At 38.0% G+C, this 72,034-nt stretch overlaps 1 long non-coding RNA gene and 1 pseudogene across 1 annotated transcript; both read left to right on the top strand.

Moving 5' to 3' along the window:
- Positions 1-31,775: 31,775 nt before the first annotated feature.
- Positions 31,776-53,808, top strand: LOC125469042 (annotated as a pseudogene).
- Positions 53,809-68,376: 14,568 nt separating this feature from the next.
- On the top strand, positions 68,377-71,824 carry LOC125469187. The gene is made up of 2 exons (XR_007251535.1): positions 68,377-68,851; positions 71,623-71,824. It is a non-coding gene; the product is annotated as an uncharacterized LOC125469187 (long non-coding RNA).
- The last annotated feature ends 210 nt before the right edge of the window (positions 71,825-72,034 follow it).

The following is a 72,034-nucleotide window of genomic DNA, read 5'->3' as shown; positions in this document are numbered from 1 at the left end:
AACACTTTTGAAAAATGGCAAACCCATCGAACCTTAGCTTAGAATTGAGTCTCCGCAGTGATTCGGGCGTGCCGCAACAAGATAACGTATGGCGCCCTTCTTTCTTATCTTCTGACGGTCCTCTTACAGTTGAAGACTCCGTGATGCAGGACGCCACAACAGCTACGATAGTAGCTCGGAACCTCCTCACTCCCAGAGATAGTCAGCTGCTTTCAGGACGGTCCGATCAGTTGGCCGTTCAAGAGTCCCTGGCTCTCAGCGTGCAGTGCGCAGGCTCTGTGTCCAACATGGGCCAACGCCTCCTTGCTCGCTCCCGTCAGGTTGAATCTTTGATGGCGGAGGTTGAGATCCTGAAACAAGAGATCAAACAACTTAAGTATGAGAATAGAACTTTGCATGTGCTTGCCAATAACTATTCGTCGGGCATGAAGAGGAAGCTTGATGAGATGCTGGAATCTCAAGGTCGGATGCAAAGTGACCGTCAACGGCTTGCGTCTTTCTTCCAGGGGCACCTCTTTCCTGGGTCATCCAGCGTTCCGCCAAGTATTGGGGCCTGGAATGCTCTATATCCTATGCCTCCCGCTCCTATGCCTTCTGCTCCGATGCCTCTTGCTCCGATGCCTCCTGCTTCGATGCCTTCCGCTTCTAGAGTTTTGCCTCGTGGCGGGTCTTCACGCAAACAAAAACAAAAACAACCTTTGTGAAGCTCCATTTGTTAGATACATTTGTAATTTCTCGAAAATTAATGAAAAAGCTTTGTTTTATTCACTGTATTGGGTTGCCTCCCAAGTAGCGCTTTCTTTTACGTCTTGCAGCCGGACGGTACCTCCATTTAAGCTTGACTAGGTTCCACGGCATGGAGGGGTACCTCCTCCACGACATGCTCCTCAAACATCTCGTAATAGGGCTTCAATCGATGCCCATTCACTTTGAATTCTTGCTGCGTCCTTGAACTTTTGATTTGTACTGCACCATGAGAGAAAACATTAGTGACAATAAAAGGGCCAACCCACTTTGAACGTAACTTACCGGGGAATAATCGAAGACGAGAGTTGAATAACAACACTTTCTGCCCAATTGAGAAGGTTTTGCCTCTAATCATCTTGTCATGGACGACCTTGGTCTTCTCCTTGTAAATCCGGGCATTCTCATACGCTTCATGCCTAATCTCTTCAAGCTCGCTCAATTGTAGCTTCCTATGGTTTCCAGCCGCGTCCACATCCATGTTGAAGGTCTTGACCGCCCAATGTGCCTTGTGCTCAAGCTCTACGGGTAGATGGCACGGCTTGCCATAGACTAGCCGAAATGGGGACATACCAATGGGCGTTTTGTACGCCGTTCGATAGGCCCATAGTGCATCCTCCAAGCGCAAGCTCCAATCTTTTCTATTCGGTCCAACGGTCTTTTCCAGGATTTGCTTGATTTCTCGATTTGAAACTTCGGCTTGGCCACTGGTTTGGGGGTGATAAGGTGTGGAAACCTTATGCATCACGTTGTACTTCTTGAGCAATGCTATAATGGTGCGGTTGCAAAAATGAGTCCCACCATCGCTTATGAGCACTCGAGGCATCCCAAATCTAGAGAAAATGTTAGATTTCACAAAGTCTGCAACAACTCTAGAATCGTTAGTTCGGGTGGCTTTAGCTTCCACCCACTTTGACACATAATCAACGGCAAGTAAAATGTACGTAAAACCAAAAGACATAGGGAATGGACCCATAAAATCAATACCCCAAACATCAAAGATTTCAACAACAAGGATTGGGGTTTGCGGCATTTGGTCTCTTTGGCCTATACTTCCGGTCTTTTGACATCTATCACATGTTAAGCAAAAAGCCCTAGCATCTCTAAACAATGTAGGCCAATAAAAACCACTCTCAAGAACCTTAAACGCGGTGCGTTGTGTGCCAAAGTGTCCACCACATGCATATGTATGGCAAAAACTCAAAATGGAATTAAATTCAGATTCATGAACACAACGACGCACAATCTGATCAGGGCATATTTTCCACAAATAAGGGTCATCCCAAACATAAAAACGTGCATCCTTTTTTAATTTATCACGTTGAGCCTTGCTTAAGGTGTTAGGAACTTGCTTAGACACCAGAAAATTAACCAAATCAGCATACCAAGGCTCACTTACCTGGATAGACATTAATTGCTCATCGGGAAAGGTTTCAGAAATTGGCGCTACTTCCTCATGTACCATTCGACTTAGGTGGTCAGCCACCACATTCTCCACGCCTTTCTTATCCCGAATCTCAATGTCAAACTCTTGTAGAAGCAACATCCATCGAATCAATCTAGGCTTGGCCTCCTTTTTCGTGAGCAAATATTTGAGAGCTGCATGATCAGTAAAAATAACAACTTTAGTACCAAGTAAGTAAGATCGGAACTTATCTAATGCAAAAACCACAGCAAGTAATTCTTTCTCAGTGGTTGAATAATTTAATTGAGCATCATTTAGTGTCCTAGAAGCATAATAGATCACGTGGGGTTGCTTGTTCTTTCGCTGTCCCAAAACAGCACCAATGGCATAGTCCGACGCATCACACATTAACTCGAATGGAAGGCTCCAATCTGGAGGTGTGATAATAGGAGCCGAAGTGAGAGCTTCCTTCAAGTGCTTGAATGCCGTGGAGCATGCTTCATCAAACTCGAAAACCACCTCTTTTTGAAGTAACCGGCATAGTGGCTGTGCAATCTTGGAGAAATCCTTAATGAAACGCCTATAAAAACCTGCGTGGCCAAGAAACGAACGAACCTCTCTAACCGAAGTTGGAGAGGGTAAGTGGCGAACAAGGTCTACCTTCGATTTATCTACTTCAATGCCTTTTTCAGAAATGATATGGCCTAGAACAATACCTTGCTTAACCATGAAGTGGCATTTTTCCCAATTAAGTACAAGATTCGTTTCAACACAACGTTTCAAGATTAAAGTCAGATTATTCAAGCAATGATCAAATGAATTGCCAAACACGCTAAAATCATCCATGAATATCTCAATAATCTTCTCCACATAATCAGAGAATATACTCACCATGCATCGTTGAAACGTCGCCGGAGCATTGCACAAGCCAAATGGCATGCGTCTATATGCAAAAGTGCCAAAGGGGCACGTAAATGTTGTCTTCTCTTGGTCCTCTGGAGCGATCACAATCTGGTTATATCCGGAATATCCATCAAGAAAGCAATAAAATTCATAACCGGCTAACCTTTCCAACATTTGGTCGAGGAATGGTAATGGAAAGTGATCCTTCCTTGTCATGGCATTTAACTTCCTGTAATCAATGCAAACACGCCAACCAGTCACAACACGAGTGGGGACAAGCTCTTGTTCTTCATTCTTCACCACTGTGACGCCAGACTTCTTTGGAACAACCTGCACAGGTGACACCCAACGACTATCAGAAATAGGATATATAACACCACAATCAAGTAATTTTATAACCTCCTTTTTCACTACTTCCATCATAGGTGGATTAAGGCGACGTTGAGCTTCACGAGATGGCTTGGCTTCCTCCTCCAAAAGGATGCGATGCATGCACGTGGTGGGACTAATGCCTTTGATATCCGCCAAAGTCCATCCAATGGCAGATTTGTGCTCTTTTAACACCCTTATCAACTTGTCTTCTTCTTGAGCCGTGAGTAAGTTTGAAATGATGACGGGTAGCGTTTGATCTTGGCCCAAGAACACATACTTCAAGTGACTAGGTAATGGCTTTAACTCAAGTGTAGGTGGCTGCTCAGTTGATGGAAGTAACTTGTTAGTCAAAACCGAATCTAAAAGTGAGATTGGAGACTTACCAGAGTGGAAGGGCAATGACTCGAGGGCAGCGACCATTTCAAGTACTTCATCACAAGGGGGTACGGTAATATGGTCAGATTGCATGCCGTGGGTTAAGGCTACTTCAAGTGCATCTTCGTTCATTTGATCCAAATGCACCTGTGCCAAAGAATCAACAATATCAATAGCAAAACAAGAATGGTCCTCAATTGGATGTTTAATGGTTTCAGAAAGATTAAAATGAATAATGTCCCCATCAAACTCCATGGTCAATGTTCCCGTATACACATCAATCTTTGTTCTTGTTGTTTTCATGAAGGGACGGCCTAGCAAGATTGGCAATGATGGAGCATGGCTTGAATCCTCCATGTCTAAAACATAGAAATCTGCGGGGAAAATAAGGTGATTGACCTGCACTAAAACATCCTCAAGGACTCCCTTGGGATAAGCGTTAGAACGATCGGCCAATTGAATTATAACGCCATCTTGTTTTAACTCGCCAAGGTTCATTGATGCATAAATGGAATAAGGCATGACATTTATGGATGCACCTAAATCAAGCATGGCATGTTCAAAACGATTATGTCCAATCAAACAAGGAATCGTGAAACTACCGGGGTCTTTGCACTTGGTAGGTAGTTTACGTTGCAAAACAGCGGACACATTCTCGCTTACCTTAACTACCTCTTTGTTTGCCCTTCTTCTCTTTGTATTGCATAGGTCCTTGAGGAATTTAGCATACTTTGGAACCTGTTTGATTGCATCGAGAAGCGGTATGTTCACTTGCACCTTCCGGAACGTTTCAAGAATGTCCTTCTCGCTTTCTTCCTTTTTTTCTTGCATGAACCTGCGAGGAAAAGGTACATTGGGCAGATTAGGACGTGAAGTACATGAATTTGAACTTAAATCACCTGATTTGGCCGAGTTAGGGTAATTGGAGGCCTGCGGCATTGGGTTTTTCACTCTTTCCGTGGGTGAGCTAGACACTTCCTTAGGTTGTGTCGTCTCTTCATCTACTTCCTGGGCAGATTTGGAATTGTTTGGCTCGGTCCCAACTTCTTTTCCACTCCTTAGGGTGATGGCCTTGGCGGATTCGAATCCTCCCTTTGGATTGACTGTGGTTGAGCTAGGAAGCTTTCCTTTATCTCTAATCTGTCCAAGGAACTCAGAAATCTGCCCCATTTGTTTCTTCATATCCATCATCTCCTTCTCGTTATTTTCTATCCGGTTGTTTTGATTTTGCAACCCCTGTGAAATAGAGGTTAGTAATTGCATAGCTTGATTACTTTCCAATGACGTACCTGAATGAGATGATGTCGAAGGTTGTTGGGATTGTTGGGGTGCATACGGCTTGGAATAAAACCCAGGGGGGTTTGGCCTAAATCCTCCTTGTTGGGCAGCTTGTTGTGGCTCCCTCCATTTGAAGTTTGGATGGTCCCTCCATCCGGCATTGTAAGTGTTCGAGTATGGATTGTGTTGATTTTGTCCTTGGAACCCAATTGCATTGGCAGATTCCCACCCACCATTCTCGATTAGTTGAGGGCACTTGTCGGATGGATGCCCTTGAATTGAGCACACGCCACAAACTTGGTGTTCTTGTGCTTTTGGACCATTCACAACCTGAGAAACAAGAGAAGTAAGATTAGCAAGTTGTGATTGAATTTCAGAAATAGCACTCACTTCATTTACACTTTGTTGCCGTGGGGCTTCCCTTTGGCCCACTCCTTCATATTGTTGAGCGTTGAGTGCTCGGTTGGCTATGAGAATCTTGGCATCCCTTGGTGTTTTGTCCACCAATGCTCCTCCCGCTGAGGCATCAAGCATTTGACGTTCGATAGGAAGGAGGCCCTCATAGAAATATTGAAGGAGAAGTTCCTCCTTCATTTGATGTTGAGGACATGAAGCTACAAGGCCCTTGAAGCGCTCATGATAAGCCGGGAATGTCTCACCATAATTCTGTTGAATACCACTAATTTTCTTCCGTAGGAGAATCACTCTTGAAGTAGGGAAGAATTTCTCCAAGAAAGCACGCTTCATACTCTCCCACGAAGTCACCGTTCCTGGGGCTAGTTCGTAGAGCCAATCTTTGGCCTTGTCCATAAGTGAAAATGGAAAAGCCTTCATCTTCAATATACTCCCATCCACAGTGACGGGGGTCATGCTCGAACAAACCACCTCGAACTCCTTCAAGTGTTTGTTGGGGTCTTCCATAGACAAGCCATGGAACTTCGGAATATGGTGTAACAAACTGGATTTGAGTTCAAACACCTCAGTCGTCCCCTCTGCAGCCGTGGGGTATTGGATACAAAGAGGCAATGCATTATCCAAACCCGAGGCCGAAAGCTCCTTGATGGTTCTATTATCTGCTGCCATGGCTTGTTCTTCTTCAAAAATTTGGTCAGTGGGCTTTTCTTCTACACCTACTTCGTCCTCTTCAAGCCCAGGTTGTGGTGGAGGTTGTGGTGGCTCTTGTTGACTCCTCGTTCTCCTCAAAGTGCGTTCAAAATCACCGTCAAAGTCGGAGATGTTCTCTATAATAGGCCGAGAGCTACGAGTCATACACAGTACCTGAAAAACAAGAAAACAAACAAACTAAGAATCTGAAATAAGAATGCACAAAAAACAAAAAATAAAAATAAAAATAAAAATAAAGAAAAGGGACTAGCAAAGTTGCTAATCCCCGGCAACGGCGCCAAAATTTGATGCGAAAATTATATGCACACAAATTAAACCCTCTTTTTGTCAATTGTAGTATAAGTATAAGTAGGGATCGTTCTGGACCGGGGATTAGGAGGGATTGCTAAGACCTTGTAAACTGATTCAAAAACGTAAAAACAAGATAAAACACTTAACTAGACTCAAAGAATGTGAAACTAAACGTTAAAACATTAAGACAAACCAAAAGACTCAAAACTAATTTTGGACGAATTTAAGATTATGGCTTGATTCAAAATACTTTAAAACACAAACTAAACAGATTCTAAGCACTAAAGAACAAGAAAGTAAAAAGGGGGGGAAAAGTTTTGATTTGACGAAATTTGAAATAACAAAACAAGTTAATAAACTGAGCGGAATGTAAATATGAAATTGTGATGGAATGAATGGAATGAAGGCTAGCTAAGGGGTTTTTCTCCACACATGTTATACTTGCATACAAGATTGATTCTCAGTTGGTCTTTCGATAAATTATGATACTCAACACTCCGGATTAATTAGGTCCGCTTAAATTAACCGTCAAGTTTTCCTTAAGTTAATGAATTGGATGGGTTTGCGCAACGCAATTCACAACATTCTCCAAAAGTCCTTTACGTGAACAGCACAATAAAGATACAATCAAAGATCATTAAGCATTGTGAAAACTATAAGTGTTGACGAGGCATTCGTTACTATGATGAGCATGAAACTCGTGCCAAGAATATGTTTAACACGATTGTTTATAAGCAACCTCCACTACTTGTGAATATAAGTTCATAACGATTAGGTGAAATTCACTTATATTCTAGCGTCATATTTATGCATGAAAATTAAGCGCGCATTCTTAATAAACATTCATAAATAAGCTATCAATCAAACGGTTAAACAAATTGAATCCACAACTTATGAAATTCCAACGAAAGTTAATCAATTCATATTGCAAATATAAACATAGTTTCGAATCACCCCCTACCTAAAGGGGGTTTAGTTCCTCATAACCTTGAAATCAAAGAAACACCTAAACATTCCAACAACTCAAAGCTTGAATTGTATGAACGTTTAAGCACTCTTCTCTTCCATACATACAAAACAAAGAGAATTAAAATGAAACTTTGAAATCAAAGAAACACCTAAACATTCCAACAACTCAAAACTTGAATTGTATGAACGTTTAGGCACTCTTCTCTTCCTCGTTGTTGTAGCACAAGGTTTAAGGGATGTTGTTGGTGTGTTGAATGGTTTGGAGAATTTATGGAAATGGAAGAAATGGAGGAGAAATGGAAGGGAAACTCACGGCCAAAGGGGGAAGAATGGATGATTTTGAAGAGTGTTGTGTTGTGAATGAGATGAAGAATGCCTTGAATGATGAGAGTGCAAGGGTATTTATAGGAGTAGTGGAGGGAACATATAGGGAGAGAATGGATGGGAGAGCATGTGAATGATAGCTAGGAGAATGATTAAAGGGGTGTGAATGGTTGGAAATGCATGTGGGTGAATTGGTGGTGCAATGATGAAAAGTGAATAAATAATGCATGTAGGGTTAGCTAGGTTGGCTTTGTTTGGGTGCATGTGAGTTAAAGAGGGAGAATGTGGTGAAATGATGAAGTAGGAAGGTGGAAATGCATGTGAGATGTTGGAAAGGAAATGGGAATATGAGTGCATGTGGGTGAATGATTTGTGGTGCAATGATGAAGAGTGAATAAAGAATGCATGTAGGGTTAGCTAGGAAAGTGGGAATGTGGTTGAATGATTAAAGGGACATGCATGTGGCTTGTTTGATTGCTTGGTGAGATGATGCATGCTTGTAGTTTAGGGTGTTGAATATGGATTTGCATAGCATTTGAATTGATTGTGGGCTTTGGAATTGGAAGGAAATGCATGGCAAAGGGCTTGGTTTAAGAGAGAATGGGCTAGGCCCTTTGTTTTATGTCCAAAGTGAATACAAGGCCTTCAAATTCGTCCAACATTTTGGCTCCAATCATATGCCATCCATTCCAAGCCCAATTTTGCTCCAAAATGCTCCAAAATGCATCTTTTTTTCTTCCTTAAGCCCTTAGAACCTGAAAACACACAAAAGAAGCATAAAGGACTAAAATAACTAGAGAAACATAACGTAAATGCACGAGAACAAGCCATTTAAGTCGCATGAATATGCTCCTATCAATACATAGACATAAGTGTAAGTTGATTCCACATGGCGTAAATTAATTAAGGAAGACAAGTGAAGAAAGATAAATTAAAAAAAAGGATACTTTGGATTAGGTTCTTAGTTCTTAACATTCTTTGACTAAAACCTTAATGGTATTCAAAGTTTGATCAAAGTCCCTTAACTTTGTACACCTCATTATATTACTATTAATATTAATATTTTTATAGTTTTGACATTAATTGTTTGATATTTTATGAGATTTATAATCCTATAAATTTAAAATCCCTCATTATAATATTATTATAAACGGCTACAATAAAAAAAATTCAAACATTTTGATTGAATAAATGGATAAAAACTATGTAACAATAAGAAATAATAAATTGCAAAAGAATATATCCATAGAAAATTGGTACATTTTACAAAAAAAATTGGTACATTTCACATATAACAAAGTGGTACATTAATAAAGAAGAATGGGTACATTATAAATAAATTAGGGTCCAAATAAAAGATTGAAAAATTATGAGTACAAATGAAATTTTAAAATATATGGGATAGATAAGTTGAAGAGTTAGGCTCAAGAGTCATGACTATGACTTTGTGCCCTTTCCCTTCTCCAAGGCCCTTAAACCTCTGAAACCCTCTCTGCCATCGGCCTCTTGCTCTGGCTTGGGGTCGGCGGCAGCCCAGCCATTCCCTCCTCGCCTTCCTTCCTCTTCCCCTTTCGTCCATCCTTTATTTCATCTTTATCTCTTATCTCTCCCTAATTTTCGCCCTTTTTCTTCTTCTTTTTTTCCACCATTGTTTTCTTACTTTGTTCCCTTCTCTCCCTCTTTTTCCTCCCGACTTCCCCATCTCTCCATTTTCCTCCGACTCCACCACAGTTTTTCCCTCTCCAAGCCACCATGGTTGGAGATTTAGATTATCTATTTTTGCATTTAGCCTTCTATTGTTTTCTTTCTCAGCATTTTGTGTCTCAAGTTGTTTTGAGCTTGGTCTCAGTCTTTCCTGAGTTTATCTTTGATCAGTTTTCTTTGCCTTGCTGCTCGTTTCATCAGGTGTCTTCTCCTAAGATCTCCTCCGGAGACACACTTTGGTGGTTCATAGCATTTAAGGTGCATTTTGCACTATTTGGTAGAATTATGGTAGTGCTCCCAGCGCAGGTAGCTTGCCTACCCCTATTTTCCGTTTGGTTCTTTGGCCATTCTATCGGGTGGTGGTGATGGATTTGCGATAGTGGTGCGACTATTTTGGTGGAGGGGGCTGTCTAGGTTTTTTTGGTTTGGTTGCTGTTATGGGCTGCTCACTTTGGGCCTTTCTAATTGTAGTTTTCATTTATGGAGTTGAGTTTTTGCTTGGCCATTTTGGACTCTCTTTTGGATGTGTCTTTACCTTGTATTAGCTTTCTCAATAAATGAAATTTACTTTGTTTGTCCAAAAAATAAAAAATAAAGCCAACAACCCCTTTTGGGGTCACAGGCTTCACCAAAAAGTTTTGGACAAAAATGCCGCTAAAACAAAAAATTTCAAAAGCAATCCAAAATAATGCATCAAATAATACAATGGTATTTTTGTCATTTTAACAGTATATTTTTAATAATTAATTCTTTTTGTACAATTTTTTTTAATTTTTTAATTAGTACCTTACAATAGGCTAGTAATAATGTGATTCAATCAGTTGTTTATTAAATATTATTTTCTTTTTTTAAACACATTCAAAACATCTTAAGAGGTGTGTAATGCTGGTTATAAAAAAAAGTCTTTTGTGTGAGAATAATAATGTGATTAAATTAGTTGTCAACGTTGTAGGCCTATTTAATTGAACTATTCTAAGGGAATAGAGAGGGGAGGCCAGCGGCAATAAGAGAGAGTAGATAGTGATTTAATTATGAGGTGTATGTTGTATCACCCAATTGTACCTTTATTTATAGTAGTAGGATAGGTTAAATCCTTACCCTTTTATGATTACAACTCTAATATGATATTAACTACTAAAGGGAATATTCAAAGATATCCCTAGATACACTAGGATTTACACAATCACGTTCCTATTCTAAATATGACTGCAACACTCCCCCTTGAGTGTGTAAATACTCAACAAAACATTGCATCAGATTTTCAGCAGATAAGGTAGAACAGTTGATGAAGTCGGCGACACAACGGGCGAATGGGAGTCTTAAATTCAAAAGAGAGTATGCATTGGTAGTAAAACTCATAAAACCTCGCTATGGTAAGACCAAGGTGGGAGAAAAACCCATAGACTAAGGAGAAAAGTGAGAAGTATGCATGATGTCTAAAACAAATGTCAAATAGGACGAAAGTAGTGAACTCAGCAGAGTATGATCATCCTAAGATGGGTGCTTTCTTAAAACCTAGTTAGGTAGCAAAAACCCAGTGGGAAAAATGCTCATAATCGTAGGAAAAAGAGTACATTAAGATCAAGTGAGTATGCTTCAGGATACTCCCCCTAAGTTAGATATAACTTCCAAATAAAAGAACTACAAGTGATTCAACTCAGATAATTTACGCATACCGTTTCCTTGGACGAGCTTCTGAAAAGTAGACTTGGGCAATGACTTGGTGAAAAGATCGGCCACGTTGTCCTGGGAACAGATTTGCTTGACTTTAATGTTCTGATGCTGTTGTTACTGATGAGAATAAAATAACTTTGGCGCTATGTGATTGGTGTTGTCTCCCTTGATGTATCCATTCTTTAACTGCTTGATACATGCTGCATCGTCTTCAAAGATCGTCGTAGGAAGGTCAATGATGGAAGTAAGACCACTAGTGCTTCGAATATGTTCCAAGACTGCTCTCAACCAAAAGCACTTATGCGATGCTTCATACAGAGCGATAATCTCAACATGGTTTGAAGAAGTCGCAGCTAGCGTTTGCTTGGTAGACCTCCAAGATATAGCGGTGTCTCCGATAGTAAAGACAAAGCCCGTTTGAGAACGTTGCCTATGTGGGTCAAACAGATATCCAGCATTTACGAAACCAACAAGGCGGGAATTAACCCGAGAACAAAGGGGCGACAACTCTTAAGGATTCATTGGTGTGGAACAAGCTTAAATCCATCGTACCCTTGAGGTAGTGGAAAATGTCTTTAACACCATTCTAGTGTCTGTGTGTGGGCGCATTGCTGTATCTAGTCAATAGATTAATAGGGAATGAGATGTCAAGTTTAGTGCATAGAGCCAAGTACAATAAAGCTCCAATTGTACTTAGGTATGGAACTTCGAGTTCCAAAATCTCTTCCTCATACTCCTTTGGACGGAAGAGATCTCGTTTAACATATAGAGTCCGAATGACCATATGAGTACTTTAAGGCTTCCCCTTATCCTTATTAAAACATCGGAACACCTTTTGGGTGTATTCGATTGATGTACTAGGATTCCATCTGAACAATGTTCGATCTCCAGGCCGAGGCAACATCAAGTTTTCCTAAGATCATTCATCTTAATTCTGATTTCAAGTGAACGAAAATTTCCTCAAGCTCTGCAGGAGTTCCGATGAGGTTCATGTTGTCAACATAAACTGCAATGATCGTAAATCTGGAATGTGACTTCTTTATGAACACGCGTGGGCATAATTTGTTGTTCACATAACCCTGACTTGTCAAATATTCACTCAGACGGTTATACCACATCCACCTGGATTGTTTCAATCTGCAGAGTGATTTCCTCAATCTAATATAGAGAATGTTCCAAGGTCTAGAACTATTTGAACCAGTCAATGGAAGTCATTCTGTAACTTTGATATATATTTTTGTATCTAGATCCTCATAGAGATATGTCGTTACCACGTCCATAAGCTGTATATTCAGTTTTTTAGAAACTACCAAACTGATTAGGTAGTGGAATGTTATAATGTTTATTAAGGGGAATACGTCTCCTTGTAATCAATCCCAGGGCATTGAGAGAAACCTTGCACTATGTGGCGTGCTTTGTATCGCACTATTTCATTCTTCCCATTATGCTTCCTCACGAATCGAGTATGAGCTATAGGTCCAAACACCTTACGTTTCACAAGCGAATCGAGTTCGACCTGGATTACTTGTTTCCAGTTTAACCAATTCGTTCTACACGACATTCATCAACGGAATGTGGTTTAATGTCATTGCTAAGCATAATGTCAGTAGCTATTGTGTTCACAAATGCATCGTTGACGATCATCTCCTTCCGATTCCAAACCTCATCCAATATTGCGTTGTAGTCCGAAACATCGTGATTCTCGGGAGGTCAGGTTGTCTCGTCTAAGACATCACCGTAATCTAGAATAACCTCATGCATTGGAACAGATGAGTGAGCGATGGTCGAATTCAAACTAGGGTCACTAATTGGTGTTAATTTCCTTTTCTGGGGTTTTGAATCCTTTGAACCAAGAGGTTTGCCACGTTTCAGGGTTGGAGCAGATGATTGGCTAGCCGCCAATGTACCAGGCCATGTGGAAGGTGCAGCCTCCCCACCTTCAGGGATAGTTCGGCCTTCCCAGGTGAGATTATGATGTACGTGGGGTACATCTATCCTTGTAAGTGCGTTTGAAGCAGGTATATGTGATCTTGTCACCTTAGCTAGATCAGCAAAAGCATCTGGTATGCTCTGAGCAATGATATAAAGTTCTATAATTCGTCACACCTCAGTTTTAGTTTGGGCAATGCCGGGATATAGATGAGACATAGTGGGAGCATACCAAGGCAATTTACGGCGTTCTCTAGGAACATTAGCATGCTTATCTCCCCTTAATGATGGAAATACTGTCTCATTAAAGTGATAATCCGTAAAGCGTGTGGTAACGAGATCTCATGTCAAAGGCTCTAAATAATGAATCATAACCGATATAGATTCCCATTTTTCTCAAATGACTTATTTTGGTACATAGTAGTAGTGCTATTGGCACATAGACTGTGCACTCAAACACACGTAAATGCAAGACGTCAGGCTCATATCTAGTAGCCAATTGTAATGGTGAATGAAGTTAGGTAGCAGTAGGCCTTAGGTGGACCAGTATAGCTGCTTACAATATTGCATAGCCTTAGGCAGATACCGGTAATTTGGTTCGCATAACCAAAGTCTGAGCTATCAATTAAAGGTGTTTTATGAAAGCTTCTGCCATGTTGTTTTGGGTGTGAACATGGGGTACAATATGTTCCACTTCAATCCCTACTAACATGTAATGATCGTCAAAAGTTTGTGACATAAAATCTCTAGCTTTATCCAGTCGAATAGACTTGATTGGATAATCAGGGTGGTGAGTTCTTAGCTTAATAATTTATGCTAGGAGTTTCGCAAATGCAGCGTTGCATGTGGACAACAAGCAAACATGTGACCATCGTGTCGATGCATCAAACAACACAATAAAGTATCTAAATGGTCCGCATTTTGGTTGGATAGGTCCACAAATATCCCCTTGAATCCTCTGATGAAACTTAGGAGGGTTGTGAATAATCTTTGTAATCGAGGGTTGAGTATTCAACTTCCCCAAAGAACATACTTTGCATGACAGGAATCCAACGTAGGTAGGTAAATGATGCCCATGTGATGATTTGAGGATACAGCGCATCATGTCACGTCCGGGATGTCCCATATGGTCATGCCAAAGTAGCAAATTTCTCTGGAACTCAGGCACGGGGCCGGCTACATGATGGCTTCTATGTCGCGATTGGTTGTGATGTACAACCCACTCAGGAGACGTTCCAACTTTTTGTGAATACGCTTCTGGCCATACTCGTTTCAAGTGATACAAAGAAATTCAAGTGGTTTCAATATGATATTAATTATCTTGAATATCTCTAAAACTCAACAACGTTCTTCCGGAACGTGGAAAATAGAGGGCCTCTTTAATGGTTAAGACGATACCATTAGACAATATGATACGAGCCCTTCTGTATCCTTCAATGAAGTTAGATAGGTCTGAGAGAGTTGTCAGAGGTGCTTTCTTAGGTACAGAGTTAGTAAAATAGTATCGCTCATGCAATATGGTGTGTGTGGTAGCGTTATCAGCTAGACAACTAATTTCCCCACTAAACATACCAAAAAATAAATTGATTGAATTGGTCACATGCATAAATATAATTCCATTCATTCAATTAATCAATTCGAGTAATAATATCCATAAAACAATTATCCATAATTCAAAACAAACCAAAACCAAACAAATTATTCCAAATACTTAGAAAAATTGTCCAAAAATTAAACCATAAACTTAGAAATTAGGGGGGGTCGAGCCACTCTTAGTGGGTTCGGCCACTAAGGTAAAACACCCTAAAAACATGTCTAGAAGAATAAAACTTATTTGTCCATAGGAGCTGATGCCTTCTGAAAATCTGATATCTTCATGGATGTATGAGCATATTCAGGATGATCCACATGCATAAAGTTAGACTCAAGATGGGAATGATACTTAACAATGGCCTCAGGGGTAGCTCTACATACGCGTGACCAATGATCATTTGATCCACAGTGGTAACATATGTCCATTTTAGTGGAAGCTGATTGAGTGGTAGCTTTTCCCTTATTCTTGAAGTTTGGGGCCTTAGAGGCAAGGGCTTGGCGCTTCTGGGTAAATTACCACGGCCATGACGATTTCTGTGTCATTTGTGGCTACTAGAATTGGTCGCATGCATTTTAGGCGTGATGTTAGAGTCAGTGGGTCGAGCTTGATGATTTTTCATCAAAAACTGGTTCTGCTTTTCAGCGAGAAGTAAAACAGAGACTAAATCCCAAAATTTGGTGAACTTCTGTGCCCTATATTTTTGCTGTAGGATAATATTGGTGGCAGGTCGAATACGTATTCTCTGTGAGATATGATTCGGTTAATTCCACTTTACAGAACTTAAGCAATGATCGGATTCTACAAACTTCAAAGTTGTATTCATTCACGGACTTAAAGTCTTGGAAGCAAAGATGTATCTTGCTTCAAGCAAGTAAATGTCTTTCTAGTGATCGAAATTGCCGGCTAGAGCAAGCCAGAGGGTGCGTGGGTCCTTCTCAGCGAGGTACTCGGTCTGCAGTGCATCATGGATGTGTCTTCAAATGAAGATCATTGCAGTAGCTTTCTAAGCTTCGTTGATGGGTTTGTCATCGGTAGGTGCCTTAATGGTGGCTCTAATACCCTTTGCAGTAAGATGAAGCTTCATGTCTTGAACCCACTTCAAGTAGTTTTTTTTGGATACTTCCAGAGCGGTGAAATCGAGCTTGTTCAAGTTCTACATGTCCCTAAAATGGAGGGTACTACAAAAACTTGGTTAGTCATATGGTAATCCATAGACATACATCGTAGAACATTCAGGTTCTATAGACATGTATTGATTTAATTTATGCATGAAAACTACGGGATTCATGTGGTAAGTTTTGAATGAAAACTTCGGGTTTCAGAGGCACTAAATATGAAACTACAGGTTCAATTTAGTTTTATGAATGATTAATTCATAAAGGAGAAGTTCCTGCAAGAACACAGAATTCAATATGCCAATTTAATTGTAGTGGATTTGAGTTGCTTCGGGAACTCAAGTGTGAGAGCTTTGGGACTATGAAAAGATGTCAACGGTTCAAAGTATAAAAATAAATGATTGAATCGTTAATGTCCAAAAGTGATATTCAGGTCAATAATTTTAGAGTAATTATCAGGTTAATGGACTGCATGTCACTTTTAATTAATTCATTAGATCGAGACTAAATGGGATCGATCTTGGAAGCAAAATAGTGACAAACGGGTCATATTAGCTTCGGTTGGTGAAGAACCAAGTGATAATTAAATCCGAATTAATTAGCGTAAACCAAAGTACCCCAAAAAATTATTTGGGCATGATTTATAACACGGGGATGCCAAAAATAGCATTGGGCCATATCTTAGCTATAGAAATAAATTCTACAACCAAGATATGGTGGAAAATAAAATAAAATTATAATGGTTAAACATACATTAGATAACAAAATCTTACATAAAATTTATCAAATACGCAATGGAATAACTATAGTGCACAAATTAATTCACAACAAAAAGTACCAACAAAATAATAATATGAAATATATGCAAATGAGATGTATGAATGTATTCACTCCCTTCTAATCCCATCACCACATACCTAAGGCACCCAAGCCTGCACGTCCCATACCATGCTTATACCACTTAGCTCCGGATACATTAGAATATGAGTTAACTCTCGTTCATCCCTTAACCCAATTTTTTTGTAATTAAACTCTCAGTTTCCACTTTATTAAATAGGCACTTCCCCTGACACCCCAAATGTATATTCAAGTCCTACACCCTACGCCTGATATATACATGGTTCATTATTATTCAAGGCGAACTTCAGCCCTTGAATATCCTTACAACTTAATCACTTTACACAACATAACTATTTTTCTTGCTTTGCATGAATGTTTATGTATATTTCATGTTCATATAGATATCAATACTCACATGTTATCGAACAAACCTGCAAGCTTCAACATAAATCAAATTGATTAGTAACAAGAGTAGTATAATCATAATATTAATAACAAAATAATAATCTTTAATGTAAATGATAAGCAATATGTTACCATTTCCTCATTTTTTTATTGTTTCAATTTCATTTCTTCCCTCTTGTTCTCTTTTTTCTTTCACCACTTCCCCTTCCTCTTCTTTAATATAGCTGAAATTCTACATATGTAATAGGAGTCAAATTGCTGAAAAACTTCCATGAAAGGGAGAGAAAGAAACTGGAGATGTTGGCCATGCAAAGAGGTTGGTAGAGAAGGCTAGCTCAACTGAACATTAGCTGTTCGAACTGGGGTCCAAGTCAGCACATAGATTGGATTGTCCTGGTTTTTGGATATGTCATAAATGAGATGATAAGGAACAACTTTTGTTAAGGAAGTGTTTTGATCGGACCTCTAAAAATGGGGTTTTGGTGCTCATAACATGTCTTTCCAGTTTTCTGCGGAATTAGAGACTGGGTTGGTATTTCAAACATATTGGAAGATTGCATCGTTGGATTTTCCTGAAATTTTGATATCATGGTAGAGAGACAAAAAAACAACTCTCATGAAGAAATTATTATGATATAATCTATGGATGATGCTGTTTTGGTCTGTTAAATAGGCTGGACGAATTTCTAGTTTTTGAATATCTTCTTTTGATAGATGAAAATGACGGTGAGTTTGGTGGAGATTTGTTGGGTAAGGTTTCATGTATTTCTCTACGATTTGTCTCACACTTTTTCTACATCATTCTCAAGGGAAATAAATAGAGATTTTCAATAGTTTGGTGGAAATGCTTCTCCTGGCAATGATCTTCAAATATAAATGCATAAACAACACAAGATTTAAGTGGTCACCAAATCGACTAATGGGGTTTGCTTTTATTGTTTTCACTATATATATATGAGGGACATACAAATACAATGAAAGATGGCTTAAAGCCCTAAGAACATGTAAAAGAACGATAAGGAGGTAATATGAAAGGGAGAATGGCTTTCTTTTTGGAGTGGTTCTTTTCTTCTTCTTCTTCTTCTTCTTCTTCTTCTTCTTCTTCTTCTTCTTCTTCTTCTTCTTCTTCTTCTCTCTTTTTCTCCATGTCTTCCGTTTGGTGAGTGCTCCTTCCTTTATAGAGATTGCATGACATCTTCCTCTCCAAAGAATCTCCACAAGTGTGCCAATAGAAAGAAAGCAAGTGTTGTGCCAATCATTAGACATAAAATGTGTTCCAATTGAAACACACATATTGTTAACCTAATCATCACCATGAAATGTGTTCCAATAACAAGGCAACAAATGTTGTCCTAATCCTTAGCAATGAAGTGTGGTCCAATAGAAAAACAACAAATGTGAAGCTAATTATGAACTAATGAATAATATGCAAGATATTCCTTGCATTAAAGGCCACGTGAAATGTTCTAACCACAATAAGTTGTCATCTTCTTTTTTTTAGAGTGGTGAATATCATGCAAAGTGGACAAAAGCTCAAAAGCCACGTTCAAGGTCTAAGGGATATGAATGCCACATCTTCAAATTTTGGAGGGATGAATCATCACCAAACATTTAACTCTTAGATACAAACTTGCCAATTCACCCTTAAGTAGACTTCCACCTTCACATTTAGGGTGGTGAGTAATCACCAGATCATTAACTCATAATGTTACAAACTCTCAACCTCATCTTTGAAAGAAAATATCAAGACAAAATTACTCATTTAGTCCAACCTTAAACTCTCGGCCCTTTGTGAGGAAAATCAAACCAAACTCATTTAATCTCCCTTCTCCAATTCAAACTAAAAATATCTCTAATTACATATGAACATGAAATAGCTATTTTTGAAATAATTTGTAGCAAAAAAAAAAAAAAAAGGATTTTACATTGAAACTATTTTACATATCGAAAATAGGTTATTGTACGTAAAAATAATTACCCACATACATACATATATACATATAACCATTTTAATTTTTTTTTTAAATACGGGGTATTATAGGTCATTTCAAACATCTTACTTTATTTTAAGCATACTTGATTGGCAGAAAACAAATAAAAGCATTTGAATTTTGTAGGAGAGAGCCTCATCTTACGATCCTTCAATTCCTTAGTTTCAGGTAAGAGCGTGTTGATAACGTATTGTAGGCCTATTTAACTAAACTATTCTAAGGGAATAGAGAGGGAAGGCCGGCGGTAATAAGAGAGAGTAGAGAGAGATTTAATTGTGAGGTGTGTGTTCTATCATCCTATTGTGCCTTTATTTATAGTAGTAGGATAGGTTTAATCCTTACCCTTTTATGATTACAACTTTAATATGATATTAATTACTAAAGGGAATATTCAAAGATATCCCTAGATACACTAAGATTTACACAATCACATTTCTATTCTAAATATGACTGCAACAGTCAAATGATTGTTTTTTTTTTTTTTGAACAAACAATATTGATGAGTAGATTTTATATTATATATTATTCCCTATTCTTGGTATATTTTGGTTATTATTTTGGTGAGATTTTGATGCTTTGCTTTGTGTTTTTAATGTAGGATATGCAAACTTGTTTTGAGCATAAAGTAATCGAATGGTAGAATTTTTGAGTGATTCTAATTGGAGTGGGTTTGTGAATCTGTCAAGAAGGCTGTCTCAAAATTTCATAATTTTATCCCAAAGCATTTGATTGTGGTGAATTAATTTATGCCTAGCGTGCAGTGTTGGCAGATTGGGCTACAGAACTTATTTGCAACTTTTGGGCTAGAAGATGAAGGATTTTGACTTGGGCTCTTCTTGGAACTTGAAGAGGAGGCCCTAATCTTTAATTTCAATCATTTTGGGCCTGTTTTGGAGCCCTAAAGGTCCAGAAACGTGGCTATCTCTGTGTTGGGCAGATTTCGTAGTTATAATAGGAATGTAATTCCTAGTTATCCTTTTATTATTTTATTTCCTAGTTTTTAGAAAACCTTTTCTATGAGGGTTTTATTTTGTAGTAGTATAAATAAAGATATTTAGCCATTAAGATTTTAGATAGGGGAGATGAAGGACACACATTATTTTGGAGAACTTCAGACTTTTTACCTACAAGGTGTTTGTAATCCTTTTTCTAGTTAATATATTTTCCTTAGTTTTTATTATGATTGTTCGTAACTAGTTTGTTTGCTAGGGTGAAGCCATGATCCTTAGTATGAATATGTGATTTTATTAATTTTCTTATGAATGGATGCATGCTTGCTTTGAATTATTAATCACCATGATTAAACTATCTAATTGTCTTAGTGATTCGTGACCATTAGGGCTTTTAGACAAGTAATTTGATGCAATTTCTATTGGAACATCACCCTGAAATTGAGGATGGCTTCTTGTGATTAGTAATTGTAAGTTCACTTAAGGCGAACATCACGCTGTTAAGGGTTGCATGGTTTTTCAAAGAGTTTTCACAAAGCTTAATGAGTCTTGCATGTTTATATTTGATCTGAACATCACAAACGGATTGCATGTTAGATATACGTTTTCACTTGAACATCACGAGGAAAATATGTATTAGGAAAACCTAACCGTCAAAGCATGTATTTAGAAATAATTAATTGGTAAAATTGAATAGGATTGTTATGGTGACAGCGGAACCCTAGGCTTTTACAAATTGATTTTCTTTAAATTGTTCTCTAGTTAATTTATTTAATTGTTTTATTTTAAAATTAGTTTATATTATATTAAATTCTAAAATCAACATTTCCGTAACTTTGTTTTAAATAATTAATTAAGAGTTGGTTTTAAACACAAATTATTCACTCAATCTCTGTGGAAAAAGACCTTGCTTGAGCCGCTATACTACGACAACTTTGTTCTCTTGCAAGTATTTTTAAGTGTTTTTATCCTTACTTTTGTAGGTGGTAAAAATCCTATCAAATATTATCTACACTAAGGGGAAGGGGGTGGGTTTAGCCTCACAATGGGCTAGTAATAATATGATTCAATCAGTTGTTTATTATTTTCTTGATTCTTAATGTAAATTCAATAGAATGTAGATAGAAATTGAAAGACTGATTTTATTATGTGAAGAGCGGAAGCTGATCAAGGACCGAGAGACGCGTCAGCAACAATGGTGATTGATACCATGTAAACCAAGAAGAAGATTGAATGTAGAGAATTTAGAGAGAGAAGTCGAGAGAAATTGAAGAGAGAGAGAATAATTTTTCTGATTTCCTTGCTTGATAAGCAAGTTATTACACTATGAGGGTATTTATACAAGAATCTTTTACAGTTGCACATTTTAACAACCATAACTAACTTTCCTAATCTTATTACTAGTGTCACAAGTCTATTCAATACAAGATTGTACATTATCTCTATCATCACAAGTGTTTAACATTTACCAGACTCACTCATTTCCCCAACATTTAGAAACAAATTCATAAATAAAAGAGTTCTTTTTTTCTTTTTTTTTTTCAATCTAGTTAAGACCAAATGCCAAATTCAAAGTGGTAAGATTATAAAGAAAAAAAAAACTTTAGGTGCACAATTTTGTGCTGCAATTAAAGGATTTAGAAAAGAAATGAAAAAAAATAATAAGAGAAAGAGAGAGAGAAAAGGGGTGAAAAGTATTAAGGACAATTCTCTTGTAAAAGATAAAACTTAGTCTTGATTAATTCTATTGCAATTTGTTGATAGTGGTGTGATTAGTTAGGCTAAGTTTGTTGTGGTAGTTAGGATGAGTTGGCAGCACAAGTGTGTGTGCTATGCCATTGTATAAATACCAAGTGTAAGCTTATTATTTGTTATCAATGAAAAGATATTTCCTCAATATGGTATCACCCGTTTTTGTCTCACGACCCGATTCAAAAAACGCTTCCCTCCTTCCCTCCTTCCTATTTGAATCTTCATCTTCCTTGCAACGACGATTCTCTAGTGTTTGTCAATCTCTCTGCAATCCCTAGCTTGCGTCAATGGCTCTGCTTCTCCCTCATCTGAGTCCGATTCTCAAACTCATTCTCCTTACATCATGAATTCCAGCGCTAATTCCTCAATTTCTTTGATCACAATATAAAATATTGGATCTCTTGTTCTGATCAAGCTTACTACTAATAATTACCTTACCTGGAATGCTCTGTTCGCTCTGATCTTTCGCCGCTACAACGTCACCGGAATTGTAGATGGAATGTTGACTCATTCGCTTAAATTTTTACTCGATGCCTTAGGAAATCGCACGGTGACTCTGAATCCGGAGTTCGTAACTTGGTACGAAAATGACCAGAACATTCTCATCTGGCTCAACTTACACTCTCCGACTCTCTGATTCCTTACATAGTTGGTGTAACCTCTGCTCATGAACTTTGGGCAAAATTGGAATCACGACTTGCGATGGCTTCGCAATCACATGTTCATGAACTTCTATCTTGTCTTCGTAGTATTACAAAAGGTGATTCCACTGCTGCAATCTATCTTCAACAGATTGAAGAGATCGTTGATGCTCTTTCCAGTGCTGGATCTTCGATTGATGATGCTGAACTCATCTTAGTTACTTTTCATGGCCTTTCTCCTAAGTAAAATTTTTTTGTGGATGTGATTCAATTTCGTCTTGGATCAACTACTATTGATGAACTTCATGGCTTACTTCTCAGCAAGGAGATTCAGTTGACAAACAGGAATAAATCTTCTTATTCTTCCGATTTCCAGGCCTTCAATTCATCTACTGGTTTACTACCTACACTAGCAATCTTTCCCAATTTTCAAGCATTTGTTGCTCAAAATGCTCATTCTTTCAATCCACAACAAGGCCGTGGAAATTTCTCAAACCCTAGAAACAATCAAAATCATGGCAATTTCTCCAACTATTGTGACAACAACAACAATCAGCGACACAATTAGTGATCCAATCAAAGGTACAATCGTGGTGGCCGTGGTGAATTCAACAATTATGCAAGAAGGCTTACTTGTTAGATCTGTCGACAGATTGGTCATGAGGCTTATGACTGTCCATACCGTATAAATCCTACCTGGTAACAAGAATGGACCTTCTATTATGTGTGCTACCACTTCATCTGCACAACCTACTTGGCTGTTGGATTCTGGTGCTATTTCTCATATGACTAACTTCATGGTGAATCTGCAAAATCCAGAGCCTTACGCTAAACCTGAGCAAGTCTTTATTAGTGATGGCAAAGGTTTGCCTATTTTACATTTTGGTTCTTCTACCATCTCTACTCCTACTCATAAATTTACTCTTATGAATGTCCTGCATATGCCTTATTTAAATCGAAATTTGCTTTCTGCAAATCAGTTTAGTCTTGATAATTGGTGTTCAATTCACCTATATCCTTTTTATTTCATTGTGAATGATCTTTCTTCGGAGATGATGCTCTTTAGAGGCCATGTGAGAAATGGTTTCTATCATTTCTCTGCTTCTCTTCCTTCTATTGGACATCATCATCTCTATGCTGCATCTACTAAAGCTTCTTCAGAGGTTTGTCATCAAAGATTAGGCCATCATTCTTTCAAGATTTTCAATAAGATGACTTCTAAGTCATGTATTCTAGTTATGAGTAGTTCTATGAAATCTTTATGTTCTAGTTGTGCACTAGAGAAAAACTCCAAGCTTTCCTTTGTATCTGTTTCCAGTACAACTTGTAAACCTTTAGAGCTATTACATACAAATGTATGGGGACCTTCACTTATCTCCTCTCTCTATTTGATTATAGATACTACATAATCTTTGTCGATGATTACATTAGTATTGTTGGTTCTTCCCTCTAAAGTGTAAATCAGCGGTGTTCAAAACCTTTGTTCATTTCAAATCCATTATTGAAAATATGCTGAGTACTTAGATAGTTACTATTCATTTTGAATTTGTGGTGAATCATATAATGTCTGAATTCTTGAAAGACCATGGTATTCAACACCAACTGAGCTGCACTCACACCCCTGAACAAAATGGGTGTGCTGAGCGTAAACATAGACATTTGGTAGAGACTTCTAGGACTCTTTTAACAGCTTCTGGGGTTCCTCATATGTACTGAGTATTTGATTAACAGGATACTTACAATGTCAAAACCTTCTCATTGGGAACTTTTCTTTAAGAAATCACCAGATTACTTACCTCTTAGGATTTTTGGATGTAGTTGTTTTCTCTGGCTAAAACCCTATACCACATCAAAAAGCAAGCCTTGTGTCTTTGTTGGTTACAGCTTAAACCACAAGGGCTATAGGTGTCTTGATCCCCAAACCAACAGAGTTTACATATCTAGGCATGTTATCTTTCATGAACAAACCTTCCCATTTAAACAACTTGGTTCCTCAATCTCTATCCCTAGCCAACTCTTTACCTATGTTCCCATTTTCATTTCCACTACACTAACCTTTTCCCAGAGTCATTCACCAACTTCATCCGTGTCTTCAAATTCATTGCCTACCACACATTCTAATCCACAACAAGCATCTGTGTTACCCTTTGTGTCTTCCAATCAATCTTCAGGCTTACATGTTAATCCTCCATCATCTTTACAAGCTCTAATTCAATCCTCTAACAGTCATCCTATGCAAACAAGATCAAAATCTAGTATTTCTAAACCTAAAGTTTTCACAGCCACCAAGCATCATATTCCACAACATCTCATTGAGGATTATGTCCCAACTACTTATCTCCAAGCATCAAAGCATGCTCACTGGAGACAGGTAATGCAAGAAGAGTATAATGTTATTCTCAACAATGGTACATGGTCTCTTATGCTTTCTTCACCCTCTTAAAATCTTGTAAGCTGCAAGTGGGTGTTTCAAATTAAAAAAAAAAAACTCGATGGGACTTTTGATAAGTACAAAGCTCGTTTAGTTGCAAAGGGTTTTCATCAACAAGAAGGGTTAGACTATACAGAGACATTCAGCCCTATTGCCAAATGAGTTACTATCAGACTTCTACTCATATTGGCAGTTAACATGATTGGTTTTTAAACCAATTGGATATTAGCAATGTCTTTCTACATGGCAATCTTTTTGAAAATGTCTTTATGAAACAACTATTTGGTTTTGAAGATATCACAAGGCCTCACCATGTCTGCCAATTGCATAAATCACTATATGGTCTGAAACAAGCTCCCAGAGCTTGGTATGAAAAATTATATGCTGCCTCTCTTGGATTCACAGGCTCTCAGAATGATCATTCTTTGTTCGTAAAAAAAGATCCATCACTAGTATTTGTTTTAGTCTATGTGGATGACATTATTGTGACTGGTCATTCTTCCCAAGCCTGTCAAACTATTATCTCTCAGCTCAGTACTCTGTTTCTATCAAAGACCTTATGCCACTTCATTATTTTCTTGGTCTTGAAATCAAGAGATCTTCCAAAAGAATGTTCATCTCTTAGACTATGTATAGTCCGGATCTTCTCAAAAGAGCAAAAATGGATGGTACAAAGCCTTGTTTAACTCCACTTAGTACTTCTAAACTGGATCACTCAAGTCCTCTACTTTCCAATCCTACTGAATATAGGTCTTTTGTTGATGGGTTGCAATATCTCACATGGACTAGACTTGACTTGTCTTTTGTAATTAATCTTGTATGTCAATTCATGCATAATCCAAGGGAATCCCACTTTCAAGCATTCAAACTGATTATGCGATGTCTCAAGGGGTTTTTGGATCTTGGACTTCAGTTTTCAAAGTATTTAACTCCACTGAGTATCAATGCTTTCTCAAATGTAGATTGGGCTGGATGTTCACTTGACAGAAAATCAATACGAGGTTTTTGTGTGTTCTTGGGTAATTCTCTCATTAGCTGGAGTGCCGAAAAGCAACCTACAGTGGCTAGATCATCTACCGAAGCAGAGTACAGATCCCTAGCTAACACTGCTGCAGAACTTACGTAGATTTGCAAACTCTTAGTTGATATTGGCTTAACTTTTTACTGTCCTCCCAAGCTCTGGTGTGACAATATTTCAGCAATATCCTTGGTCAAAAATCCTATTTTTCATGCCAGAACCAAGCATGTTGAAATAGACTACCATTACATAAGAGAAAAGGTTTTGTCTAAAGTTGTTTCTGTTCTATTTGTTTGTTCACAAGATCAAATTGCAGACATTTGTACTAAGTCCTTGTCCAAGCTCAGATTCTTGCGACTCTGAGACAAACTTACACTTTGAGTTCCTCAGTTTAGTTTGAAAGGGAATATTAAGGACAATTCTCTTGTAAAAGATAAAACTTAATCTCGATTAATTTTGTTGTATTATGATGATAGTGGTGTGATTAGTTAGGCTAAGTTTGTTATGGTTGTTAGGATGAGTTGGCAGCACAACTGTGTGTGCTATGCCAATTTATAATTACCAAGTGTAAGCTTATTATTTGTTATCAATGAAAAGATATTTCCTCAATAAAAAGTACATGTTAGGAGTGGGATTAGACTCATAAATTGTAGAATTGCGTAAAAGATCACGGAATAAACCAAAAGCCAGAAAAAGAGAAAATGGAAAAATCCAAAGAAGAAACAATTTAAGGTTGCACTCATTATATTCTTCAACTCCAAACTATAATACTATGTCTGGATGAGGAAAATGAACTTGAAATTTTGCCCAAAGTTAAAATTTATAAAATGACATACATTAATTTAGAATTTCCACGTGGAAAAAAAAAATTAGAATTTGGAACCTCCAATTCCCAAGTTTAAATTCCATGTAAATAGGTGTTGTGACGACCCATCCTAATTTAATATATACATTTTCTCCCCGAGTGTTTAAAGTGATGAATATGCTTTTGTTGGCTTAGTGACATGGATGTACATATCTAGTTTTAAATTATTTTCTTACCATCATAATTAAATCGTACTTGGCGTCATGAGCATGCTGACGCAACTTAGGGTCGAATCGGTTTTCTAACGAAAAAGTTATGACGATTAAAGAACGACAATGGGTAGACTTATATTTTAGGGTATGGTTAGAATTATATTTTAGGGTGGATTATATCTATTCTTGTCCACCAATCACCTTAATTCCTACTTTATTGGGCCCAATTAGATTTTGGGTTTGATTTCACTTTTCTTTAGGCCACTTAACATAACTTTCTCTCCTTCTCACACGGTAGCCCAATCAGGGCCATGATATTTTTCTTTTTGGCCAATTCTGTACGCGCACACACACACAAGCGCATACCCTTCGTCCGTACACCCGAGTGCACACCCACACTCAAACTATACCAAAACTTCACAGATCGACTCTACTGAGGCTGCCATCACACTCTTCTCGACTTCACAAACCTAACCCTACCCTTAGTTTATAGAACGGACGTCGTAAACGTGAGGAACCAGAGCTCCGGTGAGGATTTGGTTTCCTCCGACGTGATCGTGGGCGTTTCACAGGGTTTTAAGGTTTAAGGAAGCCTCTAATCAACTCCATAGAGACCCTAGAGTAGGTTTACGGTGGAGTTGACGTCGGGATAAGAGGATTCACAGAGTTGCAGACTTAGGTAGAGGTTTCGAAGGTTTTTTCGACCACTTTCCGTTGGTTTTTGGACCTCTAATAGGTATGGTTGTGTTCTACTCTTCAAGAGCTTCAAATCTGTATAAATTTCAAGGATTTTGGTTGGGAAATGAAGAAGGTATTGAACTTTGAAAAATGTCCAGAAACCGGTGAACCAGACAGCGACAGGTGGCATACTCCGGCGAGTCATTGGAGAAGAAGGAGCATATTCCGTTAACTTTAACGGAATATTCTAACGGCGTCAGGTAATTTTAACAAAATATTATACTATTTTAACGAAATATTTCCTGACGCCGTTAAGGGTTTCGTCAGCGTGCTTACGTGTGGCCGTGCCTTGGCTGGCGTATGAGGGTGCGTGTGATGTCCAAAAATTATTCTAAAAATATGGAGGTGTTCGTGGTGTTAAGTAGATCACGTTGATATATTCAAACACCCTATTTGAGCAACATATGAAGAATTCAACCTAAGTTTTGTTTATGTGCTATTGAATTAACAGTATATTAGTTATTTCGCATATAGGTGAGACATATCCCAAGGACGAATGTGGACAAGCGAGGTTAGGGGGCTATGATCCTGCTACTTATCAATGAGTGGACATTTGCTTTCTATATATATATATATATGTATTATGGTTTCCAGAACGTCTCTGTTGAAATGATTTATGCTTTGAATGCCATGTCATATATGAATTCCATTTTAAGTATTGCATTGTTATAAAATGAGAGTTATATTGTTTGATGCTGTGGAGGCTCAAGTAAGCTTCAAGTGAGTATTATGTGATTAAATGGATTGTATTGCATTGGTGTACATACATTTGTTGAGAGCTCATCATGGCTGCACCCTAGTATTAGTGCTCCTGCCCCGGGCTAGGGCCAGCCTTCACGTGATCGTTCACCTCCTCCACACGTTCACCTTGGATCCAAGTTTGGTGCCAGCCAGTCGTACATACCACAATAGGTGGTTTCGACTCGTAGGTGACCCGCGATTTATCGCACAGCCTTCACGTGATCGTAGCACCTGAGCGTACATATTTATACCTAGCCTGTTGTATAGGTCACACTCCGACTCTTGTGCTAGCGTAGATTGATGAGCTATATATCCAATCGTACATGTCAAGTTAGGTAACTCCGACTGGCATATGATTTTATATTGGTTTCACACCTGTCTTAAATTTATTATTGCTGAGATATTGACATGGCATACTTCGGTTTAAGTTGCTTCTGGGAATTTGTTTTCGTACTATGTAGTATTATTTTCTAGAAACTATATGGGTTTTACAGTGATGAGTTATTTATTTCATAAAAGAGAAATGTGTTTTCTAAAGTTTTGTTTTTGCCCACTCACCCTTCTGTTTTGCGCCCTTCCAGGTTTTAGGTAGCTGATCATCCTTGGTGTCTCACGAGGACTTCATGGTGGTTCTGACATCTCCATAAATAAGTAGGGACCTTCTGCCTTTTTGTATAATTAGTACTTAGTTGGTTCAATTGCACTTTTGTTTGCCTATGCTCTGATATGTGTGTATCTTATACTTGATCACTTTCACACACTTATATTTTATCTTTAGCTTAAGTAGGTTTTGTTTTGGTTTTTATTTAGATGCATTTTCCTATTATTATCACTTATGTTGCACACTTGGCTACGTCACCCTCATGTGACGGCCAGCATGCCTCGACTTTGGTCAGAGTGTGTCAGTTTGGTATTAGAGCCTACGTTGGGCAGTCTTGTATTCTTTGCTGAAGTCCTGATCATTTTGATCTTTGATGTCAGAACCATATTGCCTCGTAGAGACCCACGTACTTCTTCTGAATCTAATTTTCCAGATATTGGACAACTTGGTGAAGTTATTGCTAATGATATTCAGTCTTCACTTTGTCCTTCCCAGAGGATTATAAGAATTATACGATATATATAAGATCCATCTGTATAAATATCATCTACATCCAGAAAGTCGTATGCTTTGGAAGAAGCTTGTACAGTTTGGGAAGGGGTTTTGATTGATCAAAAAGAAAACCCCCTTGGAAACGATATATAATTTGAAGCTAAATGATTTATTTAGCAATGAGGGGCTCGAGGGAGCTGAGTGTTGGCTCGAACATGTTGAGAAAACCTTTCAGGTGATGCAGCGATATGGAAATATTTTAGAGGACATATAGGTTGAGACATCCACGTGGTTCTTGTGTGTGGAGGCTACAGCATGGTAGAGACAAGAATCTTTTCAGTTGTCAGTGGAAGATGCCACAAATTGGGGGATTTTTAAGCATCTATTTCAGAAGAGATTTATACTTCCAGAGTATTTGGATCATAAGAGGGAAAATTTCTAGCATTTGAAGCAAGGGAAAATGTCAGCTACTGAGTATCATCAAAAGTTCACTGATTTGTCTCGATATTATCCAGAGATTGTTGCAAATCCTGCTAATATGCTCCAATGTTTTAAGTGAGGTACTCCATAGAAGTGGCGTTCTATGGCGACTACGACTACCTATTCTACATATCAAAATTTTTTTCGAGGTTTTACTTCGGGTCAAGGACTCAGAGAATGCTCTAGATGATAGTCATGAGGAAGAAGAAAAAGGCAATGCTCAGAAAAATAATAATAAGGATAAAGGGCAGTCATCCTACAGTATTCGCCAAACACAGAATTTTAAGCGGGGTGGTGATGCGAGAATTATACGCGCACAAATTAAACCCTCTTTTTGTCAATTGTAGTGAAGTGTATAAGTAGGGATCGTTCTGGACCGGGGATTAGGAGGGATTGTTAATCACTTGGATTTTGACTCAAAAACGTAAAAACAAGTTTAAAACACTAATTAATGCGAAGAATACAAAACTAAAAGTAAGAAAGACTAAGACTTAAACAAAATAAAGGGGGATTGGATTTTGACGAAAATAAATTAAATGCAACGATTGTAATTTAAAGGCAGAATGTAAATATGAATGTGATGAAAATATGGATGATGGAATAGCCAAGGGGTTCTTCTCCACACATGTTACACTTGCATACACTTTGATTTTCAGTTGGTCTTTCGATGAATTATGGAACTCGACACTCCAAGTTAATTAGGTCCGCTTAAATTAACCTTCAAATTTCCCTAGAATCATTGAATTGGATGAATATGCATCGCAAACAAATTATTCCTAACAAGTTCTCTATATGAACAGCATGATAAAGATACAAGTTAGAATCATTACGTTCTTTGGAAATTATAAGCATCGACAAGGCATTTGTAACTATGAAAAGCATGATACTCTTGCCAGGAATTCAATTAACGCGATTGTTTATAAGCAACCTCCACTACTTGTGAATATAAGTTCATAACTATTAGGTGAAACTCACTTATATTCTAGCGTCAAATTCATGCATGAACATTAAGCGTGCACTCTCAATAAACATACACAAACAAGTTATCAATCAAACAGTTAAATGATTTGAATCCAACATTCATGAAATTCCAACCAAAAGTAATCAATTCATATTGCAAGCATAAACATGGTTTCGAATCACCCCCTAGCTAACTAGGGGGATTTAGCCTCTCATGGTCACAAAAAGAGAATTACAATTGAATTTAAACATAAAGCACAAAGGAACGATTACACCTAGAACGCCCAACGAATCCACGTGAATTGGTGCGCGTCGAAGCTCCTCTTTCCTCTTCTCCTTATGCGGCAGATTGGTTAAATGGTGTTGGTGGATGATTTGCGGGTTTAGGGATGGTTTATGCACGGATGATGGGGAATGAATAATGGGAGATAATACACGGCAATAATGGAGAGAATTGTGCACGGCCCTCGAAATTATGGGATTATTATGGAGTATATGGGAAGTGGACGGTTTGAATGGGATATAGTGGACAATGGGAAGTGGACGGTTTGAATGGGATATAGTGGATGATTAAAAATGGAAAGTGATGGTTAGGTGGAATGGTGGGTGGGGATTGCACTAATGGGTTAGTGTTAGGGTTAGTGGAATGGTGGATGAATCATTAAGGTTAGTGGAATGGCAATGCACGGATTAGAATGGGAAGATTGTGTGATGCATTGTTTTGGACATCCATTCCTCGTGCTCTATTTGCATACACCACATTCCAGCTCAGTTTTGCTCTAAAAGCTCCAAATTGCATCATTTCATGTAATATGTCCTTTAAACCTGAAAACACATGAAAGTAGCTTAAAAGACTACTTTAACGAAGAAAACATAACAAAAATGCATAAGAACTAGCTAACTAAGGCGCATAAATATGCTCCTATCAGGTGGTACTAGTTCTGGTTCATCCAATGGTAGTTTGAATTCTAACGCACTGCGAAAAGGTGGCAGATCCACAGGTGGTTCTCGCTTTCAGCAGCGGAGGAATCCTAGCGGTTCTGGTGCTCTATTGTGTCGTAGGTGTAATAATCGTTATTTTGGGGAATGTATACAAGGTGGTAGTGGCAGATGTTGAACTTGTGGTTAGATGGGGCATAAGGCTAATCAGTGTCCACAGAATCAGCAGAAATCTCAGCCCCTGCATTACCACCAGCTGTACCCCTTCAGCAGGTCCAGGGGCCTAGTGGCTATACTCTGACAGGTTATGGTGGCGCTTACCACTATCAGAGGGATGTAGCTCCGTATTCTAGGGAAGCATATCCGTATCCAGTAGATCCATATTACCAGGGTGGTTATCCACCATATCAGGAAGGTTATGCACCGTATCAGGGCGGCGGATCACAATTATATGCCAGGGGACATTCCCAGAATTTTAACGTCGCCTTAAGCAATGGTGGTTCGACTAGACAACCTAATCAGCCCAGCCAGGGATGGGGTATCCAAGGACGTGGTATCCAGGGAAACAGAGGTTGTGGAGGTCGACAGTAAGCGTAAGGTCGTGTTCATTATATCACTCTGCAAGATGCTCAGAGCAACCCTGATTTGATTATAGGTACGTTGAATATTCTTGGTTACTTTGCTAGAGTATTAATTGATTCAGATGCCACGCACTCTATTATTTCTCATATGTTTGCTCAAAAGACTCAACCACACCCTACTCCCCTTGGCTATGAGTTGGAGTTTTCCATGCCTAGAGGCGAGACTTGTTATGTTAGCTGCGAGTATCAAGGATGTCTTGTTCTCGTTGAGAATGTCATCATGCCAGCTAATCTTGTTCCTCTGGATATTGTCGATTTCGATGTTATTCTGGGCATGGATTGGTTACATTACAATTATGCTAAGTTGGATTATTATGAGAAGACAGTTACTTTCCATCGGCCAGGCTTGCATGTGGTTACTTTTGTTGGCGAGCGTAGTGGACTGAGACATGGCGTTATCTCGACCGTGAAAGCGAAGCGATTATTGAGGAAAAGATGTCAGGGCTATCTAGCTTATGTGGTGCTGAATGCGGATACTTCTACTTGTGTGGAGGGCGTTCGAGTAGTTAGGCAATTTCCTGATGATTTACCTGGACTACCATCAGACCGTGAGGTAGAATTTACTATAGATTTAATTCCAGGTACTGATCCTATTTCCTTAACCCCTTATCAAATAGCTCATGCTGAATTGAGAGAATTGAAAATCCAATTACAAGAACTTGTTGGTAAGGGTTTCATCTAGCCAAGTACTTTACCATGTGGAGCTCCAGTTTTGTTTGTGCGAAAGAAAGATAGAACTCTGAGGCTGTGTATTGATTATTGACAGTTGAACCGGGAGACGATTAAAAATCCTTATCTATTGCCTCGTATTGATGATCTTTTTAACAAGTTTTGGGGTGCATGTGCGTTCTTAAAGATCGATTTGAGATATGGGTATTATCAATTGAAGATCAAGAGTAAGGATGTTTCGAAGACAGCGTTTCGAATACGTTGTGGTCATTTTGAGTTCCTTGTGATATCATTCAGGTTAACAAATGCTCCAGCAGCCTTTATGGACCTGATGAATCAGGTGTTTCGCCCGTATCTCGACAGGTTCGTTATTGTGTTCATCGATGATATTTTGATGTATTCTAAGTCTAAGCAGAGCAGACTTGACATCTTACTATGGTTTTGAAGAAATTGAGGAACATCAGTTGTACGCTAAGTTTAGTAAATGTCAATTTTGGCTGAATCAAATGTCGTTCTTGGGACACGTGATATCAGCCTAGGGTATTCTTGTGGACCCTTATAAGGTAGCTGTAGTGGAGAATTGAGAGTAGCCACGGATCGTCACAGAAGTACGGAGTTTCCTCGGTTTAGCAGGTTATTATTGGCGTTTTGTCAAAGATTTTTCAGCTATTGCTCTGCCATTTACAAGGCTAGCCAAGAAGGGAGTTAAGTTTAAGGAAAGTGATGATTGTGAGCGGAGTTTTCAGCAGCTGAAGTATTGCCTCACTTATGCACCTGTGTTGGCCCATCCGGATGATAGTGGGAGCTTTGAGATTTATAGTGATGCTTCTTTGAATGGCTTGGGCTGTGTACTCATGCAGTATGGTAGAGTGCTCGCGTATGCTTCGCGACAGTTAAAGCCTCAAGAAATGAATTATCCCACTCATGATCTCGAGTTAGCCGCTATTATCTTTGCATTGAAAATCTGGAGGCATTATTTATACGGAGAAACGTGTCGGATCTTCACCGACCATAAAAGTCTTTACTCAAAAAGATCTTAATCTCAGGCAGTAGAGATGGGTTAAGTTGCTCAGTGATTATGTTTACATGATTGAGTATCATCTTAGTCGTGCAAACTCTGTAGCTGATGCTTTAAGAAGGAAATCCCAAGGTCAACTTAACACATTTTATGTATGTAGTGTTCCATTCTTAACGAAGTTGCGATCTATTGGAGTCACATTAGGGGAAGATTACCAAGGAGCTCTACTTGCTAATTTTCAAGTTAGGCCAATTTTGCTAGATCGTGTACTCAAAGCTCAGGCGAATGATCTGGAATCTTAGGAGTTAATACAGGCAGTGTATAGAGGGAAAAAGAAAGACCTCAGGATTCAGAAACCTGATGGTATGCTTATGTAGGGTGATCGGATGTTTGTGCCTGACATAGTAGAATTAAAGAAAGATATACTTGATAAAGCATATATTTTGGCTTATGCGATGCATCCTGGGAGTACCAAGATGTATCACAGCATTCGACCTTTCTATTATTGGCCTGGTATGAAAAGAGAGATTGTTGAGTATGTGAGTCATTGTGCAGTATGTCAACAAGTCAAGGCAAAAAGGAAGAAACCTTTTAGGTTATTACAACCGCTTCCCGTACCTCAGTGGAAATGGGAAGATATTACCATGGATTTTGTGTACAAGTTACCTCGTACGCGAAATGGTTATGATGGTATTTGGGTGATAGCGGATCGACTCACCAAGTCAGCACATTTCATACCCGTTCGAGAAAATTACTCGTTGAATCAGTTGGCGGAATGGTTTATTTTGGAAATTGTTAAATATCATGGTGTTCCAATGAGTATCATTTCTGATCGGGATCCCAGATTTACTTCTAAGTTTTGGGTAGCTTTTCAGGAAGTTCTCAGTTCAAGATTGCTTTACAGCACGGCTTATCACCCTCAGATGAATGGACAATTTGAAAGAACTATTCAAACAGTGGAAGATATGCTGAGGTCCTCAGTGTTGCAGTTTGGAGATATTTGGCATAAGCATTTAGCTTTGATCAAGTTTGCTTATAATAACAACTATCATTCTAGCATTGACATTTCACCTTTTAAGGCATTCTATGGTAAACCCTGTCGTACTCCTTTATGTTGGTCTGAAGTTAGCGAGAGAGTGTTAATGGGCCATGAGATTGTAGATGAGACTACGCAGAATATCCAGGTGATTAAAGCTAACTTGAAAGAGGCCCAGGATCGACAAAAGAGTATCGTTGATAAACATGCCACTGACAGAGTATATAAAGTTGGAGATTGGGTATTCCTAAAGTTATCTCTATGGAAATGTGTGGTACGGTTCGGTGAGAAAGGTAAGTTAAGTCCTCGGTATATTGGACCATATCAGATAACCAAGCGAGTTAGTGAAGTTGCCTACAGGCTTGAGCTACCTCCAGAGTCATCAAAGGTACATGATGTGTTCCATAAGTCTATGCTTTGTCACTATGTTTTTGATCCATCGCACGTGATCCCTCCTCAACCACTAGAGATTAACCCAGATTTGACATACGATGAAGAGCCAGTGACGATTTTAGATTGGAAAGATAAAGTTCTCTGGAATAAGACTGTGTGCATGGTGAAAGTTTTGTGGAGGAACCATTCGGTCAAGGAAGACACTTGGAAAACTAAGAAGCGTGTACGAGATTTATATCCATGTTTGTTTTTGTTGGAAATGTGCCCTAAAACCAATCATATGATGATACTTTACGGACATTTCAAACTAATGTAGTTTAAATGTAAAGGGCAAAGATTATTGTTTGAGCCGTCTCATATAAATGTTATATGCTTAAACGATAAGTCCAAGGAATATGTGATTGGAAGAATGCGATCTAAAGAAGTTAGATTCGTGAGACCATTCTTTCGTTGACACATCCTAAACGTTCCTGATCATAGGATTGTCAATTGGGCATTGACAGTCCGTTAAGATCAGTACGTGCTATGTCTTCTCTCAGGGAGAGTGACTAGTCTCGAGTCATTGGTGTGTGTGACATCAAGACAAGTACGTATGTGCTCAATAGAGAATGAGTTCACTGAACACGATCAACGAAGAGTTCTCATATTCATGTCACATGAGAACTCATGGTTGGGATAATGCAAATTAGTCTTTTGACCTGAGGCATCACAGTTGTCTTGTGGTTAGGTCCTTAATCTTTGATTATGTCAAAGTCACTCCATCAGGAGGGTGCCCATGGCATCGTTGGGGTTAAGCCACTTAGCCATGGAGGCAAGTGAATGCGCAACAAGGGATCTCTAACCTTCAAACTGTTTGAAGGAGAATACTCTATGATATGATTAAGAATCTTTGGCCAAAGTATGAATGAGATTTAGGAATGTGTTCCAAATCACATTCAAGGTAATCATATAAGCACAAGACTCACATTGGATAGTAGACATGAATAAACTATCAAACCAAACAATGTGGTCAAGAGTATTGTATTAGAGAAAGACCGTATTGCATTTGTAATCCTAAAACTGAATAGGTTCTCCACTTCTTCTGATTAGCTTGGGTAACCATGACATGCTGCTAGGCGTCAACCATGGTTTGTGGAAGCCCTAAAAGTGTATTATCACTAACGGGAGAATTGAAAGTAAGTTTCAATTCACAATCGATTAGAAAGAGTTTTAATCGCCCACTGCCTCGCTAAAAGGAACCTAATGGATCGTTCACCGAGTAAGGTAGAGTTTGAAGAAACAACGGAGATGAGTAAGAATAATTAAATGGTTTAATTATTTATCTAAGGCTAGGATTAATTAATATGTTAATTAATCAAACGAATAAGTTCGTTAAAGACCTCGGGTTAGTTTTGGGCCGCAAGGCCTAATGGGATTTGAATGTCAAGCCCATTAACTCAAGTTGTATGACAACTTGAATAAACAAAGGGCTTGAAAGCCCAATAAACCCTATAGGCTTGCCATGTTAGAAGAATAGGGCTTTTGGTCCATTAGGTCACTTATTTGAAGGGACTATATAAAGGACTTTATAGCCTAAAATTTACATATGGTAATTTTTGGGGAAAGGATGAGAACACAAGCTCTCATTTCTCTCTAAAATTTAGGCCACCTTGGAGGGATCATCTAGCAATCAAACTCCTCCAAGGTCACTCATTTCTTCTTCATTATGCCTTGGTGATGAATCATTAGAGGTTCTCAATTTTGGGAACTTGGAGAAACCTTTTCATCCATCCAAATCCATGGATCTAAGATGCAAGGAATGAAGGCCCTCTCTTTGGGTGATTAGCCTTTGCTTATGCAAAGAGGAATCTACAAAGGTATTGATTTCTCAACTCACTTTGTTTTGAGTTGAGTCTTGGTTCACCTATCTACTAGGCTTTGAATTTCATGGGTAAATGTTTTGTTTTAAGTGCATACAAGCATGATTCCGCCTTTAATTGTTAATTGCATGCTATTGATGTTGCTGAAATGAACATGTTTTTCACAAATCTTCCTTCAGTTTTATGGTTATTGATGTGTTGTTAATGAGTAGGAATTTTGAGGACATAATTTTCTTAAGGGGCATAGACCGTGACGACCCGTCCCTAGCTAATATATGCATTTTCTCCTAGAGTGTGTAAAGTGACGAATATGCCCTCATTGACTTAGTGATATGGATGTACATATTTAGTTTTAAATTATTTTCTTGCCATCATAATCAAATCATACTCGGCATCACGAGTGCGTTGACGCGAGTTAGGGTCGAAACGGTTTTCTAACAAAAAAGTTACGACGATTAAAGAATGAGAATGGGTATAATTATATTTTAGGGTGGATTATATCTATTCTTGTCCACCAATCACCTTAATTCCTACTTTATTGGGCCCAATTAGATTTTGGGTTTGATTTCACTTTTCTTTGGGCCACTTAACATAACTCTCTCTCCCTCTCTCATGGCAGCCCAATTAGGGCCACGATATTTTTCTTTTTGGCCAATCCTATATGCGCGCACACACACACATACGCATACCCTTATCTTCTCACTTCTTCTCGATCTTTCTCCTTCGTCCGTACACCCGAGAGCACACCCATAATCAAACTATACCAAAACTTCATATATCGACTCCAATGAGGCTACCATCATACTCATCTCGACTTCACAAACCTAACCCTACCTTTAGTTTATAGAACAGATGTCAGAAATATGAGGAACCAGAGCTAAGGCGATGAGCTAATTTCCTCTGACGTGATCGTGGGCGTTTCACAGGGTTTTAAGGTTTAAGGAAGCCTCTAATCAACTCCATAGAATCCCTAGAATAGGTTTATAGTGGAGTTGATGTTGGGATAAAAAGATTCATAGAATTGCAGACTTAGCCGGAGGTTTCGAAGGTTTTTCCGACCACTTTCCGTTGGTTTTTGGACTTCTAATAGGTATGGTTGTGCTCTACTCTTCAAGAGCTTCAAATCCGTATAAATTTCATGGATTTTGGTTGACAAATGAAGAAGATATTGAACTTTGAAAAATGTCCAAAAACCAGCGAACCAGACGACGGTCGGCAGCGGACTCTGGCAAGTCACCGGAGAAGAAGGAGCATATTCCGTTAACTTTAACAAAATATTCTACTATTTTAACGGAATATTTCCTAACGCCATTAGGGGTTCCGTCAGCATGCCAGGCATGTGCCTAGCCCAAAACGAACAATATCGTGCTACGGCGGAGCCAGTCTAGGATGTGACAGGTGTTATCTCCGAATTTTTATGAGCAAGAGTTAAAATAAAAACAAATTATGTATTCAAATTCTATTATTCTTTTAGGTTAATCAAACAAGAAAATTCACAAATTTAAAAAAAAAAAAAATCCATTATTTTAAAATTCCTTTGTAATCTTAAATTATATCTAAAAAAAAGTGAGTTAGAATTCTTATACCTTTGTTGATTCCTCTTTGCATAAGAAAAGGCTAATCACCCAAGAGAAAGGGCCTTCATTCCTTACTTCTTAGCTCCATGGATTTCTTGGAGGATGATGGATGAATGGATTCTCCAAGTTCCCAAAATAGAGAACCTCTAAGTCTCCACACCAAGGAGAGCCTCGATGAAGAGATGAGTGACCTAGAGGAAGGAATATTGCTAGCTAAGTTCCTCTAGGGTGGCCGACCTCTTAGAGAGTCAAGAGAGCTTTTGTTCTCATCCTTTCTCTAAAGAAAACCCTAAGGATGAAATGGCTATAAAGTTGCCTTTATACCACCTTACAATGGAGTGGCAAACTTGCAATTAAGGTAAGTTCACTACCCTTCTCTATATGGCCGGCCTTAAAGGTTTATTGGGTTTTCAAGTTGTGATACAACTTGAGTTATTAGACTTGACATTCAAGTCCCATTGGGCCTTGCGGCCCAAAACTAACCCAAGGTCTAAAACGAACTTATTCGTTTGATTAATCATCATATCAATTAATCCTTGCCATAAATAATTACACCATTTAATTATCCTTACTCATCTATGTTATTTCTTCAATCTCTACGTTACACAGTGTATGATCCATTAGGTTCCTTTTAGCGAGGCAGTGGGCGATTAGAACTCTTCAAATTGATTGTGAATTGAAACTTACTTTCAATTCTACCTTTAGTGATTACACACCTTTAGGGCTTCCATAAATCATGAGTGACACGTAGCAGTATGTCATGGCTACCCAAGCTAATCAGAAGCAATACGGTATTTCTCTAATACAATACTCTTGACCACATTGTTTGGTTTGATAGTTTATTCATGTCTACTATCCAATGTGATTCTCTTACTTATATGACTACCTTGAATGTGATTTGAAACAACTTCCTAAATCTCATTCATACTCTGGCTAAAGATTCTTAATCATATCATAAAGTATTCTCCCTCAAACGGTTTAAAGGTTAAAGATTCCTTGTTGCGCATTCACTTGCCTCCATGTTTAAATGGCTTAACCCCAATGATAGGAGCATATTCATGCGACTTAAATGGCTTATTCTCGTGCATTTACGTTATGTTTCTCTAGTTATTTTAGTCCTTTATGCTTCTTTTGTGTGTTTTCAGGTTCTAAGGGGTTAGGGAGCAAGAAAGTGCATTTTGAGGCTATTTGGGGCACTTTTGGGCATGGATTGGATAGCTTAATCATGGAGCAAAGAGGATGGACGAAATTGAAGCCTTGTATGCTCTTTGGGGACATCAAACAAAGGGCCTAGCCCAATCAAACAAATCCTTTGAGCCATGGAAAACCTTTAGCCCAATCAAACATATTATGCCATGCAAACCAACCTATTTTAGGCCCATTCTATGTACTTAAACCCTAGCCCTTTAAACTAGCCCTATTATCACTTATCACTTTCATTCACTTATCACTCACCACATATCATTCATTTATCACTTCACATATCATTCACTTATCAATTATCATACTCATAATCATCTACACATTTCAACCATTTAAACATATGCATTTCAACTCACATGCATACCCACCTCTTTCCACCTAATCCACATGCTTTCACAACCTAAAACACATGCATATGCACCACTAATTCCTTCATCATTCAACCACACTCTCCCATTCCCTCTCATTGCCGTGGCTACCATCCCATTTCCAGCACACACACATGCAATTGCACATGCATTTCCAACCTAGCATTACATCCCACATCCCTTTAATCATTCAACCACAAAGCCACATGCACATTCACCCCTTTCTCCACACCAAAACCGTGCATACACACTTCATTCCATTCATTCATCATTCCATCTCATGCATCACCATTTATTCCACCCTAGAGCTTCATTATTCAATCCATCATTCAGCCATCTTCCACTACCTTTAATCATTTAACCCACATACATTCACACACACTTCACATGCAAAACAACAACCATTCACACACAAAACAGCACCATTCACCCTTGTGTCGTGTATCCCAATCCCTTTCCAGCATTTCACATGCATTTCCACCTTCTTACTTCATCATTTCAGCAACATATACACCCCACATGTCCATTTAATCATTCAACACATGCATCACAATCCCAAAACTAACACAAAACACCTTCAATGCCGTGGCACTCCTTTAGCATTTCCAGTTTTTCCCTTTACATTTCACATGCATTTCCACCTTCCTACTTCATCATTTCAGCCACCATTCATTATTTAATTCACATACATTCACACACACTTCACATAAACAACATTCATATGCAAACACATGTTTCCCCAACAAACAAATCAGCAACACATGCACCAAAACCTTCAATGTCGTGGGTTCCCTTTGCTCCCCTTGTGCAATTCCAGCTTTCACATGTTGTCCTAGCTGTTTTTCCATCATTCCTCCACACAAACACATTAAACAAACAGTCATATACACCTCCACTCCTCCTATAAATACCCTTGCATTCATTCATTCAAGCATCATCTCATTTTTCCTCATTTCATACACAACACACCACAAACACACCATTTCCCAAATCCTTGCCGTGGGTTTTCTTTCTATCTTCTATCTATCCTCTTCCATTTCCATCCCTCTCCAACCATTCCCCACTCCATTCCACATACACTTAAAGCCCTAAACATCTCCTTAGACCTTGTGCCACAACGAAGAGGAAGATAAGAGGGCCTAAACGTTCATATAATTCAAGTTTGAGTTGTTGGAATGTTTAGGTGTTTCTTTGATTTCAATGTTTAAATTCAATTCTCTTTGTTTTGTAAATATGAGGAACTAAACCCTTTTTGGCTAGGGGTGATTTCAATACCATGATTATTTATGTGATATGAATTGATGAATTCCGGTTATGAACTCTTGATTCGTGAATGCAATTGGCTTAACTATTTGATGATTAACTTATTTGTGTTTGTTGATTGAGGGTCGACACTTAATTAGCATGCATGAATATGTGGCTAAAGTTTAAGAAGGTTTCACATAATCGTTACTAACTTATACTTGAAAGTAGTGAAGGTCGCTTGTCACGATCGCGTTAAGTTTAATTCTTAGCATGAGTAACATGATGTCATAGTTGCAAATGCTTTGTCAATGCTTATGGTTTTCATTATTCTTAATGATCTTCGATTGTATCTCTATTATGATGACATGTAGGGAACTTTTGAGAATGTTTTGGGTTGTCGAATGATGCCATCCAATCCAATAATATAAGGAAAATCTGAGGGTTAACTAGTGATGTCACGGTTAATTTGGGGCATTGTCGTTCATAATTCAATGAAGGAATAACTGGAAATTGATTCATATGCATAAATATCATGTGTGGAGAAAGAACCTCTAGCTAATTCACCAACCATCTTATTTCATCAATTTCATATTTACATTCTGTCTAGTTATTAACTTGTTTCGTTATTTCAATTTTCGTCAAACCTCAATCCCCTTTTTGCTTTAATGTTCAATATAGTTAGAAATCAATTTAGTTTGTGTTTTTAAAGCATTTTGATTCTTTTGGTTTGTCTTAGTGTTTTAACGTTTAGTTTCACATTCTTTGAGTCTAGTTTAGTGTTTTATATTGTTTTTACGTTTTTGAGTCAGTTTCCAAGAGATTAACAATCCCTCCTAATCCCCGGTCCAGAACGATCCCTCACTTATCCATTCTACTACAATTGTCAAACGAGGGTTTAATTTGAGTGTCAAGTAATTCTCGCATCACCCAACTATGCCATGGACACCCTCTGATGGAGTGACTTTGATATAGTCAAAGATCAAGGACCTAACCACATGACAATTGTGATGTCTCAGGTCAAAAGACTACTTTGCATTATCCTAACCATGAGTTTTCATGTGACATGAGTATGAGAACTCCTTGTTGATCGTGTTTAATAGACTCATTCTCCATTGAGTACCTACATACTTGTCTTGATGTCAGTCATACTAATAACTTGAGACTAGTCACTTTTCCTAAGAGAAGACATAGCACGGACTAATCTTAACAAACTGTTAATGCCCAATTGGCAATCCTATGATCAAAAATGTTTAGGATATATATACAAAAGAGAATGGTCTCATGAATCTAACTTCTTTAGATCACATTCTCCCAATTACATATTCCTTGGACTTATCATTTAAACAAATAACATTTATATGAGATGGCTTTAAACAATAATTTGAGCCCTTTATATTAAACTAGATTAGTTTAACATGTGAAATGTCTGTAAAGTATCATCATATGATTGGCTTTTGGGCACATTTCCAACCGTTTATTTTTCTTTTCTATCAAGTAATGAATAATCAAATGTTCGCTAAATTAAACTGCCGACTTTATATACAGAGATTATTTGGCCATGTTAAGCCCAATCCAAATTGCCCGATCATAAGAAAATAAGAGCAACTCCAGCGTATCAAAGGCCCCATTGGGCAACTTTTTATTTAATCCCCTCCAATCAATAGTAACTGCCTTTAATGAACAGTAATTGCCATTTGCATCCCCACCCCTAACTAAATATTCATGGCAATAGACAATAAAATATTAGTATTTTTTATTTTATAAAATAATACAAAATAATTTTATTTGTAATTTCGGATAAGATTTTTAATCGTTCTCGTTGCGCCACGTGTCATTATCCGAAAAGATAATTTTTGGTGATAGATTTCGATAAGATTTTTATCCAATGCTGTTGTGCCACGTGTCGTTACCTTTTCAAAATCGTTGATGATAGATTTCCGATAAGATTTTTAACCAATCACGTTGCGCCATGTGTCACAATCTGTTTACAATCTTTGAGGATAGATTTTGATCAGATTTTTAACGAATGACGGCATGCCACGTGACATTATTTACAACCTAATCCTTTTTTTTCCTCCTTATAACCCACCATCCATCCTAAGAAATCACACACCAAAATCAAAATCTCTATCATTATTCATAGTTTCTGCTTCTTTCTTATAATGTCTTCTTCAATGATGTTGTGGGAAATCGATGAGCAAGAGAAAGATTTGTTTAAGCAAGGGGAAGAAATGTTCAATCTCCAGGTGGGCAAAAATGAGATGGAAGAGGAAGAGGATGAGAAGTGTATAAGGAGAGATGACGAAGAGCCTTACATTCCCGTCGAGTCATCCAAGATGTGGCTTAAATCTCTAGGTCCAACTGTTCCATAAACATTGATAAAAGCAGGCAACGACAAGATATGGATCTCTTGGACGATTATTTTGTTTGTAACAGTGCATTCCTTGATACGTACTTTAGACGTCGTTTTAGAATGTAACAACATTTGTTCAACAAAATCATGATCGTTGTTTGCAACTATGATTCTTACTTTTGTGCAAAAGAATGATCCTTTTGGTGTTATGGGGTTTCCTTCCTGAGCAAAAAATTAATGCTGCCTTGCGGATGCTTGCATATGAAGCATCTGCAGACCAAGTGGATGAGATAGCAAAGATAGGGAAATCAACCATTCTTGAGTCCTTGATGAGGTTTTGCTCTGTAATCGAATCTATCTACATCATAGAGTACCTTCAGAGACCTACTGAGATGGACTTGCAAAGGCTTCTGAAGAAGGGCGAGATGCTAGGTTTTCCTGGGATGATTGGAAGCATCGACTGTATGCACTTGACCTGGAAAAATTGTCCAAGTGCATAACAATGAGCTTATGAAGACAGAAATTGAGCTAAAAGTATCATTTTGGAGGCGGTGGCATCATTGGATACATGGATTTGGCACACTTTTTTTGGGTGTTTCAGGAGCTCAAAATGACCTCAATGTCCTTGCCCAATCCCTAATGTTCAATGATGTTCTACAAGGAAAAGCACCAAAAGTCATGTACTAGGTCAACAGACATAAGTACCACGGGCCATACTACCTAGCAAACGGCATTTACCCAAGGTGGTCATCATTTGTCAAAATAGTGCCACGTTCGCGAAGTGCAAAGGAAAAACACTTTACAAGCTGTCAAGAGGGGTGTAGGAAGGATGTGGAGCGTTGTTTTGGTATGCTCCAAGCTTGTTGGGCGATTGTTAGGGGTGTTGCCAAAATGTTTGATTTAGAGTCGCTTCGATCCACCATGATGACGTGCATCATTCTTCACAACATGATTGTGGAAGATGAGTATGATTATGATGCTGTTAACGAATATAAGCCAAACACGTTGAGCAATTCTAGAACACAAATATATTGTGCTCATGACGCCACCGAAGAACCCGTGCAACACGAGCCATTACAAGGGGATGTACATTACAATGAAACGTTCATTCAACGATATACCTCACTTTAGGACACATATATTCAAAATGCCTGGCAAATTGACTTGATAGAGCACCAGTGGGAATTGAAGCAAGCTCAAGAAACTTAAGTTCATTTAGTGTGTTTGTTTTTATTTGGTGTGTTTATTTAATTTTATTTGGTGTTTTTTTTTAAGTTCATTTAGTGAGTTTTTTTTTTATTTGGTGTGTTTGTAATTTTATTTCGTATGTTTATGTAATTTTATTTGGTGTGTTTATATCCTTTGAATAAAGATTCTCTCAGTTTAAATAAATTACCAAATTAAATAAATATCCTCTTAGTTTAAATAAAGTACTAAATTCAATAAATTGGAAACAACATTAAGTACTCTATTCAATAAATTAGAAATTACAACCCAAAGTGATTGGAAAATTAAGGGTTCTGATTAAAAATAAATTCCCTAGTCCCTCATGAATGGAAAATCATCACCTAACCAATTTGTGGTGCTAGGACCATCTCCTCTTGCTCTCGCTTCTCTTGCACGCCTCCTTTGCACCATGTCTGCTTTCTCCAAATTCCAAAAATATTTAGAATTCGGAGACATCGCCTTTACAGGCTCCTTCATAATGTCACGATCTTGTTGAGCCCTTCTTTCTTTTTTAAGCTCTTCCCTTTCTTGCCTAAGTACCTCTCTTTCTCTCTTATTAGCTTAAAATAATCTCTCAGCAGCTACAGCTTTTGCCTCCTTTCTAGCCTTATCAGCCTCATATTTAGCCATTTCCCACACCAAAGTCAATTAACATTGGCGAGCAAGTTCTTCCATATATTTTTCATAATCATTCTTGGAGCACTCCCTTTTCTCTTTGAAACCTTCTTACCTTAAGGCCTAATTGGATAACGGATCGACCTCGAGCCTTGTTTAGGGGTCTATTCCGACACTTGTTCTGTGTCACTTTCATGAACATGCAAATCATGATCGAGCGTAAAGTGTAGAAGGGTGCTGTCCAGAACAACTTCTGGACCGACAGGCAGAACTCTGAATTTAGGACAATCTTTGACAATATTCCAACATTCCCACCGGGTGAATGCTTTGTTTTTGTTTTTGGTTTTGGCATTATACCAAGCTTGTGCTTGAAGTGTCTACACAATGCGGGACAAGAAATAATTATAATCAAAGTAGCTAATGTAAATTTGGGTATAGTACAAACAAATAAATAATATATTGTTACCTGATCTGCGAAATTTTCCCCACTTTGAATATTATTACTAACTTGTGCCAAGGCATCTCTCCAATAACTAAACGATTGGCTAAGTATTCTCCAATGACTGGGCATTGATTCTTTAGTTCTTTTCCCAACAATTCTCAAGAAAAATGGTACGAATAAGACTCAACATTTCTCGCAACTGCATCTCATTACCCGTAATGAATCATGAGTTACTTCAACCCAGTTAGAACACAACGTAACATCTTCAATAAGCGTCCAATTCGTACCTGCATCATTAGTAATTTTATTGGAAACCAATTGGATTGAAACTTTGAGAGAAAGATTGGAATGTGGTTGAAAGTGTTTGAGAAAATATGAAATTGTGATGTAAGGTAGAAGATAATGAGAATATATTTATAGAAAAGTAAAATCATTTTTTTTCGGATTTTTTATTAATTTTTTATTAACTTAATTAATTTCTGCCTTTGGATTTAAAAAAAATCGAAATCCAACCCTCCAGATTGTGCCACATGGCACAACGGTAATATATCTAATTCTTTTTCCTTTTTTTTCTTATTTATAAAGGCGAATAACATGGACCATTGATCTGAAATCCAACGGATGATATTGTGCCACGTCATCTAGCCGTTGGGGGGAGGTTTGAATTTTTTTTTACCATTGGAATCCAACGGTCCAAAAAATTTAACCGTTGAAATCCAACGGACGAAAATGTGCCACGTGCCCTATAAACGTTAACATTTCAGACTTCTAGACCGTGGGCCCCACCGACTGAAAAGTTGTCGGTGACGTGCCCCCACGCGCACATGTGCGACACGCGCCTGACGCAAATTTTTTAATAACTTGGCTGACGTCACCCTGACATCAGCCTTGCATCATCCAACCTCTGGCGCTCAAACCTGCGATTTGAGTCTGCCCTTTCACTCGGGTCCCCCTTCAGCCCAATCGCCCACGTGGGCTGGAGCAAGGAGCTAGGGCAATTGGGTAGAAAATTCAACCAGTCCACCAGGCTATTGAATACGATGGAGTTGCTCTAAGGAGAGCTTCTCTAGTACACATGTTATTTACACATTTATTTATCAACCATTAGATCAATCTTAACGGCTGGTGTTAATTTATTTTACAACCGGAACAGAAACTTTGAAAACCGAAAGTTAGCTTTTCCTTTTTCTTCTACGTTGGCGCCTCCCCTACCCTTCTCCACCTTCCTTTGCCATAGCACCATCACTGCCCAAACACCTCCACCCAAAGAATATAACCCTCTGTACCCTCTCCGACATCCACCTATCTCTGTTTCCCTACAAAATTATCAGCACAGCCACGCAACCCATCGTCTAATTCATCTCCCTGGTTCTGCAACACACCCATGACCCATGGCTTCCTTTTCTCCAAGCAAAACGAGTCAGCCACCAAAGAGAGAAGCAGATTTCAATTTACAAATTTATTTTGGAGTTTTAATTAATTATAAATATAAAAAAAAAAAAAAAAAAAAAAAAAAAAAAACAAGGCACCCCACCTCCGAGCATTAGTCAAATTCAGCATTTATTTCTTTGATTTTCTATGATCCTCATTGTTATTAGACTTATTCAACTCCACAACTAGATAAGCTGCAGCATGAACACTTCAAATACATAAACTGCCAATTGAGTAATTGAAAGAAATTATAAGGTTTATTTGGTTGAAGAGATATTGCTTCAGTTGCGATGTGTCGGAAACCAAATGAGTAGTTGGCGATGGTAACAGTGCTCCCAGGTCGGGAAAGGGTTGAGGCAAGGGAGGTGGAGAGTGACAGACGCTGAAGTGGAAGATAGAGAAATACCGGGTTTGTAATTCGGATTTTGTTAACCCGGTTGTAACTTAAGCCATATTGTTATCTCATCCGTCCATGTCAATCTACCGGTTCTTATTTAAGGAATTGGACCCTCTCTGAAGCAAACCCTCTGGATTCTTCTGACCCAATAACACGGGCCATTGGATTTTGATCCAACGGCTATAATTATTATAACTTTTAGAGGACCCCTTGTTTGTAGCCATTTAATCAAAATTCAACGGCTCGTGTTAGTGAGTCAAGAGGATCCCTAGAGTTTGCCTCGGAGATGATCCAATTCCCTTATTTAAACGTGTAAATAGTATGTGTATTTTAAGTATGTGCCAGAAGAGAAGTATGCAAATCCTCTCATAAAAAAATTGGTGTTTTTCATACACTCATTTTTTATTTCACGCATTCGTATTAATTTTATTTATTGATCTTATTCTATTCATTTGATGAGATTGGTAAAATTTAAAAAAACGTGTGAGAGGTATACATAAATACGTTGATGGCACCATCCATAGAAAAATGCAAATCCAAATGTCACATCTGAATAAAGCTAGACGCAAGAATTTGAGCTAATTTCGGACTCTTTCTTCGGATTGAAAATGTTGTTGGACGCTGGATTTTCTTCCACCATAGAGGAATCAGATGCTCTATTTGTCATTAATCAGTTGACAAAAGAGGAGGAGGATCATGCATCTTTAGTGCTCTATTTGATTCATTATTTTCTAAAGACAATTGAATAATATGGCTCATAAGTTTTAATTTTGAGTAGGTGTTGTGACCTATATTTAACTAACAGGGGAAGGGCGGTCAGCGGCACAGAGATAAAATATAGAGAGAGATGTGTTTGTCGGGTTGTGTAGAGGATATGTGTTATTTCCCCTATGCAGTGCCTTTATTTATAGTAGTAAGAGAGAGATGAAATCCTTGTCCTCCATGGAATACAAGTCCTAATAGGGAAGAATAGCTAGAATAAAATCTAATCTAGGATTTACACAATCACACTCAAACAAGAAGTTTATAACACTTCTCTTTCAGTGTGTAAATACTCAAGTACATTCGGCATCATGTAAAGGATGAGGCAGTCAACTCGTCGGCACTGATTCTGGGAACACACTATTTTCAATAAGGTAAGAACTTGCATAAGGATGTTAGTCTAACAAAAAAATCCTATGGCTATGGTAAAAACCCGAGTAGGGACAAAACCCAGAGTCTAAGGAAAAATGCATGAGTAATGCAATGTCAAATGAAATGTCTACGAGACGTCATCAGGGATATGATCAACCCAAGGTGGGTGCCTCGTCAAAAACCTCGTTAGGTAGCAAAAACCCAATGGGAAAAATGCTCCTAATCATAGGAAAAAAGAGTACATTGAGATCAAGCAAGTATACTTCAGGATACTCCCCCTGAGTTTGACACAATTCCAAAGAGAACTAGCAATGTTACAACTCAAAAAGTTTTCACATACCAATTCCTTAAACAAGCTTCTGAAACATCACTTTCGGTAGTGATTTAGTGAAGAGGTCAGCCAGATTGTCTTGTGAATGAATTTGTGCGACTTCAATCTTTTAATGCACTTGTTATTGATGTGAGAAGAAGAACTTCAGCATAATGTGCTTAGTGTTTCTCCTTTGATGTAACCCTTCTTGAGTTGTTCGATGCATGCAGCATTGTCTTCATAGATTGTCGTCAAGACATCAACGACGAGGTAAAGATCGCTAGAACTTCAAATATAGCCCACAACTGCTCTCAACCAAAAGTATTCCCGAGTTGCTTCATGTAAGACGAGAATTTCAGCATGGTTAGACGAAGTAGCAACTAAGGTCCGTTTAGTTGACCTTCAAGAGATTGCGGTGCCTCCAATGGTAGAGACATAACCCGTTTGATAGCGCACCTTATGGGGATCAAATAAGTATCCTACGTCAGCTTAACCAACAAGGCGAGAATTGACTCAAGATAAGGGGTGCGGCATCACTCGAGGATCCGTAGGGATAGAACAAGCCCAAATCAGTAGTACCCTTACAGTAGCGGAAAATGTCTTTAACACCAGTTTAGTGTATGCATGTTGGTGCATTACTGTATCTTGCCAAAAGATTAACAACGAAGGAGATGTCGGGTCTAGTGCATTGAGCTAAGTACAATAAAGTGTCTATCACACTTAGATAAGGAACTTCAGGCTCCAAAATCTCTTCATCATCCCCCTTTAGACAGAAAGGATCTGGTTTTGCATCTAGTGATCGAACGACCATAAGAGTACTCGAAGGCTTCGCTTTATCCATGTTAAAGCAGCGCAGCACCTTCTGGGTGTAGTTCGATTGATGTACTAAGATTTCATTTGAACGGTGTTCTATCTCGAGACCGAGATAGTATCAAGTCTTTCTTAAATCTTTCATCTCATTCATCTCAAAATCTGACTTCAGGTGCGCAACAATTCTCACGAGCTCTTCAAGAGTTCCGATAAGGTTCATATTATCAACATATACTGAAACTATCGAAAAACTGGAATGTAACTTCTTAATGGACACATAAGGGTATAGTTTGTTGTTCACATATCCTTGAGTAGTCAAATACTCACTCAGACGGTTATACCACATTCTTCCGGATTGCTTCAAACCGTAAAGTGAATGCCTCAACTTAATTGAGAGCGTGTTCTAGAGTTTGGAAATATTTGATCCAGTCAATGTAAGTCCTTTGGGAACTTTCATATAAATTTCCATATTAAGATCCCTAAAAGGATACGTAGTTACTACGTCCATCATCTACATACTTAGTTTTTCAGAAACTACAAAACCGATAAGGTAGTGACAAGTAATAACATCCATAACGGGTGGATAAGTTTCATCATAGTCAATCTCAGGGCGTTGTGAGAAGCCTTACGCAACAAGATGAGTTTTGTAATGCATAATTTCGTTCTTCTCGTTATGCTTCTGAACGAAAACCCATTTGTAGCCAACGGGCTTCACATGTAGAGAAGTATAAGCTATAGGTCCAAACACCTTACGTTTCGTAAGTGATTCGAGTTCGACTTAAATTGCTTATTTCCAGTTTAACCAATTGGTTCTACGTCGACATTCATCAACGAAATGGAGTTCAATGTCATCGCTCAACATGATCTCAGTAGTTACTGCATATGGTAATGCATCATCGACGATCATCTCATTTCTACACCAAACATCATCCAAGCTGGCATAATGGACCGAAATCTCACGGTTCTAGGGAAGTGGATTTGTCTCTTCAAGGACGCTTCTGTAATCTAGAATTTTCTCAAGAGTTGGATAAAATTAGTAGGCGACAATCGGATTCACGGTAGGCTCTTCAGGTGCCTGTGCCAGGGGTTTCCTCTTCCAGAGGTGTGAATCTTTTGAACCAAGTAGTCTGCCATGATTATGTGTATGGGCAAATGATTGGCTAGCTACTAATGTACGTAGATCGGCCAAAATGGAGTCCCAGGCCTCCAGGAGGGAAGTCTATCGTACATTTGGTATATCCATCTTTGCAGGCACATTCGCAGCTGGAATATGTGATCTTGTTACTTACGCTAGATCGATGAAAGCATTTGGCATGCTATGAGCTATGCTTTGAAGATCTAATATGCGCTGCACTTCAGTTTCAGACTGAATTATGCGGGAATCTAAATTAGAAACAGTGGGAGTCGTCCACGATAATTCACGTCGTTCATCCGGAATGTTGACGTTCTTATCTCTCCCTAACGACGAGAAAACTATCTCATAGAAGGGACAATCCATGAAATAAGCGGTAAACAGATCGCCTATCAAAGTTTCTAAGTAATGAATAATCGAAAAAGAATCATATCTGACATAGATTCCCATTCTTCGTTAAGGCCCCATTTGTTTTACTTAAAGGCGGTGAAATCGGCACATAGACCTCATAACCAAAAATGCGCAAATGTGATATGTAGGGTTTGTATTCGGTAATGAACTAAAGGGTGCTTTATGGTTGGGTCGCAACAGGCCTTAGGGGGACCAACATTGCATGGCCCTAAGTAGTGGTCGGGAGCTTGGTACGTATAACCAACGATCGAGCAATCATTTGTAAGCACTTAATGAATGCCTCTGCCAAGCCGTTCTGGGTGTGAACATAGGGTACTGGATGTTCAATTTCAATCCCAATTGACATGCAATAGTCATCAAAAGTTTTAGATGTGAATTATCCAGCATTATCCAATCGAATATATTTGATCGGATAATCAGGGTCGTGAGCTCTAAGCTTGATAGCTTGAGCCAATAGTTTAGAGAATGCAACGTTCCTTGTGGACAATAAGCACTCATGTGACCCATGTGTGGAGGTGTCAACTAAAACCATAAAATATCTAAATGGTCCACATTGAGGGTGAATTAGTCCACAAATGTCCCCCTGAATCCTCTGTAGAAAAATAGGAGGATTCGACTGAATCTTGCCATAAGAAGGCTTAATAATAACCTTTCTCGTGGAACGAGTTTGACATGCGATTCCTTGAATCGAACTTAAACTTCAGGTTAGTGGATGTTCGTGTGATGATTTGAGGATACGGTGCATCGCTATTCGTCAGTGTGTCCCAAACGATCATGCCAAAGTGTAATTTCGTGCGTGGTCCCAGAGGTAGGGCCGGCCACATAGTAGCTTTCTATGGGGCATATGGTCGTAATATACAAACCACTCAGGATACGCTTCATCTTCTGTAGAATACGAATCTGGCGATGTTCATATGAAGTTATGTACAGAAATTCAACTCCATTTTCTACATAGGTTTCAGCGTGGTAATTATTATATCTAATGTCCTTGAAACTCAACAACGTTCTTGCGGAATGTGAAGAATAAAGTGCCTCATCAATAGTCAAAATTGGACCATTGAATAACCTTATATGTGCCTTACCATATCCTTCAATCAGGTTGGATGAGCCTGAGAGGGTTGTCAGAGGTGCATTCTTAGGTATGAAGTTAGTAAAATAGATGCGTTCACACAAAACTGTGTACGTGGTTACACTATTGGCCAGACAACTAACTTTCTCACTAGTTATACCTAGAATAAAAATTAATTTGAATTAATCACATGCATAAAAGTTCTAAAAACAAGTATCCATTCAAAATAATTTAAGTATTCAAGGATGGTAATTAATAAAAACTTAATATCCAAAAAAAAATCATCAACAAATAATCCAAACATAAAGGAAAATTGTTCAAAAATTAAACAAAAAACAAGGGGGGTTCGGCCACTAGGTGGAATTCGGCCCCATTATCTAAATTTCAACTATAAAAATAGATTTTGTCTAAGATTCTAATCTTCCATAGGGGTGGTATCCTCTTGAAAGTCAAAAACCTCCATCTTAGTACTCTCCGGTTCATCCACTTGCACAAAGTTTGATTCAAACTTCTTACGATGAGAATGATATTCAGCTACAACCTTTTAGGGAGCTCAACAAACACGGGATCAATGGTTCTTGGAACCACAGCGATAGCATATGTCTGCATCTATGGTTTCAGGCGCTTTACCCTTATTCTTAAAGCTTGGGACTTTGGGAGCAAGGTTTGAGCACTTCTAGGCTCAGTTTCCTCCCTTAGATGGGTCTTGGCTCTTTTGACCTTAACAGGGTGGCTTCTAGCTTCAGGCACAACAGTTGCCCTGGTAGGTCAAGCTTGATGATTTTTCATCAATAGCTGATTCTGCTTTTCAGTGAGAAGTAAATCAAAGATCAAATTTGAGGACTTAGTGAACTTTTGAGCCCTATGTTGTTGCTGCAAGACAATATTAGCAGCAAAGAAAGTCGAATAGATCTTCTCCAGGAGTTCCTTTTCGGTCAAGGTCTCGTTACAGAACTTGAGAAGTGATCGTATTCGAAAAACTTCATAATTATATTCATTAACAGACTTAAAGTCTTGGAAGTGCAAATGTTGCTAGTCATGTCTTACTTCAAGCAAGAAGATGTCATTTTGGTGATCAAAGCAATCCAGAGTGCTCATGGATCCTCGTCAACAAGGTACTCGGTTTGCAATGCGTCATAAATATGTCTTCGGATGAAGATCATGGCAGTGGCTTTTCTCAGCTTCACCGATTGGGTTCTCCATCTCATCTTCAATGGCAGGACGCAAATTCTTTGTAGTGAGGTGAAGCTTCACATCTTGGACCCACTTATGGTAGTTCCTTCTAGAGACCTCCAAGGCCGTAAAGTTGAGTTTGTTCAAATTCGGCATGTTCCTATCACAAAATAAATGGACAAGATGTGATTAGTGTAATGGAGAAAAAAAAAATATCAATCCATTCACATAGAAGTAGAACATTTAGGTTCTAATAGACATGTATTGGTTTAAATTCGCATGAAAAAATTTCGAGTTTTCATGGGTGATGTTTTTAAGGAAAAATTCAGGTTTTCAAATAAGGCATGTTGAACTTCAGGTTTGTATGTTCCTGCAGCCAAACACAAATATATATATATATATATATATATACACACACAAAAATATGCAATGAATAAATATGCAAATAGAACTTCAGGTCTATAATTATAATTGAATTAATTATTTGGACTTCGGGCCAAATTTAAAGTGTGGATGAAAAAAATTATAAAATCCAAATTGTCTAAAAAAATTAAACAATTAAGCTCGGGGTCCAAAATCTTGGGCCAAAACCCACGGGTGGGCTAAGCAGATTGAATCTGTGTGGCCCAGGCCCAAAAAATAGGTTGGAATAGGCTAATCAGGCCAAGAGGGCTTCAGGCCCAAAATAACAAAGGCCCAAGATGGATATGGATTAAGTGGGACGCGGTGTCGTGCACCGATTCTTTAGATGCAGGCTGTGATCTAATGCGACGTCGTGCACGAGGACACCAAAGCCACATGGGCTAGTGTTGCAAATTGGGCCAAGCCATGGCAGTGGGCCCCTGAAGGCGAGCCCAGCAAAAAAACTTTATTTCTTTTCAGATTTGTACAGTTAGGTCGAGGTAATTGGGTTGGCCCAAGTGGCCATAGGTGTCCAAATAAACATCCCAACCACTACTGGGTTCATTTGCCGGAGATGATGATCGATGCAACCGCTTCAGGCGTCCATGTTTTGGGATAGAAACCTCAAGGGCGAGTTCGTTAGTTAATAGAGATCATGAATAAGAACGGAGATTGAGAAATCTCAACGTTTTGACCAAAACCTTACAAATTTGAATCGAAAAATTGAAAAATCTGATGAGATTTGAAGGAATCTCAGTTAACCTACATCGGTGGAGCTTCAGGCCATCGGGATGGTGACCTAAGGTCAAGGTTGGGCTGTATGCCCACTTGTGAGGGAGAACACACCACGGAAGGCGTCGAGTTTGTTTCTGGGTTTCAGAACAGGAGCCCATGGCTCCAATTTCATGGTCATGCGGCTAGGCTCAGCCACACAGGCTGCAGGCCTGGGCTAGCGACTCGAGTTTTGCAACTCGAGTCATGGGTTCGAAGAACCCTAAAATTTTTTATTTTGTTTTTCAATTAATTCAAGGCATATATAATTTTAATGAACGAACATATATTTGATCCAATTCATGGCAATATCATATTCACATAATTCAACAATTATGGATATAATGCAAACACAATTTATGTAGAATCTAAAATTCGAAAAACGTAAAGTTGGATCATGCATTATGATAAATGTTCATACTATCAGGGCTACAAAAATATCGAGATAAAACAATTGTTTTGGAAGAACCTGATTGCGTGATAATATTGGTGAACTGGTTTGATGCAGAAAGCTTCCACATCAGATTCCTAAGCGCAGCGGTAAGAAAGTGTTGATAACATGTTGTGGCCTATATTTAACTGATAAGGGAAGGGGCCGGCGGCACAAAGAGAAAATATAGAGAAAGATATGTTTGTAGGGTTGTGGTTGTGTAGAGGATGTGTGTTATTCCTCCTACGCAATGCCTTTATTTATAGTAATAAGAGAAAGACCTCCAAGGAATACAAGTTCTAATAGGGAAGAATAACTAGAATCGAATCTAATCTACAATTTACATAATCACACTTAAACAAGAAGTTTATAACACTAGGATAATTTTAGGGAGACCAAATTTTTAAACCAAATGATGTGTTATTGATGATTGGATTATTACTTAAGTTTTGATTAACGTGTTTATTTTCTACTAATGACACATCATTTGGTTTAAAATTTTTAATCTCCCTAATATTATCCTTTTTTTTTTTTCAAACTTAAGCTTCGTTGATAAAAGAAAATATTAAAAGAGATAGAATTTAAAGAAAAGTTGCAAGTACACACAGAAGTTTAACTGAAGTACATGATGGCCTAATTAGACTCTGTTTATTAACACAAGTCTTTTCTTCCATGACCATCATGTACGGTGTACCTCACCAATCCACCGATCGAGTCAGTCGAATCGCAGTTAGCACCAACAAAACACAATAACCATAAAACAAAACCACATATACAAAGAAGCTCTAATTAAAAACAAATCTTAACCCTAACTTCACAACAACTAAGTTCCACAAAGAATACACAAATGTGGCTCATAAGCTAGGAAAACATGTTTTGCACACTGTTCTAAAAATTCCCGCCTAGGCGCTAGGCGGCTATCCACCCCCCCCCCCGACTAATGCCTAAGCGTTTGAAAATTAAGAAAGGGGGCCTAGACCTACTGACGCACTCGTCTAGACCGCCTAGCTCGCCCAAACCCGCCTAGGTTGTAACTCACTTAGACAGTAAATAAATAACTTTTATTTTGCATTTTATTTTTTCAATAAATTATAAGAGAAATATTTAAATGAACACACATTATATATTTGTTCCCACGTTTTCATTATGTTCGAATAGCTCATAATAGATATGTCATTCTATTTTGTAGTTTATGATGAAATCATATATATTTTAAGTATAAACATACACTTATTTACAAGAAATATAATAAATTTAATTAAATCCGTCTAGTCTGCCTAGGCGCTAGGCCTTAACCCACCGCCCGACTAGCACCTAGCGTCTTTTAAAACCTTGGTTTTGCACATATTGTGATGTAGTAATTTTTGTTGAAACTTCTGGTTAGAATTTTCTTTATTGGAAGATCTATTTGTACTCCTTTGATTTCTTACAAAGAGTGGCATTTTCTAAAAAGGAGAGAATTTGAGCTAATTATTTATTATCTTTCGATACTTCAGGGGATTGAACATATTTCAACTAGATCCAGATGCATGCATGTAACTGTACCTGAAAAGATTGTGCACAAACTATTAACACATGCCATATTAAATCTTTGATCTATACGAATATAGAAATAATTAGGAAAGAAAAACTAGAACTTTGGTGGGAATCAAGAGGCCAAGAGTTGGCATTAACCTGAGGTCCTGAGTCATGTAACACATAAATAAAGAAAGAATTAAAGAAGAAGAAAACCAATAGTAGCTAGGGAATAAAATAAATTGGTTCGCAATAAAGATGACAAATTTCCTAAAAATGTTGTTGTTCTTTTTCACTCGACAGATACATAGACGGTGAAATGAAAAGAGAGAGAATCCTAATTCTTATTGCAAGTCACCGTCAGTTCCATTCCATGCTTTTCACGTTGCCACTAATTTAATTTATCCATCAACTCTGTCTTTGATGTTTGTTGTCACCTCCAACCACCAACCAAATCATCCAAATCTCCTTCTCCTGTTTGGAATGTAGTTCAAAATTATCCATGCATGAAAAATGACTCTACACATTTCTTATTTTCTATTGTTTTCCCCCTTTCTTTTATTAAGGAAAGGATGGTTTGTCTTTCTTCTTCTTTTGCATGATAGTCAATAGAAAAGATATGACATCAAGCAACCTCTATACATACATACATACTTACATACATACATACATATACATATATATATATATATATATATATATATCTAATTAGCTATAGGACCATCTTCATCACAAACAAAAAAGACAAAATTAAGGCAATTAGCATAAACATATATAGTATATATACACACATATGCAGTTGGACAAGCACTAGTTTACAAAATCAAAGGACTCACAATGGTCGACAATATACTCATACGATAATATCACATATTTTTAATGCTCTACGCAATTGAGAGAGTGCATGTGGCTGATTTATGCATGTGATTAAAGGGTAATGACAGCTAGGTTATGATGATGAATGCATGTGCAAAGTTGGTTGAATGATTATGGGTGCATGTGGCTGATTTATGGTGCAATGATGAAAGGCAAAGTGCATGTGGCTGATTTGTGAAGGGAATGCATGTGGAATGAATGTGTGAATGATGGCAAATTGTGTATGTGAATGATTAGGGTGAATGTGCATGTGCTTTGACAGCTAGGTTGAATAAATTAAAGGGAGTGCATGTGGCTTGGCTGGAATGATTGGAATGCAATCTGAAATGGGATGTGTTGGTGTGAATTTCTGGTACAAAGGGCCTCCTTTGGTCTTCAATTTCGTCCATCTACTTGGCTTCAAGTATATGCAATCCATTTAACGCCCCAAACTACTCCAAAATGCACCAAAATGCACCATTTTGCATACTTTGCCCTTAGAACCTGAAAACACACAAAAGAAGCATAAAGGACTAAAATAACTAAAGAAACATAACGTAAATGCACGAGAACAAGCCATTTAAGTCGCATGAATATGCTCCTATCAAATACCCCCACACTTATCTTTTGCTAGTCCTCGAGCAAAACAGAAAGAAAAACAAAACAAAACGAAACGAAACAAAACAAGTAAAACACAACCTAAACCTTCCAACAATCGTCTTAGGGATTTCCAATGCACATGACATGTTAAAAATCATCATTCTCACAGATTTTTGTCATCTTCACACTTAAGTACATTCTTAATCATAGTCACCACATACTATTTCACAATTAAGCATTTAAAACCATGTTTTGAATGTAGTAACATGCCTTAGAGAATTTGCTCAATTCCTTACAAGATATGCACTCGATTTTCACTCAGATTTTCTAACTACACACCCTAATCTAGTCATTTGTGAGAAGATTAATGAAAACGAACACTCATATATATATATATATCACAAAGAGAGCAATTTCAAGAGTTAATAAGCATGTTTAGATATGATCTCATGAATGGAATGCTACTACTTAGACGCAAGAACCAGGGACACCATATGCTCATACCAAGTTCAAACTCCACAAATTGAAGCACATAACACTCAAGATTGAAGTCACGGGTTGTAATGGGGTTCGGGGCGTATGGATAACAAAGAAGGGATATGGAAAACAAAGGTTCTTAAAGAAATAGTGAGCAAAGCACTTCAATCAACTAAGAATTCACTTTTGAATGAAAACTCAACTTTTGAACAGAAAGGGAGAATTTAGACAATTTACGGCCAGAATTGGTGTTTTGGACCCTTTCTTCAATCACTCATTCTTTCATTTTTTTCAAACTCTTTTTTTTTTTTTTTTTTTTTTCTTTCTTTCTTTTTTTTTTCTTTTCTTTTGAATCTCAAAACATACATAAACACTTAAACATTCTCTCCCCCACACTTATTTTCTTTCATAATGTAACTCAAAAGGAATTCAATTAAGTCATGCTCACTATCTTTTAAGAACAAGGGTGGGGATTGTCCTAAACTAGGCTAGGTGAGGAAAATGTGGGTAAACAAAGAATAAAGGCTAAACAAGGCTCAACAGGGTTAAAACTTACAACATATACGAAATATGGGAAGTAAGGCTATTTGGCTATGGTGGTGGTTACACAACTTCATCTTGATATATGTTATGCAATTCAATGTCATGCTTTGAATGAAACGGATATAAGTTCTAGCATTTAGTTCTATCATGATATAATTGCATTCTAAGTAGCAACCAAGCAAGGAATAATGAGATCATGCAACAACTTTAGAAAACAAAGAATCACAGATTATAACTCTCCAAAGAAGGTAATGGCTCGAGTCTCACAGGGTTGTAGCGTTTGTTTGAGTTCCTTCCTTCAAGCATGTTACAAAAACGAATTTTTCTTTTATGATTGCATGTGAAGTCATACATTATAACCATAACCAAGCATATACCAAGAGTAAATCAAACTTTTCTCTATGTTTATAACTCTTTTTAACAGTCATGCAATTACAAACCAAATCCTTATCATTGTGTTGGAAGGTATCCTAAGACACAAACACACAAAAACGACTCAAAACACTCTTTTTAGGCTTTTCAAAACATGTTTTTCAAATTTTTATGTGATTTTCAAATTTTTAAGTCAAAACACACTAAACACACTTAAAAACAGCAAGAAACAACATTTGAAGTTATGGTGGATAAAATCCTACGAATTTACATTAAAACACTTTAGTAACTCCCCCACACTTAAATCAAACATTGTCCTCAATGTTAAAAACCACACTAAACACAAACAAACAGCAATTAAACATACTAAACATGGCAGAATGTATTTAACAAAGAGAAGAGTTTAGAGATGCAAATCTGGTTATGGAGTTTTCGTTCCATCTTCTCCTTGGTGATTGCAGTGAGGCTTGGATCTTTGTGATTCCACAGGCTTACTCTTGAACTGCGCTGCTCCCATCGTTGATTTTCCTTTGTGCTACTCTTGAACTGGGCAGCAGGCTTCCTTTGGTCTCCCCCGAAGGTCTGAGCTTCCTTCTCTTATCTGTTTCTTTGTTCAATCTCTCCAATTCGTATTGAAGAGGGTTAGAGGATAGCTCAGCAAAGCTAGGTAAGCAACCAGGGAATAGAGTCTAGATAGACTCCAAGTGCCGGCTGATTGCTTCTTTCACTTTGCTATGCGATTAATAACAAAGACAAAGGAAAAGACAAGGAAAGAGCATGATATGGGATACTTTTGCTTTTGACCTTGATGATATGAGATACCTTTGCTTTTGAAGAAGCGGTGAATGAATCAGCACATGTATTTGTTGTGCTGCTTCCTCCTGGGTCATCTGTACTCCAGGCATCTGGTATCATCTTTGGGGAAGAAGAAAGAAGTGAGTGTTTCGAAAGGCTTTGCTGGGAGTGCGCCCTCAGAGGTGAGAAAGAGTTGGGCATTTTCTTCAGGTTTGCCTTGCCATAAAAGATGAAAGTCGACAAATATAGGGATAGCAAGTGGTGGTACTGTTCTCTTACCCTTGTCGACAAACGTTTTGATCCCGCAAATCCGGCTTTTTGAAATAGTGACGACTCTTCGATATTTGAAGACGCCTCTTCGATTTCTGAGCAGGCGCTTTCTGAAAAGCAGAGAAAGCGTCGCCGAACTTTGCGCTTGTCGGCTAAAGACGTGTAGCTGCGATGATGGCCTCCACGTGTTGAACGCGTTTTCTGAAAAGCTGAGGGAGCGTCGCCGAACTTTACGCCTCAAATTCCGGCTTTTTGAATCGATGGACGCGTTGCCTTGGCTTTTTATAGAGCTATCGATCACCGCCAACTTACACACTCTGAAGATTTCCCACTCTTGAAACTCGTTTCCGGCCCTTTGAAAATTTACTCCGTCCACCCCTTCTCTTTGAACACTTTTTTTAAAAAAATGGCAAACCCATCGAACCTTAGCTTAGAATTGAGTCTCCGCAGTGATACGGGCGTGCCGCTTCAAGGTAACGTATGGCGCCCTTCTTTCTTATCTTCTAACGGTCCTCTTACAGGTGAAGATTCCGTGATGCAGGACGCCACAACAGCTACGATAGTAGCTCGGAACCTCCTCATTCCCAGAGATAGTCAGCTGCTTTCAGGACGGTCCGATGAGTTGGCCGTTCAAGAGTCCCTGGCTCTCAGCGTTCAGTGCGCTGGTTCTGTGTCAAACATGGGCCAACGCCTCCTTGCTCGCTCCCGTCAGGTTGAATCATTGATGGCGGAGGTGGAGAACCTGAAGCAAGAGATAAAACAACTTAAGCACGAGAATAGAACTTTGCACGTGCTTGCAAATAATTATTCATCAGGCATGAAGAGGAAGCTTGATGAGCTTGATGACCGTCAACGGTTTGCAGCTTTCTTCCAGATGCACCTCTTTCCTGGGTCATCCAGCGTTCCACCAAGGTTTGGGGCCTTGAATGATCTATTCTCGGTGCCTCCCGCTCCTATGCCTCCTGCTCCGATGCCTCCTGCTCCTATGCCTCCTGCTCCGATGCCTCCTGCTCCGAGACCTCTTGCTCCGAGAGTGTTGCCACGTAGTGGGGCCTCACGTACACAACCTTTGTAAAGGCTCCATCTTTCTGCCATGTTTAGATACAATTGTAATTTATCGAAAAAAATCAATGAACAAGCAAAAGTTTTATTTACTGTATTGGGTTGCCTCCCAAGTAGCGCTTGCTTTTACGTCTTGTAGCCGGACGAAGAACACAATCATGCCTTAATGGAACCCACGGCATGGAGTTGATCATTGAATGGATGATGATACTTGAAATGTTCCGGCAATGGTTGAATTTCAAGAGTGGGTGCCCTAATCATTGACATCAACAACATATTAGTCAAAAACGACTTTGGATTTTGAGTTGGTGGCTTACCTATGGGCTGCAATATTGGCTCTAAAGTCGCAGCACATTCAACAAATGCACAAGGGATGTTTTCATTCAGATTGGACATTTTGAAGGTTGTGGCTGTGTGATCCACTCCAATTTCCTCCTTGATGAATTCAAGATGCTCCTCAACCACTTTTTCCTCGTGAATTGTTGGAAAGGTGTCCAAGATGTCTTTCTTCCCCTCATCTTTCATGGATTGCATGAACCTGCCAGGGAAGGGTGCATTTGGGGGAACAAAGTTAGAAATAATTAAATTTGGAACAACGTTACTTGAATGGGGTGGTGTAGGAATATTGGGAGGTTGCGGCAAGGGTTGTTCTTCCCTTGCCGTGCCTTGTGCATCCTCCTCCTCTTCGAGCAGTAGCAATTCATCCATGGGCTCATCTTCAACCATTTGTTCTTGAATTTGTTCCATGCATTCTGCATTCTGCCTAAATTGATTGTTCCACTCAGCCAACTTTTTTGCTTGATAGAAATCCTCAATTGGTCGCCAAAATGCGTCTTGTTGAAATGGTTGAGCTTCCCTGCCCTGCTCCACAGAATTCAGTTGTTGAATAACTTCATTATAATAATTTGATATACCTGAATTTGGATGTGAAGATTGAGGGGAAGGCTGTGGTGGTGCATATGAATCCTCATATGGTTGCCAATATGTTTCTTGGTGAGTCTCCTTAGCTTGATTTTGTGAACCCTGCACCAAAGAGTTTAATTCATTAAGAATTTGATTATAATCTATTGACGAATTTGAGTTTGGTTGGGCATATTGAATATGAGGTGGCTCCCAATATCTTTCTTGTTGAACATTTTGAGGTTCCCACCACATAGAAGTTGAATGATCACTCCAATCCGAATTGTAAGTATTGGAAAACACGTTATTCCTTGATTGAAGATCAACTATATCAACGTTTTGCATTTGGGACCTTTCCATGAGCTGTGACAAAAGATAAGCATTATCAAATGCCATGTTGTGCTTCTAAAATCAACAAAATAAAACTAAAAATATATACACACAAACGAAAATAAAACAATCCAAGGGATTAGCAAAGTTGCTAATCCCCGGCAACGGCGCCAAAATTTGATGCGAGAATTATACGCACACAAATTAAACCCTCTTTTTATCAATTGTAGTATAAGTATAAGTAGGGATCGTTCTTAACCGGGGATTAGGAGGGATTGCAAAATCACTTGGAAACTGACTCAAAAACGTAAAATAAAGTTTAAAACACTAAACTAGACTCAAAGAATGCAAAACTAAACATTCAAAACACTAAAACAAACCAAAGGACTCAAAACAGCCCCAAAACACTCAAAACTGCCTTAAAAACACAATCTGGGCAGTTTTGAGCACTTTGGTGACTTTGGACGAATGTGTGTAATAAATTGAATCAAAACACTTATAAACACAAACTAAGACACTTTAACACTAAACTAGACTCAAAGAATGCAAAACTAAACACTTAAAACACTAAAACAAACCAAAAGACTCAAACAGCACCCAAAACACTCAAAACTGCCTTAAAAACACTTTCTGGGCAGTTTTGAGCACTTTGACTACTTTGGACGAAATTGGGTAATAAAATGAATCAAAACACTTAGAAACACAAACTAAGACACTTTCTAACTAAGTTGGACACTAAAGCACGGGGGGATTGAGTTTTGACGAAATTAACTAAAATGCACAGATTGTATTTAAAAACAGATTGTAAAGATGAATGTGATGGAATTGAATGAATGAATGCTAGCCAAGGGGTTCATCTCCATACATGTTATACTTGCATATAAAACGAATCTAATTGCTTCTCAATAAACCATGAATTCTCAACGCCCCGGGTTAATTAGGTCCGCTTAAATTAACCGTCAAATTTTCCTTAAGTTAATGAATTGGATGATTGCATACGACAACCCAAAGCATTCCTCACAAGTTCCCTACATGAATTGCATAATAGAGATACAAGCAAGAATCATTAAGCATCATGAAAACTATAAGTGTTGACGAGGCATTCGTTACTATGATTGCATGAAACTTATGCCAAGAATTCGTTTAACACGATTGTTTATAAGCAACCTCCACTACTTGTGAATATAAGTTCGTAACTATTAGGTGAAACTCACTTATATTCTAGCGTCATATTCATGCATGAAAATTAAGCGTATACTCTCAATAAACATACATAAATAAGTTATCAATCAAACAGTTAAACAAATTGAATCCACAACTTATGAAACGCAATTAGAAGTAATCAAATCAAAATGCAAGCATAAACATATATTTCGAATCCCCCCTAGCCAAGGGGGGGTTTAGTTCCTCATACGTACAAAACAAAGAGAATTGAAATTAAACATTGGAATCGAGGAAAAGAAACACCTAAACATTCCAACAACTCAAACTTGAATTGTATGAACGTTTAGGCACTCTTCTCCTCCTCTTCGTTGTAGCACAAGGTCTAAGGATAGGTTTGGAGGGATGGGGAGTTATGGATGGTGTAGAATGATGTGTTTAGGATAGGGATGGATGTAGGGGACCTCAAGGCTTCTTTTTGGGCAGAAAATATGAGGAATGGTGAAGTATGGATGTGTTATAGAGAGGGGATGAATTTCTGGCGTGAATGGTTGTGTATTGTGTATGAATGGGAATGAATGAATTGTGGCTGCAATGGATGCTTATTTATAGGTGAAAAGGAGGGGATATGACAGCTAGGAACTTGGTGGAAATCTGAAATGGTGATGGGAGATGCATGTGGCTGATTTATGCATGTGATTAAAGGGTAATGACAGCTAGGTTATGATGATGAATGCATGTGCAAAGTTGGTTGAATGATTATGGGTGCATGTGGCTGATTTATGGTGCAATGATGAAAGGCAAAGTGCATGTGGCTGATTTGTGAAGGGAATGCATGTGGAATGAATGTGTGAATGATGGCAAATTGTGTATGTGAATGATTAGGGTGAATGTGCATGTGCTTTGACAGCTAGGTTGAATAAATTAAAGGGAGTGCATGTGGCTTGGCTGGAATGATTGGAATGCAATCTGAAATGGGATGTGTTGGTGTGAATTTCTGGTACAAAGGGCCTCCTTTGGTCTTCAATTTCGTCCATCTACTTGGCTTCAAGTATATGCAATCCATTTAACGCCCCAAACTACTCCAAAATGCACCAAAATGCACCATTTTGCATACTTTGCCCTTAGAACCTGAAAACACACAAAAGAAGCATAAAGGACTAAAATAACTAAAGAAACATAACGTAAATGCACGAGAACAAGCCATTTAAGTCGCATGAATATGCTCCTATCAGAGAGTCCAAACAAATAAAAGAACAAAAGGATGATTGCAAGAATAATTGTGTCAACTTCTACAAGATTTATCTTAATGAGAAATTTTTGTGTGTTTCAAGAACATGGTCTAGTATATCAAGTATTGTAATATAATTAGTTGAATTCTTTTGTTTAAGTTTTCAACCAATTATATTATTATACTTAAAATACCGAACCGTGTTCATCACGAAAAAAAATTTGTGTGGAGCTTTGCTTGCAACTAGACTTTACTGAGTGACACTACAATCTAATCAAAATTCTTCACGTGACAAGTCTTAGATATTATCTTTTATTATTCTTTTATATTTAAAACTCTCGTAATTATATTTCCTATTAATTGATATACACCATAAGATTAATTTAAGATTTCATTTTCCTCTAATCTCCTCTGTCTTGGCCTTTTTCTTCCCAAATTTTCTCTGCTGGCTTCTTCCCCACTATGTGCCCTTCCTTCCATCATAAGAATAGTGGGTATGTATAAGAGGAAAAAAAAATGAAAAAGAGGAACATATATATATATATATATATATATGTATGTATGTATGTATATTCTAACACAGACTTCATGTTTAACAAAACTTATCTGTTCCTCTTTTTCATTTTTTGTTCCCTCCTCATGTATATATTCTAACACAGACTTCATGTGTAACAAAATTTGTCTGTTCCTCTTTTTCATTTTTTTTTTCCTCTTCTCATCTCTCTCATTTTTCTTCTCCAGTTTTCTCTGCCGTGTGCAATCTTCTCCCCCCTCTTTGTTTCCTTTTTTCATAAGAATATGGGGCAAAAACAATTAAGTCATCTTCTCCAACTATCATGAAATGAAAAAAAAAAAAAAAAAACTCCAAACACGTATGGGCAAAATTTCATTGCCCAGCAGCTCATCCTGTAGCAAACTCTCAATACAAACTTGCAGACTACTCCATACTATTGAGTTGATCTCTTTTCACAATCTATTGGTTATCCTTCACTTTATTTGGTTGAAGTACAACTATTTTTACATATTGCATAAATACGGTTCACCCTCTTACTTTCACAAGTGCAATCTATTTGCACTTGACAGCTTGATTATCCATCTTTAACATGATGGTAGAAGTGGGAAAGATAAGAAACTGAAGACTCCTACTGCAAAACATAAACGTACCATAGGGAAAATTGGGAAGTAAAAAAAAAGGAGAGGGGGGGGGGGGGGGGGGGGAAGAAGAAAAAAAAAAAACATTAAATTAGTCTCATGGTGTGTATTAATTAGTATAAAAAATAATATAAGAAATTTTTTTAGTACAATAATATGAGAATTTTATATATAAAAGAATGACAAAAGATAATATTTAAGACTTATCATGTGACAAGTATTATAGTGTGCAAAATCAAGTGGCAAGCAAAGTCCCACACAAATTTGTCTCATTCATCGCGCATTTAAAAATCTCTATATTATAACATTCACTTCTGCTAAGTTCAATTATGCACGTGAATACGAGTGAGTTTTTTTTTTTTTTTTTAAACAAACGATATTATCTACAATAAATGAAGAGGGTGGACTTAGTCTCACAATAAGTTATCACTAATGTGGTTCAAATTCACTTTTGGTGATAATCAAACATAAAACCTCTTACTTACAAGGAATAACACTAGATCGTAGTTGGCGAGTACGAGTGAGTTTTGACCATTAATAAAACGTTGTAGATCATACAATAATCTATATTTTAAAATTATTCACATACGCACAAAGACTCTATATATATATATATATATATATATATATATATATATATTAAATCTTAACTGGTTTCCTAAAATTTATATTTTCCTTGAACAAGAATTACCCAACCCGGGCATGTAAAAAATATGTTAATTTATATTATCTTCTTTTTTTTCTTTGATTTTTGAAATTGATTAGGATATGTTATTGATCCGATCCCCATCAATCAGTGACCTCCCATTTTCTACAAGGAAAGATAAACTTCAAAAGGCGTAAAATTAGGTTCATGTTAGAGCATCTTCAAAAGTACCAATTACTTTGACAAAAATAAAAAAAAATAAAAAAATGTACCAATTACGAATTTGTTAATTAATAGTAATTAAAACTAATTTAGCGCCAAATTAATTTATGTATCTAAAAAAAATCACTATAATATTTTATTACTGTTATAAACTTGTTATTTAAGTATAATTATGTAAATCTTTGTTACTTTCCAATTATGACTTGTATTTTTGGGAGGAGAATGATTTCTTCCCCCCCTTTTTTCCCTCCCTTATTACTATAAATAAAAGCACTACACGAATAACACATCTTCTGCACAATCCTACAAACATCTCTCTTTATGTTTTTTCATGTGCTGCCGGCCCGCTTTTCCTATCAGTTAAATATAAGCCACAACAGTTATTTAAAAATTCAACCCCTTAATATTTTATTAATTTGACCAATAAAAAAATAAAAAATAAAAAATAAAAACCACCGGTTCTACCAATTTCTAGAACCATTGCTTCTTCTCTCCCTTCCTTTCTCCCTTTCTCTTTCCTTTCCTTGCCTCGTCCTTTTTCGCCTTCTTCCTTATGATCTCTCGATCTCTTTCTCCCTGATTCTCCATCACAGACGCCAGAGCGCCGCGCCAAACGAGTTCCAAATACGGTCTTGCCAGACGACAACCCATTCGTCACCAACTCCGGCTTCGAGACCCATCCTCGCATAATTTCATCCCAGACCCGTGTAGCTGCATGCCCGTCATCGCTTCTACAATCACCCCACGGTAGCAAACATGCAGAAGGAGAGAGAAAACATTGAATTTATAACTTTTAATGTTTAGCGGTACTTTACTTTCTCTCTCCTCGTTACATCTATAGCTAGTCCCTGTTCATCGCTAAGATTTCTGTTAAAGTAGTTAGGGCTGATTTGGTATTATTGTGATTTGAAAAAAAAATTGTTTCTACTGTTCTGTGAGAATAAACTTATTTTTGTTGTTTCACGTTTTTATTTCTTTTTAACCAAAAATTATGAAAATAAGCTGTTTTTAAGTGTTTACCAAACATTTTTTTTGAGCTTAGCTTTTTTTGGTACTCACTTTTTATAAAAACACCTCAGTACCAAACCAATACATTATCTGTTGAACTTAAGTTCTCGTTACATCTAGCTAGTCCCCGTCCATTGCTGAAATTTCCGTTAAAGTAGTTAGCCTGTTGGACTTAAGTTCTCGTTGCATCTAGCTAGTCCCTGTTCATCGCTGAAATTTTTGTTATAGTAGTTAGTCTGTTGGACTTAGTGTTCGTTGGTTTTTGCTGCATTTTGATTTTGTGTTAAAGTAGCTAAACAAGCTCATTTAGCTAGTTTGTTGGAGATGCTCTTTGATACGGTAGCTATAACACTATTCAAGCTCATAATTACATCCCATTCTAAAAACTGAAAGAAAGAAAGTGGGTTCCAATTCAATAATTATCTTTGACGCATTGTCGCTGCACTTCAGAAATACAAGTTTAAAAGAGGAACAACAAAAATAAGCTAATTCGACTTTGAAACAACGTACGTAAAGTGTTAAAATATAATCTTCGTAAAGTTGTTTTAGTCACGAAGTGTAAGTATTATGTAAAGAGACAAAGATATAGAGCTAAATATTAGACCTGACAATTTCTTACACGATCCGTTAACACGACACTAAAATAACAGGTTTCGGGTCATCACGATAACTAATCGGGTCACACGATAATAACCCGTTAAGAACGGGTCCTTAACAGGTTTACACGAGAGTGACACGCAGATAACCTGTTTCGACACGATAAGAAAAAAGTTATTTTGATGATTTTAATTTTTTTAAACTACTAAATAAACTTACTATAAAATACAATAAATGTAATGAATATGTATATATTGTTTATTAATTATGTCACATCCCAGCCTGGACCCTCACCACATCCTGGGCTTGACTCCACCGTAGCACGATATTGTCCGCTTTAGGCCCCGACCACACCCTCACGGTTTTGTTTCTGGGAACTCACACAAGAACTTCCCAATAGGTCATCCATCCTAGGATTGCTCTCGCCCGAACTCGCTTAACTTTGGAAGTAAATTACGTAGGGATGTGTTTTATGTAAATTATGTATTCTATCGGTAAGAACTCTGAGACGTGATCTGATAATTGTTCTAGGTGACATTGGTTCGTGATGTCTCGATATGCGTGCTAGGGAGTCATAGCACGGACCTAAGGTGAGTGGATCTTTTCCTTTCTATCGTATATATATACATATGATTGACAATTCCACAAACCTTATTAAGTTGATTTATGCACATTACCCACTTGTAATTATTATGAATCCCTTGAGGCATAGTGCGAATTACGAATGGTTTGATCCCTGTTTAGGGTACGTAGGTAGTCTAACGAGACGTTAGATGCAGCCATATAATAAATGAGACTAAATAATTGGGACAATGGCCTTACTTGAGGAATTGAGCATTGTGAGGGACATTGGTGGAAAATGTGAGGGATATTGAAGTAAGCAAAATGTAAGTAATGATAGTTAACTAAACTAGTGTCTAATCGGGCTTTTCACCGATAATTATTCCTGAAAATAAATAGTTTGGGAGTAGGGCATTATTGATTGTATATTTTTACACCGTATTATATATTTTGGGAATACTATGAAATGCCTGATTCTTAGATTTGCATCATGGCATATTCTTATATATATTACCTAAACCTAATTATTGTGAATGCTTTGAAGTGCCAAATGACGCTGCAGACGCTCAGGTGAGATTCAGGTAAGTACACTTTGATGATGTTGATGGTAGTGAGTACGATTGTGTTAAGATATATTAGAGCTCATAAACTTGCACCTCGGTATTAGTGCTCCCACCCGTGGCCAGGGCCTAGCCTTCACGTGATCGTTCACCTCCCGCACCACACGCTCACCTTGAATCCAAGGTAGGTGCCAGCCTGTCGTACAGACCATATTAGGTAGTTCCGACTCATAGGTGACTTGCGATACTTCGCACAGCCTTCACGTGATTGTAGCACTTGAGCGTATTTATTTACACCCAGCCTGTCATACAGACCACTTTAGGTGGTTCCGACTCATGTGCAGGATTTGGTAAATGAGCTATTGGCTAGCATGTTATTGAGCTATTGGCTAGCATGGTGATGAGCTATTGGCTAGCATGTTATTGAGATATTGGCTAGCATGCTATTGAGCTATTGGCTAGCATGTTATTGAGCTATTGGCTAGCATTGATTGATGAGAGATGGATAAGTCATACAGGTCACAATATGTGACTCCAACTTATATGCTAGTCATGATTGATGAGATATGTGATAAGATATGAATAAGTCATACAGGTCACTATAGGTGACTCCAGCTTGCGTGCTAATATGGTTTATTAAGCACATGATTATTTATATTGCTAATGAGATGCTGAGTAGTATTATACTTCTGAGTTTACTATTAGTATATTTTTGATTTCATACTTCTACGTAGTATGATTTGCTGGAAACTATTCGAGTTTTACGGCGAGGGGTTACCACCTTTGATAATGGAAATGATTTTGAAAATCTTTGTTTTGATCACTCACACTTTCTATTTTTACCCCTCCAGGTTCTAATAGCATGGTTCCGTATCGACGACGACATGTGGCACTCCCAGTCCTAGTGGCTTATATTGATGGTATAATTACTATCTTGTTCACTGTACTTGTCTTTTGCTCTGTATCACGTGTGAAATGGGTCTATACCCACTCACCGCGTAGTTGTGTATATAGGAACTTTTAAGTTTAAATTTATTCACACTTTACACATTATCACATTCTATGGCTTTGTCACCTTTCGAGTGTTGGCCAGCACAGCTTGATTCGGAGTCCTAGTGGACTTTCTGAGTCGGCGTGTGTCAATTATTATTCTATATAAATTTTAAAATTTAAGTTTTATTTATTTATGTGTTTTTATAGTATATTATAGGCAAAGATTGAGATTAAAAATCATAAAACACATTAAAAATAAAAATATCAAGT

The sequence above is a fragment of a genome, unplaced genomic scaffold (genome assembly GCF_019419815.1).
Source record: "Pyrus x bretschneideri cultivar Hongxiangsu unplaced genomic scaffold, Pyrus_bretschneideri_v1 Contig40, whole genome shotgun sequence".
Classification (NCBI taxonomy): domain Eukaryota; kingdom Viridiplantae; phylum Streptophyta; class Magnoliopsida; order Rosales; family Rosaceae; genus Pyrus; species Pyrus x bretschneideri.
This window is presented reverse-complemented; position numbering and strand designations above follow the sequence as displayed.